Raw genomic sequence first — 72,089 nt, 5'->3', positions numbered from 1 at the left:
AATGATGTGTTGCGGAGAGAGCTCTACTTCCGAGGCATCCGAGGAACGAGAGAGAGCATCGGCCCTGATGTTCTTATCGGCAGGCCGAAAGTGAATTTCAAAATTAAATCGGGCAAAGAACAGAGACCACCTGGCCTGGCGAGGATTCAGCCGTTGGGCAGACTGGAGATAGGAGAGATTTTTGTGATCGGTGTAAATAATAACTGGAAATCTTGATCCCTCCAGCAGATGCCTCCATTCCTCAAGTGCTAATTTAATGGCTAGTATCTCTCGATCCCCGATGGAGTAGTTCCTCTCCGCCGGAGAGAAGGTCCTAGAAAAAAAACCACAAGTAACAGCATGCCCGGAAGAATTTTTTTGTAGAAGGACCGCTCCCGCTCCTACTGAGGAGGCATCTACCTCCAATAGGAAGGGTTTAGATGGGTCAGGTCTGGAGAGCACGGGAGCAGAAGAAAAGGCAGACTTGAGCTGTTTAAAGGCGTCTTCCGCTTGAGGAGGCCATGACTTAGGATTGGCATTCTTTTTGGTTAAAGCCACGATAGGAGCCACAATGGTGGAAAAATGTGGAATAAATTGTCTGTAATAATTGGCGAACCCCAAAAAACGTTGGATAGCACGGAGTCCGGAGGGGCGTGGCCAATCTAAGACGGCAGAGAGTTTGTCTGGATCCATTTGTAGTCCCTGGCCAGAGACCAAGTATCCTAGGAAAGGAAGAGATTGACATTCAAACAGACATTTCTCCATCTTGGCATAAAGTTGATTGTCACGAAGTCTCTGAAGAACCATGCGGACATGCTGGCGGTGTTCTTCTAGGTTGGCAGAAAAAATCAGGATATCGTCCAGATACACAACAACACAGGAATATAAGAGATCACGAAAAATGTCATTAACAAAGTCTTGGAAGACGGCAGGGGCGTTGCACAGGCCAAAGGGCATGACCAGATACTCAAAGTGTCCATCTCTAGTGTTAAATGCCGTTTTCCATTTATCCCCCTCTCTGATGCGGATGAGATTATAAGCACCTCTTAAGTCCAGTTTGGTAAAGATGTGGGCACCTTGGAGGCGATCAAAGAGTTCAGAGATAAGAGGTAGAGGGTAGCGGTTCTTTACCGTGATTTTGTTAAGACCGCGGTAGTCAATGCAAGGACGTAGGGAGCCATCTTTTTTGGACACAAAGAAAAATCCGGCTCCGGCAGGAGAGGAGGATTTGCGGATAAAGCCCTTTTTTAAATTTTCCTGGATGTACTCAGACATAGCAAGCGTCTCTGGGGCGGAGAGAGGATAAATTCTGCCCCGGGGTGGAGTAGTGCCCGGGAGGAGGTCAATAGGACAGTCATAAGGCCTGTGAGGAGGAAGAGTCTCAGCTTGTTGCAAAACACATCAGCAAAGTCCATATAGGCCTTAGGGAGACCGGTTACAGGGGGAACCACAGGGTCACGGCAGGGAGTACTGGTAACCGGTTTAAGGCAGTCCTTGAAACAAGAGGTACCCCAACTCTTGATCTCCCCTGTGGACCAATCCAGGGTTGGGGAATGGTGTTGAAGCCAGGGTAGTCCAAGGAGAATTTCGGAAGTGCAATTGGAGAGGACCAAAAACTCAATTTTTTCGTGATGAGGTCCGATGCACATTAGGAGGGGTTCCGTGCGGTAACGCACGGCACAGTCCAATCTTTCATTGTTAACGCAATTGATGTAGAGAGGTCTGGCGAGACTGGTCACTGGGATGTTGAACCTGTTGATGAGAGAGGCCAAAATAAAGTTTCCTGCAGATCCGAAATCCAAGAAGGCCTTAGTGGAGAAGGAGAAGGTAGAGGCAGATATCCGCACAGGCACAGTAAGACGTGGAGAAGCAGAGTTGACATCAAGGACTGTTTCACCTTTGTGCGGAGTCAGCGTACGTCTTTCCAGGCGGGGAGGACGGATAGGACAATCCTTCAGGAAGTGTTCGGTACCGGCACAGTACAGGCAGAGATTCTCCATGCGGCGTCGTGTCCTCTCTTGAGGTGTCAGGCGAGACCGGTCAACTTGCATAGCCTCCACGGCGGGAGGCACAGGAACGGATTGCAGAGGACCAGAGGAGAGAGGAGCCGAGGAGAAAAAACGCCTCGTGCGAACAAAGTCCATATCCTGGCGGAGCTCCTGACGCCTTTCGGAAAAACGCATGTCAATGCGAGTGGCTAGATGAATGAGTTCATGTAGGTTAGCAGGAATTTCTCGTGCGGCCAGAACATCTTTAATGTTGCTGGATAGGCCTTTTTTAAAGGTCGCGCAGAGGGCCTCATTATTCCAGGAAAGTTCTGAAGCAAGAGTACGGAATTGCACGGCGTACTCGCCAACGGAAGAATTGCCCTGGACCAGGTTCAGCAGGGCAGTCTCAGCAGAAGAGGCTCGGGCAGGTTCCTCAAAGACACTTCGAATTTCCGAGAAGAAGGAGTGTACAGAGGCAGTGACGGGGTCATTGCGGTCCCAGAGCGGTGTGGCCCATGACAGAGCTTTTCCAGACAGAAGGCTGACTACGAAAGCCACCTTAGACCTTTCAGTAGGAAACTGGTCCGACATCATCTCCAAGTGCAGGGAACATTGTGAAAGAAAGCCACGGCAAAACTTAGAGTCCCCATCAAATTTATCCGGCAAGGATAGTCGTAGGCCTGAGGCGGCCACTCGCTGCGGAGGAGGTGCAGGAGCTGGCGGAGGAGATGATTGCTGAAGCTGAGGTAGTAGCTGCTGTAGCATCACGGTCAGTTGAGACAGCTGGTGGCCTTGTTGCGCTATCTGTTGTGACTGCTGGGCGACCACCGTGGTGAGGTCGGCGACAACTGGCAGAGGAACTTCAGCGGGATCCATGGCCGGATCTACTGTCACGATGCCGGCTGGCAGGAGGTGGATCCTCTGTGCCAGAGAGGGATTGGCGTGGACCGTGCTAGTGGACCGGTTCTAAGTCACTACTGGTGTTCACCAGAGCCCGCCGCAAAGCGGGATGGACTTGCTGCGGCGGTAGTGACCAGGTCGTATCCACTAGCAACGGCTCAACCTCTCTGACTGCTGAAGATAGGCGCGGTACAAGGGAGTAGACAGAAGCAAGGTCGGACGTAGCAGAAGGTCGGGGCAGGCAGCAAGGATCGTAGTCAGGGGCAACGGCAGGAGGTCTGGAACACAGGCTAGGAACACACAAGGGAACGCTTTCACTGGCACAATGGCAACAAGATCCGGCGAGGGAGTGCAGGGGAAGTGAGGTATACATAGGGAGTGCACAGGTGAACACACTGATTAGAACCACTGCGCCAATCAGCGGCGCAGTGGCCCTTTAAATCGCAGAGACCCGGCGCGCGCGCGCCCTAGGGAGCGGGGCCGCGCGCGCCGGGACAGGACCGACGGAGAGCGAGTCAGGTACGGGAGCCGGGGTGCGCATCGCGAGCGGGCGCCACCCGCATCGCGAATCGCATCCCGGCTGGAGGCGGTATCGCAGCGCACCCGGTCAGAGGATCTGACCGGGGCGCTGCGGGAGCGAGAGTGTAGCGAGCGCTCCGGGGAGGAGCGGGGACCCGGAGCGCTCGGCGTAACAATGAAGAAGGGAACTAGTAAGATCCTCCAGAGACTCTTTATAACCACTTTGGTCAAGAGATCAGTTTCCTAAAGAGAGAACCCCCACTTTATTAACGTCATTAGACTGTCTAAAGCTGACAGTCATCTTTCTCATATTGAACCGACAGCGACAACAACATGGGAGTTTCAAGCAAGACAGATCCCTTTAAAATCATCCTTTATTAGAAATTAGAACAAATAAATAAAAATGCAGAGTACATACCGCATATACTCGAGTATAAGCCGATCCGAATATAAGCCGAGGCCCCTAATTTCACCCCAAAAACCCAGGAAAAGTTATTGAATCGACTATAAGCCTAGGGTGGGAAATACATCATCCCCTCATGTCATCATCCAGACCCCCATCATTAACACCCCCTTCATCATCACCCTGTCATCATCCCCCCCCCCCTTCATCATCACCGCCTGTCAATCCCCTCAGTGTTCTTCAACCTGCGGACCTCCGATGGCTGTCCGGGCATGCTGGGAGTTGTAGTTTTGAAACATCTGGAGGTCCGCAGGTTGAAGACCACTGCGCGGGCCTTCGCCATCATCCAGACCCCCCCCTTTAGTTTTCTACTCACCTCCCCTCGGTGGGAAGGAAGGGTGAGCTGGTCCGGGCCATCTATGCTGCAGGGACCGTCCGGTGGGGAGGGTTAGTAGTTCCAAGCTGTACATTTTCACCGGGAGGCCTTCTACTCCGCTCCGGGCCGGCCCCTGACTAGTGACATTGCCTTGATGACGCACAGGGACGTTCATGTGCATGTAAGTCCCTGTGCGTCGTCGTCAAGACGTCACTAGTCCAGGGCCGGCCCGGGGCGAGTGGAGTAGAGGGCCTCCCGGTGAAAATGTACAGCCCGGAATGACTAACCCTCCCCACCGGACGGTCCCTGCAGCATAGATGGCCCGGACCAGCTCACCCTTCCTTCTCACCGAGGGGAGTAGAGTAGAAAACTAAAGGGGGGAAGGGGGGTCTGGATGGTGACGAAGGCCACAGTGGTCTTCAATCTGCGGACCTCCAGATTTTTTAAAACTACAACACCCAGCATGCCGGACAGCCGATGGCTGTCCGGGCATGCTGGTAGTTGTAGTTTTGCAACATCTGGAGGTCAGCAGGTTGAAGACCACTGATGAAGGGATTGACAGGCGGAGAGTTTACTCGAGTATATGCCGATGGGTGGCGTTTTCAGCACGAAAAATCGTGCTGAAAAACTCGGCTTATACTCGAGTATTACCCAAGAGAATTGCACAGAGACACAAAGTAGTGAAAAAGTATATATAATCTTTATTAGTGATGACTGGTTTAAAAACAGAATTAAAAGGAACGACAATGGACAGACTACTGAGGCGTCTGGATAAGGGGAAGAGACAAAACTGGGCTATAACACATCAATAAAAAATGGGAGAGAATAAATGGACCCCCATCCGGGTGTATATACATGTAAAGGGTATAAGCTGTACAAAAATATACTAGCAATGACATACCAACATATTTAAACATATACACTCAGAATGGCTGTATAGATGTAAATCCAGTATTGCACAATGCCCAGAGAAAAAAAAGTTTTTATGACCGCACCATGGAGTAAGACAATGAGTAAAGTATACAATTATGAGAGTGATAAGCGGGTAAAAGGATAGAGAGTCCCAGGAACCGGGATAAGACATACACAAATGTTCAACAATCACCGGAATCCTGGAAAATCTGACTCAAGTATAAATCACCCATCTCACATCACAAGAGCATACAGCGGACATCTTACCCTAAGCCAGAACGCCACCCCTACAACGTTGTTTCGCAACAAGCTTCCTTCCACTCCCTGAGGAAGCTTGTTGCGAAACAACGTTGTAGGGGTGGCGTTCTGGCTTAGGGTAAGATGTCCGCTGTATGCTCTTGTGATGTGAGATGGGTGATTTATACTTGAGTCAGATTTTCCAGGATTCCGGTGATTGTTGAACATTTGTGTATGTCTTATCCCGGTTCCTGGGACTCTCTATCCTTTTACCCGCTTATCACTCTCATAATTGTATACTTTACTCATTGTCTTACTCCATGGTGCGGTCATAAAAACTTTTTTTTCTCTGGGCATTGTGCAATACTGGATTTACATCTATACAGCCATTCTGAGTGTATATGTTTAAATATGTTGGTATGTCATTGCTAGTATATTTTTGTACAGCTTATACCCTTTACATGTATATACACCCGGATGGGGGTCCATTTATTCTCTCCCATTTTTTATTGATGTGTTATAGCCCAGTTTTGTCTCTTCCCCTTATCCAGACGCCTCAGTAGTCTGTCCATTGTCGTTCCTTTTAATTCTGTTTTTAAACCAGTCATCACTAATAAAGATTATATATACTTTTTCACTACTTTGTGTCTCTGTGCAATTCTCTTGGGTATTATTTGTTTTTCTCTGTATGCCAGAGACAAGGTTGGACCATAGGTCAGTATTTTGCGCCCTTCTTTTTTGGTTATTATACTCGAGTATATACGGTATCTCCATAATATACAACATTGCACAAAGAAATATATTCATAGCTTTGCATTACAGTGTTCATTGTAGCCAATATTACATATACCCAGAAATACCTAAAATTACAAAATATGGTTTTCTCTACAAGTCAACAAATCATTATGCCAATAAATTTGTAATAAAGCAAGATTTTTAACGGGACTTGTCTTGCTGGAAACTTCATGTTTTTGTTGCTTCGAATTGTGGACCCCTCTGCGGTCCATCCATGCAGGACATATGTCCCAAGTGAGGGGAGAGCCGGGTTCCTGTTACCTGTGTGCACTTCGTTACTATTCTCTCATATTGATATTAAAGACAAACTGGATTTTTCTGAATTGTGTGAATTTGTACACTAAGGGCAGCAGTTTATTTTTCAAGCCTTTGTGAGAGATCTGTGCTCAGTGCTGTTCCATGCATGTCCTTTTAAGATAAAATATCTTGTTTTCTACATGAAAAGATCTCATGGGACAAAATCAGGAAATTCACAGCTGACTATGGATATATTAGAGAACAATGAACTCCAAATAATTCAGGATACATTTGTTCATTGTTTAGCTAATTATGTATGGAAACTAAATAGTGTGTAAATGTTTAAGTTTTAGACCCAATTTACATTTTTAAATGCAATATAAACCATAATAAGTCATTTTTTTTCCCATATAATGTTGTAGAGTATCGTGAAAAAATTGCATGGTGAAATGAAAACCCCTCCCCCCTGCAATTCTGCCAATACGTGTGTGTGTGTTGGGGGTACAGCATTTACTCTGTGGTAAGAATGACATGTTAAAGGGGTTATCCAAGTGGAATATATAAAATATATATACATAATATATATTTGAATATGTACCCACTGCCACTAGTATCATAGAACTTCAGTCCCTGCTGCACAGCACTTTCAGATCCGGGAATGTGATGTTAAAGGGGTACTCCAGTGAAAAACTTTTTTTTTTTCAACTGGTGCCAGAAAGTTAAACAGATTTGTAAATTACTTCTATTAAAAAATCTTAATCCTTCCTGTACTTATTAGCTGCTGAATACTACAGAGGAATTATTTTCCGTTTGAAACACAGAGCTGTCTGCTGACATCATGAGCACAGTGCTCTCTGCTGACATCTCTGTCCATTTTAGGAACTGTCCAGGGTAAAAGGAAATCCCCATAGCAAACATTTGCTGTTCTGGACAGTTCATAAAATGGACAGAGATGTCAGAAGAGAGCACTGTGCTCATGATGTCAGCAGAGAGCACTGTGCTCGTGATGTCAGCAGACAGTTCTGTGTTTCAAAAAGAAAAAAAATTCCGCTGTAGTATTCAGCAGCTAATAAGTACTGGAAGGATTAAGATTTTTTAATAGAAGTAATTTACAAATCTGTTTAACTTTCTGGCACCAGTTGGTTTAAAAAAAAAAAAAAAAAAAAAAGTTTTTCACCGGAGTACCCCTTTAACCCCTTAAGGACCAGGCCATTTTATACCTTAAGGACCGGAGCGTTTTTTGCAATTCTGACCACTGTCACTTTAAACATTAATAACTCTGGAATGCTTTTAGTTATCATTCTGATTCCGAGATTGTTTTTTCGTGACATATTCTACTTTAACTTAGTGGTAAAATTTTATGGTAACTTGCATCCTTTCTTGGTGAAAAATCCCAAAATTTGATGAAAAAAATGAAAATTTAGCATTTTTCTAACTTTGAAGCTCTCTGCTTGTAAGGAAAATGGATATTCAAAATATATTTTTTTGGGGTTCACATATACAATATGTCTACTTTATGTTTGCATCATAAAATTTATGAGTTTTTACTTTTGGAAGACACCATAGGGCTTCAAAGTTCAGTAGCAATTTTGAAATTTTTCACAACATTTTCAAACTCACTATTTTTCAGGGACCAGTTCAGTTTTGAAGTGGATTTGAAGGGTCTTCATATTAGAAATACCCCATAAAAGACCCCATTATAAAAACTACACCCCCTAAAGTATTCAAAAAAACATTCAGTAAGTGTATTAACCCTTTAGGTGTTTCACAGGAATAGCAGCAAAGTGAAGGAGAAAATTCAAAATCTTCATTTTTTACACTCGCATGTTCTTGTAGACCCAATTTTTGAATTTTTGCAAGGGATAAAAAGGAAAAAATTTTTACTTGTATTTGAAACCCAATTTCTCTCGAGTAAGCACATACCTCATATGTCTATGTTAATTGTTCGGCGGGCGCAGTAGAGGGCTCAGAAGGGAAGGAGCGACAAATGGTTTTTGGGGGGCATGCCGCATTTAGGAAGCCCCTTTGGTGCCAGGACAGCAAAAAAAAAAACACATGGCATACCATTTTGGAAACTAGACCCCTCAGGGAACGTAACAAGGGGTAAAGTGAACCTTAATACCCTACAGGTGATTCACGACTTTTGCATATGTAAAAAAATATATATATTTTTTTTACCTAAAATGCTTGGTTTCCCAAAAATTTTACATTTTTAAAAAGGGTAATAGCAGAAAATACCCCCCAAAATTTGAAGCCCAATTTCTTCCGATACAGAAAACACCTCGCATGGGGGTGAAAAGTGCTCTGCTGGTGCACTACAGGTCTCAGAAGAGAAGGAGTCACATTTGGCTTTTTGAAAGCAAATTTTGCTCTGGGGGCATGCCGCATTTAGGAAGCCCCTATGGTGCCAGAACAGCAAAAAAAAAACACATGGCATACCATTTTGGAAACTAGACCCCTCGGGGAACGTAAAAAGGGGTAATGTGAACCTTAATACCCTACAGGTGTTTCACGACTTTTGCATATGTAAAAAAAAATATTTTTTTTTTACCTAAAATGCTTGGTTTCCCAAAATTTTTACAATTTTAAAAAGGGTAATAGCAGAAAATACCCCCCAAAATTTGAAGCCCAATTTCTCCCGATTCAGAAAACACCCCATATGGGTGTGAAAAGTGCTCTGCTGGCGCACTACAGGTCTCAGAAGAGATGGAGTCACATTTGGCTTTTTGAAAGTGAATTTTGCTCTGGGGGCATGCCGCATTTAGGAAGCCCCTATGGTGCCAGGACAGCAAAAAAAAAAAAAAAGGCATACCATTTTGGAAACTAGACCCCTCGGGGAACGTAACAAGGGGTAATTTGAACCTTAATACCCTACAGGTGTTTCACGACTTTTGCATATGTAAAAAAATATATATATTTTTTACCTAAAATGCTTGTTTTCCCAAAAATTTTACATTTTTTAAAAGGGTAATAGCAGAAAATACCCCCCAAAATTTGAAGCCCAATTTCTCCCGAGTACGGCGATACCCCATATGTGACCCTAAACTGTTGCCTTGAAATACGACAGGGCTCCAAAGTGAGAGCGCCATGCGCATTTGAGGCCTGAATTAGGGACTTGCATAAGGGTGGAAATAGGGGTATTCTACGCCAGTGATTCCCAAACAGGGTGCCTCCAGCTGTTGTAAAACTCCCAGCATGCCTGGACAGTCAACGGCTATCTGGCAATACTGGGAGTAGTTGTTTTGCAACAGCTGGAGGCTCCATTTTGGAAACAGTGGCGTACCAGACGTTTTTCATTTTTATTGGGGAGGGGGGTTGTATAGGGGTATGTGTATATGTAGTGTTTTTTACTTTTTATTTTATTTTGTGTTAGTGTAGTGTAGTGTTTTTAGGGTACAGTCGCACGGGCGGGGGGTTCACAGTAGTTTCTCGCTGGCAGTTTGAGCTACGGCAGAAAATTTGACGCAGCTCAAACTTGCAGCCGGATACTTACTGTAATCCTCCGCCCATGTGAGTGTACCCTGTACATTCACATTGGGGGGGGGGGGGGGGGACATCCAGCTGTTGCAAAACTAAAACTCCCAGCATGTACGGTCTATCAGTGCATGCTGGGAGTTGTAGTTTTGCAACCGCTGGAGGCTCCGTTCTGGAAACAGTGGCGTACCAGACGTTTTTCATTTTTATTGGGGAGGGGAGGGGGGCTGTGTAGGGGTATGTGTATATGTAGTGTTTTTTACTTTTTATTTTATTGTGTGTTAGTGTAGTGTAGTGTTTTCAGGGTACAGTCGCACGGGCGGGGGGTTCACAGTAGTTTCTCGCTGGCAGTTTGAGCTGCGGCAGAAATTTTGCCGTACCTCAAACTTGCAGCCGGATACTAACTGTAATCCTCCGCCCGTGTGAGTGTACCCTGTACGTTCACATTGGGGGGGGGACATCCAGCTGTTGCAAAACTACAACTCCCAGCATGTACGGTCTATCAGTGCATGCTGGGAGTTGTAGTTTTGCAACAGCTGGAGGCACACTGGTTGTGAAACACCGAGTTTGGTAACAAACTCAGTGTTTTGCAACCAGTGTGCCTTCAGCTGTTGCAAAAGCTACAACCCCCAGCATGTACGGACAGCGGAAGGGCATGCTGGGTGTTGTAGTTATGCAACAGCTGGAGGCATACTACTTTGGCTGGGGATGCTGGGGATTGTAGTTATGCAACAGCTGGAGACACACTGGTTTACTACTTAACTCAGTGTGCCTTCAGCTGTTGCAAAACTACAACTCTCAGCAGTCACCGACAGCCAACGGGCATGCTGGGAGTTGTAGTTATGCAACCACCAGATGCACCACTACAACTCCCAGCATGCACTTTAGCTGATTGTGCAAGCTGGGAGTTGTAGTTACACAACAGCTGAAGGTACACTTTTCCATAGAAAGAATGTGCCTCCAGCTGTTGCAAAACTACAAGTCCCAGCATGCCCATAAGGGCATGCTGGGAGTTGTGGTGGTCTGCCTCCTGCTGTTGCATAACTACAGCTCCCAGCATGCCCTTTTTGCATGCTGGGAGCTGTTGCTAAGCAACAGCAGGAGGCTGTCACTCACCTCCAACGATCCTCGCCGCACAGGTCAGTCCCTCGTCGTCTCCGCCGCCGCCGCTGCTCCTGGGGCCCCGATCCCAATAGGGACGCCGGGGATCGGGGTCCCCAGCACCGGGGGTCGTCTTCCCGCACCCGCTCACGTCCTCCGGAAGAGGGGCGGAGCGGGTTGCGGGAGTGACACCCGCAGCAGGTGCCCTGATTGGTCGGCCGGTAATCCGGCCGACGAATCAGGGTGATCGTGAGGTGGCACCAGTGCCACCTCACCCCTGCTGGCTCTGGCTGATCGGGACCGTCTCTGACGGCCCCGATCAGCCAATAATTCCGGGTCACCGGGTCACTGGAGACCCGATTGACCCGGAATCCGCCGCAGATCGCTGGACTGAATTGTCCAGCGATCTGCGGCCATCGCCGACATGGGGGGTCATAATGACCCCCCTGGGCGATATGCCCCGATGCCTGCTGAACGATTTCAGCAGGCATCGGGGACCGGCTCCGCTCCAGATGGTTGCGGGGGGCCGGTAAAACACATGACGTTCTCATACGTCATGTGTCCTTAACCCCTTAAGGACCGGAGGTTTTTCCGTTTTTGCATTTTCGTTTTTTGCTCCTTGCCTTTAAAAAATCATAACTCTTTCAAATTTACACCTAAAAATCCATATGATGGCTTATTTTTTGCGCCACCAATTCTACTTTGTAATGACGTCAGTCATTTTGCCCAAAAATCTATGGTGAAGCGGGAAAAAAAATCATTGTGCGACAAAATTGAAAAAAAAAACGCTGTTTTGTAACTTTTGGGGGCTTCCGTTTCTACGTAGTACATTTTTCGGTAAAAATGACACCTGATATGTATTCTGTAGGTCCATACGATTAAAATGATCCCCTACTTATATAGGTTTGATTTTGTCGGACTTCTGGAAAAAATCATAACTACATGCAGGAAAATTAATACGTTTAAAATTGTCATCTTCTGACCCCTATAACTTTTTTATTTTTCCGTGTATGGGGCGGTATGAGGGCTCATTTTTTGCGCCGTGATCTGAAGTTTTTAACGGTACCATTTTTGCATTGATAGGACTTATTGATCACTTTTTATTCATTTTTAAATGATATAAAAAGTGACCAAAAATGCACTATTTTGGACTTTGGAATTTTTTTGCGCGCACGCCATTGACCGAGCGGTTTAATTAATGATATATTTTTATAATTCGGACATTTCCGCACGCGGTGATACCACATATGTTTATTTTTATTTTTATTTACACTGTGTTTTTTTTTTTATTGGAAAAGGGGGGTGATTCAAACTTTTAATAGGGGAGGAGTTAAATGATCTTTATTCACTTTTTTTTTTCACTTTTTTTTTGCAGTGTTATAGGTCCCATAGGGACCTATAACACTGCACACACTGATCTTCTATGTTGATCACTGGTTTCTCATAAGAAACCAGTGATCAACGATTCTGCCGGATGACTGCTCATGCCTGGATCTCAGGCACTGAGCAGTCATTCGGCGATCGGACAGCGAGGAGGCAGGAAGGGGCCCTCCCGCTGTCCTGTCAGCTGTTCGGGATGCCGCGATTTCACCGCGGCTATCCCGAACAGCCCACTGAGCTAGCCGGGATGCTTTCGGTTTCACTTTAGACGCGGCGTTCAACTTTGAACGCCGCGTCTAAAGGGTTAATAGCGCGCGGCACAGCGATCAATGCCGCGCGCTATTAGCCACGGGTCCCGGCCGTTGTTAGAGGCCGGGCCCGACCCGCTATGACGCGGGGCCACGCCGTGGCCCCGCGTTATAGATCGGGAGTGGACACATGACGTTCCAGTACGTCATGTGTCCTTAAGGGGTTAAGGACTCGGAAATGGAGACGTATGAGAACGTCATGTGTCCTTAAGGGGTTAAAGACCCTCAGCCAATCAGTTTTTTATTATGTCTTACTACTTTACTTTTCCATCTACAGACCTGTTTGAGGGCATGGTTTTTGTGGGGTGATCTGTAGTTTTTATTCCTACCATTTTGGAGTAATCACATCGTTGATCATATTTAAAAGTATGTTTTTAGTGATGAAGTGATTACAAACAGCAATGCTGGTCCTGTATTGGGTATTTTTTTCCTCAAACAGATTTTACCTTGTGGAATAAATGGGAAAAGGGAGGTGTACTAAGAGTTTATGTGTTTGTTTGTTTTTTACTTTTATTTATACACTGCTCAAAAAAAATGAAGGGAACACTTAACACAATATAACTCCAAGTCAATGACACTTCTGTGACATCACACTGTCCACTCAGGAAGCAACACTGACTGACAATCAATTTCACATGCTGTTGTGCAAATAGAACAGACAACAGGTGGAAATTATAGGCAATTAGCAAGACACCCAATAAAGGAGTGTTTCTGCAGGGGGTAACCACAGACCACTTCCCAGTTCCTATGTTTCCTGGCTGATATTTTGTTCACTTTTGAATGCTGGCGGTGCTTTCACTCTAGTGGTAGCATGAGACGGAGTCTACAACCCACACAAGTGGCTCAGGTAGTGCAGCTCATCCAGGATGGCACATCAATGCAAGAAGGTTTGCTGTGTCTGTCTGCGTAGTGTCCAGAGCATGGAGGTGCTACCAGGAGACATGCCAGTACATCAGGAGACGTGGAGGAGGCTGTAAGAGGGCAACAACGCAGCAGCAGGACCGCTACCTCAGCCTTTGTGCGAGGAGGAGCAGGAGGAGCACTGCCAGAGCCCTGCAAAATGACCTCCAGCAGGCCACAAATGGGAATGTGTCCACTCAAACTGTCAGAAACAGACTCCATGAGGGTGATATGAGGGCCCAACGTCCACAGGTGGATGTTGTGCTTACAGCCCAACACCGTGCAGGACGTTTGGCATTTGCCAGAGAACATCAAGATTGGCAAATTCACCACTGGTGCCCTGTGCTCTTCACAGATGAAAGCAGGTTCACACTGAGCACATGACAGACGCCATGGAGAACATTCTGCTACCTGCAACATCCTCCAGCATGACCGGTTTGGCGGTGGGTCAGTAATGGTGTGGTGTGGCATTTCTTTGGGGGACGCACAGCCCTCCATGTGCTTGCCAGAGGTAACCTGACTGCCATTAGGTACTGACATGAGATCCTCAGACTCCTTTTGAGACCATATGCTGGTGCAGTTGGCCCTGGGTTCCTCCTAATGCAAGACAATGCTAGACCTCATGTGGCTGGAGAGGAAAGCATTGATGCTATGGACTGGCCCGTCCGTTCTCCAGACCTGAATCCAATTGAGCACATCTGAGACATCATGTTTCGCTCCATTCTAACGCCACGTTGCACCACAGACTGTCCACCTCATCAGGAGCATGTCCAGGCATTGTAGGGAGGTCATACGGACACGTGGAGGCCACACACTACTGAGCCTCATTGTGACTTGTTTTAAGGACGTTACATAAAGTTGGATCAGCCTGTAGTGTGGTTTTCCACTTTGATTTTGAGTGTGACTCCATATCCAGACCTCCATGGGTTGATAAATTAGATTTCCATTGATAGTTTTTGTGTGATTTTGTTGTCAGCACATTCAACTATGTAAAGACGAAAGTATTTCATACGATTAGTTCATTCATTCAGATCTAGGATGTGTTATCTTAGTGTTCCCTTTATTTTTTTGAGCAGTGTACTTTGATGTCCATAGTACCACTGTATGAAGGGGGTTTAAATTCACAATGTCTTGCACTGTTGGCAAGTAGCCTCTGGGTGAACCCCATCCTATTAGATCTGGTCAGCTTTCCAGCATCTTTTAATTCCATCAAGGGGATGTATAGAAGGGGTTAACAGGCCCCTTCTATATATCTCTGTGGGAGAGCCAGAGATACACAAATACAGCTCCATGCATGAGGAGAGTTGGGGCTCCGGCAGGATATTGCAGGGGAGTCAGACCCCCGTGATTGGACACTTATCCCCTATCCTGCAGACAGGGATAAGAAGTAAAATATGGGGCTACCCCTTTATGGCCTTACATGGTCATCAGTCAGATCTAAATAATTAGTAGAAATGAGCACAACAATTGAGAAAAATGTGGTAGCAGATTTATGAAAACTGTGCAGAACAGGCCTGCACAACTTGACAGAATTTAAATAGGTTACACTTCTCGGGCCGCACATTGGTTTTAAATAGGGTTTTCAAATCTCAAATAGTTAAACTGTACAGAATGTTAAGTTAAATGTTTTTGCAAACACATTCATTTAGGAAACCTGCTTTCTTCTCCTGGCATTCCCTCCTGCTCCTTTATTCCCCTTGTTTATAGTTTATTGTAACTAACACAATGTGAAGTCAACAAGAGGAGGAAAGGAGCAGAAACATTTAACTTGCCCTACAGTTTAAAGGAGTAGTCCAGTCCTGAAAAACGTATCCCCTATCCCAAGGATAGGGGATACGTTTCAGATTGCGGGGGGTACGACCGCTGGGGCCCCCTGCGATCTCCTGTATGGGGCGCCGGCAGCCCGCGGGAAGGGGGCATGTTGACCGAAGGCAGTGCTTAGCATAGGGGATAAGCGCTTAGGATAGGGGATACGTTTTTCAGGACTGGACTACTCCTTTAACCCCTTAACGACGCAGGACGTATATTTACGTCCTGCGCCGGCTCCCACGATATGAAGCGGGATCGCGCCGCGATCCCGCATCATATCGCGTCGGTCCCGGCGCTCATCAACGGCCGGGACCTGCGGCTAATACCACACATCGCCGATCGCGGCGATGTGCGGTATTAACCCTTTAGAAGCGGCAGTCAAAGCTGACCGCCGCTTCTAAAGTGAAAGTGAAAGTGACCCGGCTGCTCAGTCGGGCTGTTCGGGACCGCCGCGGTGAAATCGCGGCGTCCCGAACAGCTTGCAGGACACCGGGAGGGCCCTTACCTGCCTCCTCGGTGTCCGATCGACGAGTGACTGCTCCGTGCCTGAGATCCAGGCAGGAGCAGTCAAGTGCCAATAACACTGATCACAGGCGTGTTAATACTCGCCTGTGATCTGTGTAGAAGATCAGTGTGTGCAGTGTTATAGGTCCCTATGGGACCTATAACACTGCAAAAAAATGTAAAAAAAAAGTGTTAATAAAGGTCATTTAACCCCTTCCCTAATAAAAGTTTGAATCACCCCCCTTTTCCCATAAAAAAAATAAAATAGTGTAAAAAAAAATAAAATAAACATATGTGGTATCACCGCGTGCGTAAATGTACGAACTATAAAAATATATCATTAATTAAACCGCACGGTCAATGGCGTACGCGCAAAAAAATTCCAAAGTCCAAAAAAGCGCATTTTTGGTCACTTTTTATACCATTAAAAAATGAATAAAAAGTGATCAAAAAGTGCGATCAAAACAAAAATCATACCGATAAAAGCTTCAGATCACGGCGCAAAAAATGAGTCCTCATACCGCCCTGTATGTGGAAAAATAAAAAAGTTATAGGGGTCAGAAGATGACATTTTTAAACTTATAAATTTTCCTGCATGTAGTTATGATTTTTTCCAGAAGTGCGACAAAATCAAACCTATATAAGTAGGGTATCATTTTAACCGTATGGACCTACAGAATAATGATAAGGTGTAATTTTACCGAAATATGCACTGCGTAGAAACGGAAGCCCCCAAAAGTTACAAAATGGCGTTTTTTTCTTCGATTTTGTCGCACAATGATTTTTTTTCCGTTTGGCCGTGCATTTTTGGGTAAAATGACTAATGTCACTGCAAAGTAGAATTGGCGATGCAAAAAATAAGCCATAATATGGATTTTAGGTGGAAAATTGAAAGGGTTATGATTTTTAAAAGGTAAGGAGGAAAAAACGAAAGTGCAAAAACGGAAAAACCCTGAGTCCTTAAGGGGTTAACTACATGAGTAGGTCCTTGACATCAAGGACGGAGATAACCAAAGTCAGCTGCATGTATGTCCACTATCCTTGCCCCTGCTGCACGAAGGGCCACAGCGATGTGATCCTATACACCTAAATGTCAAGAAAGGTCATAGTCTTATAGTCGCCAGACTAGGACCTCCCTTGACATCACAGCACTATGATAGTGGGCTACAAGGAATTCTTTGGTGGCCACATGGAACACTTGGACTGTATGTTGTGTAGGCCTGGTCTACAAGAAAAAAGGTTTTTGTTGCCCTAAACAATCAGAGCTCAGCTTTCATTTTACCAGAGCAATTAAGGAAATGATAGCTGAGCTCTGGTAAGGTACTATGGGCAACAAAGACAGATTTTAGTTTGGGTAAATAAGACCCTTTGTTTATTGTTAAAACTGATCATTTGGAATATGAATAGTTTTCCATGTATGAATGGAGGTTTATTCTTTTGCTTGTTAGGTGTAAACAATGCTCTTGACGAATGGACAATATTGCTACTGGGTGAAATTTACTTTGTGGCATTTTTATATGCAAATATACAGTGGTTAGAAATTCTGTTTCCCTTTTTATAGCCCCTTGACATTGCAGCCCTATATTCCTGGTTTCACCCTAGTATCTGTTTGCATCCGGTATTTGCAGCAGTTACCGTATATACTCGAGTATAAGCCGACCCGAATATAAGCCGAGGCCCCTAATTTTACCCCAAAAAAACAGGAAAAGTTATTGACTCGAATATAAGCCTAGGGTGGGAAATACATCATCCCCCCTGTCATCATCCAGACCCCCGTCATCATCCAGACCCCCGTCATCATCCAGACCCCCGTCATCATCCTCCCCCTTCATCATCACCACCTGTCAATCCCTTCATCAGTGCTCTTCAACCTGTGGACCTCTAGATGTTGCAAAACTACAACTCCCAGCATGCCCGGACAGCTAACGACTAACCCTCCCCACTGTATGGTCCCTGCAGCATAGATGGCCCGGACCAGCTCACCCTAACTTCCCGCCGAAGGGAGGCGAGTACAAAACAAAAGGGGGGGGGGCTGGATGATGACAAAGGCCGCAGTGGTCTTCAACCTGCGGACCTCCAGAGGTTTCAAAACTACAACACCCAGCATGCCCGGATAGCCGATGGCTGCCCGGGCATGCTGGGAGTTGTAGTTTTGCAACATCTGGAGGTCCGCAGGTTGAAGACCACTGATGAAGGGATTGACAGGCGGAGAGTTCACTCGAGTATGAGCCGAGGGGGGACGTTTTCAGCACGAAAAATCGTGCTGAAAAACTCGGCTTATACTCGAGTATATACTGTACATATCTGGAGATACTGGACCTGCACTGGAGTCCAAAGAGTCAAAACCTGTGAATCCATGCCTGTTCACAGTACCCAGCTTTTTTCATCTAGCTCAGTGGTACCTTAAAGGTTTTGGCTATTATGCCAATTACTGCCAGCCACCATACCTACGCAAAAGCCAGCAACGCTGCTTCCAAGTAAAAACTGATCCTGTCACTAACAAACAGCTAAAGTTGGAGAGAGAATGTCCTAATAAAACCTTAACATGACCTAAGGGAAGAAGAAAAGTCATGTGCATACATTTATGGTTAAACGTGATTTTTTATTAATAGAAATGCCTCCATTTCTTGTAAATTGTAATTTTTTTTATAGTAGTTTAGGCATTAGTGTTTAAGCAAATATTTTCATGTCTACACCTATTAGCACCTTTGCCAAGGTTTCCGGCCCTTATGCCTTACATGAGGCTAGCAGTGGAACCGAACATCAGCATGACAATAGCACAACCATCCACAGGTCTATACACACTTCCTGTTGTTGATGTGAAGTGAATGAAAAGCACCGCAGTCAAATCTGCTAAAAATAGTCCCCCCCACTCCAATTGTGTTGACTTGAATTAACTTCAGAAAGTTACAGTACGTAAAGTGCATTGACGTTAAAGGGGTTATCCAGGAATATATATATATCAACTGGCTCCAGAAAGTTAAACAGATTTGTAAATTACTTCTATTAAAAAATCTTCATCCTTTCAGTACTTATGAGCTTCTGAAGTTAAGGTTGTTCTTTTCTATCTAAGTGCTCTCTGATGACACGTGTCTCGGGAACCGCCAAGTTTAGAAGCAAATCCCCATAGCAAACCTTTTCTAAACTGGGCGGTTCCCGAGACATGTGTCATCAGAGAGCACTTAGACAAAAAAGAACAACCTTAACTTCAGAAGCTCATAAGTACTGAAAGGATTAAGATTTTTTAATAGAAGTAATTTACAAATCTGTTTAACTTTCTGGAGCAAGTTGATATATATATATATATATAAAAATATATTTTCCTGGATAACCCTTAAAGGGGTTGTGCGCTGCCCTGCCTTTCGGAGCTACGCTCGCAGCGTCCGGAAGTTCATTACTCCGAACAATGTGTGCGGGCTTCCGTGTTCGTGGCCGCCCCCTCGTGACATCACGCCCGGCCCCTCGTGACGTCACCCCCGGCCCTCAACAAAAGTCTATGGCAAGGGGGCGCGACCGCTGTCATGCCCCCTTCCCATAGACTTTGGTTGAGGGGGCGGGCATGACGTCACGAGGGGGCGGGCGTGACATCACGTTGGGGCGGCCACCAACACGGAAGCCCGCACAAATCGTTCGGAGTAATGAACTTCCGGACGCTGCGAGCGGAGCTCCAAAAGACAGGGCAGCGCACAACCCCTTTAATGAAGTAATTGTTTAACATTTCTTGGCTTACAGTTCAGTGGATAAGAAGGCCATTGGCATTATACACAGATTATATTATATGTACAGTGATCCCTCAACTTACAATGGCCTCAATATATACTATCGTTTCAACATACAATTTTTTTTTCTGGACCATTGTAACTTGAAACCAGACTCAACATACAATGCTATGGACAGTCCAGATCTGTGATACCTGTCACAACTGGAGAAACTGACCAATCAGAATGGGCATTTTACTGGTAAAACCACTGTATTACTGAAGTGTATGCACTGACTGGCTGTCTGGTAGCGCCCCCTACAGTACAGGGAGGAACTACAAGTTCTGTACTACTCCTTACCTGTGCCAGGTTTAGCTGCTCCTTTGGACACCAAGTAAGGGCGGCTCCATTTGGGACACTGTGTGTACTGTATAGGACCCTGAAGAAACTCCTGTCCTCTATATAAACCATTGTTTCCCAACCAGGGTGCCTCCAGCTGTTGCAAAACTACAACTCCCAGCATGCCCGGACAGCCGACGGCTGTCCGAGCATGCTGGGAGTTGTAGTTTTGCAACAGCTGGAGGCACCCTGGTTGGGAAACACTGACATAGACAGTGATTACAACTCCCAGCAGAGTTTTATATCTAAGGACTTGTTTTAGCTATATTAGTTATCTACTTATTTGTCTTTAATCTTCCTATTTTTGATAACATTTTGGTGGCTTCAGAACCAATTACCAGGTTTCCATAGAGATATGGTCTCAACTAGAGATGAGCGAACTTACAGTAAATTCGATTCGTCTTGAACTTCTTGGCTCGGCAGTTGATGACTTATCCTGCATAAATTAGTTCAGCTTTCCGGTGCTCCCGTGGGCTGGGAAAGGTGGATACAGTCCTAGGAGACTCTTTCCTGGGACTGTATCCACCTTTTCCAGCCCACCGGAGCACCGGAAAGCTGAACTAATTTACGCAGGATAAGTCATCAACTGCCGAGCCAAGAAGTTCGTGACAAATCGAATTTACTGTAAGTTCGCTCATCTCTAGTCTCAACATACAATGGTTTCAACATACAATGGTCATCCTGGAACCAATTAATATTGTAACTTGAGGGACCACTGTAGACAATTATGGTATGAATTATATGGACAGTGATATGGGGATATGGACAGTGATATACAGACAAGCCCAAGAGCCTATAGACAAGAGAATATTGGGGGGTTATAGGGATGCAATTATTTAAAAAAAAAGTATAAAATTGTATGTTTAGACATCTAGGAGAACTAATGCATAGGAAATAGATGTGAAGGAATCTTTAACAACCAATCAGGTTCTTTTATTTTATTTTACACTACAATGCAAAAAATAAAAGTATATCTAAAACGTTGACGTAATACAATACCACAGTCATTATAATAGGAGTCGTATAGTGAAAAGCGATGTCCCCATGCCAATGTTTCCCATTCAGAATCACATAGTAACAAGTATGGTAGGGCCCCTCCTTTATCCTATTTACAATTGTGTTTTTATCATTTCAAACTATGCACAAAATAAAGATACATAATGAGAAAAGAAAATTCATAAAATCACATTGTCTCATTTTTAAAGAATTTATTTGCAAATTATGGTGGAAAATAAGTATTTGGTCACCTACAAACAAGCAAGATTTCTGGCTCTCATAGACCTGTAACTTCTTTAATTGTCTCCTCTGTCCTCCACTCGTTACCTGTATTAATGGCACCTGTTTGAACTGGTTATCAGTATAAAAAATACCTTTCCATAACCTCAAACCGTTACACTCCAAACTCCACTATGGCCAAGACCAAAAAGGTGTCGAAGGACACCAGAAACAAAATTGTAGACCTGCACCAGGCTGGGAAGACTGAATCTGCAATAGGCAAGCAGCTTGGTGTGAAGAAATCAACTGTGGGAGCAATTATTAGAAAATGGAAGCCATACAAGACCACTGATAATCTCCCTCAATCTGGTGCTCCACGCAAGATCTCACCCCATGGTGTCATAATGATCACAATAACGGTAAGCAAAAATCCCAGAACCACATGGGGGGACCTAGTGAATGACCTGCAGAGAGCTGGGACCAAAGTAACAAAGGCTACCATCAGAAACACACTATTCCGCCAGGGACTCAGATCATGCAGTGCCTGACTTGTCCCCCTGATTAAGCCAGTACATGTCCAGGCCCATCTGAAGTTTGCTAGAGAGCATTTGGACAATCCAGAAGAGGATTGGGAGAGTGTCATATGTTCAGATGAAACGAAAGTAGAACTTTTTGGTAAAAACTCAACTCCTCGTGTTTTGAGGAGAAAGAATGCTGAGTTGCATCCAAAGAACACCATACCTACTGTGAAGCATGGGGGTGGAAACATCATGCTCTGGGGCTGTTTTTCAGCAAAGGGACCAGGACGACTGATCTGTGTAAAGGAAAGAATGAATGGGGCAATGTATCGTGAGATTTTGAGTGAAAACCTCCTTCCATTGGCAAGGGCATTGAAGATGAAACATGGCTGGGTCTTTTAGCATGACAATGATCCCAAACACTGCCCGGGCAACAAAGGAGTGGCTTCGTAAGAAGCATTTCAAGGTCCTGGAGTGGCCTAGCCAGTCTCCAGATCTCAACCCCATAGAAAAACTTTGGAGGGATTTAAAAGTCCAAGTTGCCCAGCAACAGCCCCAAAACATCACTGCTCTAGAGGAGATCTGCAGGGAGGAATGGGCCAAAATACCAGCAACAGTGTGCGAAAAACTTGTGTAGACTTACAGAAAACCTTTGACCTCTGTGATTGCCAACAAAGGGTATATAACAAAGTAATGAGATGAACTTTTGTTATTGACCAACTACTTATTTTTCACCATCATTTGCAAATAAATTCTTTAAACATGAGACAATGTGATTTTATGGATTATTTTTTTCTCATTATGACTCTCATTGTTGAGGTATACCTATGATGAAATTACAGGCCTCTCATCTTTTTAAGTGGGAGAACTTGCACAATTGGTGGCTAACTAAATACTTTTTTGCCTCACTGTAGCTTGTACATGGAGGCTTTATCTATCATTTTAGTGCTCCTAGAGCTGATGAGCTAGCGTGTCTATGGTATCTGAATAAACTGCACACACACACACACACACACACACACATAGGAGGAAATCCTGCAATTTTATGTATCTATATAATGCACACACAGAGGAGGAGATCCTGCACTTTTATGTATATACTGCACACACAGAGGAGGAGATCCTGCACTTTTATGTATATACTGCACACACAGAGGAGGAGATTCTGCACTTTTATTTCTCTATATACTGCACACACAAAGGAGGAGATCCTGCACTTTTATGTATCTATATACTGCACACACATAGGAGGAGATCCTGCACTTTTATGTATCTATATACTACACACACAGAGGAGAAGATTCTGCACTTTTATGTAACTATATACTACACACACAGAGGAGGAGATCCTGCACTTTTATGTATCTTTATGCTGCACACACCGAGGAGGAGATCCTGCACTTCTATGTCTCTACACACTGTACACAGAGAAGGAGATTCTGCACTTTTATGTCTCTATACACAGTACACAGAGAGGAGGAGATCCTGTACTTCTATATCTCTATACACTGTACACACAGAGGAGGAGATCCTGCACTTCTATGCCTCTATACACTGTACACACAGAGGAGGAGATCCTGCACTTCTATGTCTCTATACACTGTACACAGAGGAGGAGATCCTGCACTTCTATGTATCTATATCCTGCGCACACAGAGGAGGAGATCCTGCACTTCTATATCTCTATACACTGCACACAAAGAGGAGGAGATCCTGCACTTCTATTTCTCTATACACTGTACACAGAGGAGGAGATCCTGTACTTCTATGTCTCTATACACTGTACACACAGAGGAGGAGATTCTGCACTTGTATGTATCTATATACTGCACACACGGAGGAGGAGATCCTGTACTTTTATGTCTCTATACACTGTATACACAGAGGAGGAGATCCTGTACTTCTCTGTCTCTATACACTGTATACACAGAGGAGGAGATTCTGCACTTTTATGTATCTATATACTGCACATACAGAGGAGGAGATACTGCACTTCTATATCTGTATACACTGTATACACAGAGGAGGAGATCCTGCACTTCTATATCTCTATATCCTGTACACAGAGGAGGAGATTCTGCACTTCTATATCTCTATGCACTGTACACAGAGGAGGAGACCCTGCACTTCTATATCTCTATACACTGCACACACAGAGGAGGAGATCCTGCACTTCTATGTCTCTATACACTGTACACAGAGGAGGAGATCCTGTACTTCTATATCTCTATACACTGTACACACAGAGGAGGAGATCCTGCACTTCTATGTCTCTATACACTGTACACAGAGGAGGAGATCCTGCACTTCTATGTCTCTATGCACTGTACACAGAAAGGAGGAGATCCTGCACTTCTATGTCTCTATACAATGTCCCTATAAACTGTACACACAGAGGAGGAGATCCTGCACTTCTATGTCTCTATACACTGTATACACAGAGGAGGAGATCCTGTACTTCTATATCTCTATACACTGTACACACAGAGGAGGAGATCCTGCACTTCTATGTCTCTATAAACTGTACACACAGAGGAGGAGATCCTGCACTTCTATATTTCTATACACTGTACACATAGAGGAGGAGATCCTGCACTTCTATATGTCTATACAATACACAAAGAGGAGGAGCCCCTGCACTTCTATATCTCTATACACTGTACACATAGAAGGAGATCCTGCACTTATATGTCTCTATACACTGTACACACAGAGGAGGAGATCCTGTACTTCTATTTCTCTATACACTGTACATAGAGGAGGATATCCTGCACTTCTATGTCTCTATAAACTGTACACACAGAGAAGGAGATCCTGCACTTCTATGTCTCTATACACTGTACACAGAGGAGGAGATCCTGTACTTCTATATCTCTATAAACTGTACACAAAGAGGAGGAGATCCTGCACTTCTATGTCTATATACACTGTACACACAGAGGATGAGATCCTGTACTTCTCTGTCTCTATACACTGTATACACAGAGGAGGAGATTCTGCACTTTTATGTATCTATATACTGCACACATAGAGGAGGAGATCCTGCTCTTCTATATCTCTATACACTATATACAAAGAGGAGGAGATCCTGCACTTCTATGTCTCTATACACTGTATACACAGAGGAGGAGATCCTGTACTTCTCTGTCTCTATACACTGTATACACAGAGGAGGAGATTCTGCACTTTTATGTATCTATATACTGCACACACAGAGGAGGAGATCCTGCTCTTCTATATCTCTATACACTGTATACAAAGAGGAGGAGATCCTGCACTTCTATGTCTCTATACACTGTACACACACAGAGGAGGAGATCCTGAACTTCTATGTCTCTATACACTGTATACACATAGGAGGAGATCCTGTACTTCTATATCTCTATACACTGTACACACAGAGAAGGAGATCATGCACTTCTATGTCTCTATACACTGTATACACAGAGGAGGAGATCCTGTACTTCTATGTCTCTATACACTGTACACACAGAGGAGGAGATTCTGCACTTCTATATCTCTATACACTGTACACACAGAGGAGGAGATCCTGCACTACTATATCTCTATAAACTGTACACACAGAGGAGGCGATCCTGCACTTCTATACACTGTACACAGAGGAGGAGTCCCTGCACTTCTATATCTCTATACACTGTACACACAGAGGAGGAGATCCTGCACTTCTATGTCTCTATACACTGTACACAGAGGAGGAGATCCTGCACTTCTATGTCTCTATGCACTGTACACAGAAAGGAGGAGATCCTGCACTTCTATATCTCTATACACCGTACACACAGAGGAGGAGATCCTGCACTTCTATGTCCCTATAAACTGTACACACAGAGGAGGAGATCCTGCACTTCTATGTCTCTATACACTGTATACACAGAGGAGGAGATCCTGTACTTCTATATCTCTATACACTGTACACACAGAGGAGGAGATCCTGCACTTCTATGTCTCTATAAACTGTACACACAGAGGAGGAGATCCTGCACTTCTATATTTCTATACACTGTACACATAGAGGAGGAGATCCTGCACTTCTATATGTCTATACAATACACAAAGAGGAGGAGTCCCTGCACTTTTATATCTCTATACACTGTACACATAGAAGGAGATCCTGCACTTATATGTCTCTATACACTGTACACACAGAGGAGGAGATCCTGTACTTCTATTTCTCTATACACTGTACATAGAGGAGGATATCCTGCACTTCTATGTCTCTATAAACTGTACACACAGAGAAGGAGATCCTGCACTTCTATGTCTCTATACACTGTACACAGAGGAGGAGATCCTGTACTTCTATATCTCTATAAACTGTACACAAAGAGGAGGAGATCCTGCACTTCTATGTCTATATACACTGTACACACAGAGGAGGAGATCCTGTATTTCTCTGTCTCTATACACTGTATACACAGAGGAGGAGATTCTGCACTTTTATGTATCTATATACTGCACACATAGAGGAGGAGATCCTGCTCTTCTATATCTCTATACACTGTATACAAAGAGGAGGAGATCCTGCACTTTTATGTATCTATATACTGCACACACAGAGGAGGAGATCCTGCTCTTCTATATCTCTATACACTGTATACAAAGAGGAGGAGATCCTGCACTTCTATGTCTCTATACACTGTACACACACAGAGGAGGAGATCCTGAACTTCTATGTCTCTATACACTGTATACACAGAGGAGGAGATCCTGTACTTCTATATCTCTATACACTGTACACACAGAGAAGGAGATCATGCACTTCTATGTCTCTATACACTGTATACACAGAGGAGGAGATCCTGTACTTCTATGTCTCTATACACTGTACACACAGAGGAGGAGATTCTGCACTACTATATCTCTATAAACTGTACACACAGAGGAGGCGATCCTGCACTTCTATACACTGTACACACAGAGGAGGAGATCCTGCACTTCTATACACTGTACACAGAGGAGGAGTCCCTGCACTTCTATATCTCTATACACTGTACACACAGAGGAGGAGATCCTGCACTTCTATGTCTCTATACACTGTACACAGAGGAGGAGATCCTGCACTTCTATGTCTCTATGCACTGTACACAGAAAGGAGGAGATCCTGCACTTCTATATCTCTATACACCGTACACACAGAGGAGGAGATCCTGCACTTCTATGTCCCTATAAACTGTACACACAGAGGAGGAGATCCTGCACTTCTATGTCTCTATACACTGTATACACAGAGGAGGAGATCCTGTACTTCTATATCTCTATACACTGTACACACAGAGGAGGAGATCCTGCACTTCTATGTCTCTATAAACTGTACACACAGAGGAGGAGATCCTGCACTTCTATATTTCTATACACTGTACACATAGAGGAGGAGATCCTGCACTTCTATATGTCTATACAATACACAAAGAGGAGGAGTCCCTGCACTTCTATATCTCTATACACTGTACACATAGAAGGAGATCCTGCACTTATATGTCTCTATACACTGTACACACAGAGGAGGAGATCCTGTACTTCTATTTCTCTATACACTGTACATAGAGGAGGATATCCTGCACTTCTATGTCTCTATAAACTGTACACACAGAGAAGGAGATCCTGCACTTCTATGTCTCTATACACTGTACACAGAGGAGGAGATCCTGTACTTCTATATCTCTATAAACTGTACACAAAGAGGAGGAGATCCTGCACTTCTATGTCTATATACACTGTACACACAGAGGAGGAGATCCTGTATTTCTCTGTCTCTATACACTGTATACACAGAGGAGGAGATTCTGCACTTTTATGTATCTATATACTGCACACATAGAGGAGGAGATCCTGCTCTTCTATATCTCTATACACTGTATACAAAGAGGAGGAGATCCTGCACTTCTATGTCTCTATACACTGTATACACAGAGGAGGAGATCCTGTACTTCTCTGTCTCTATACACTGTATACACAGAGGAGGAGATTCTGCACTTTTATGTATCTATATACTGCACACACAGAGGAGGAGATCCTGCTCTTCTATATCTCTATACACTGTATACAAAGAGGAGGAGATCCTGCACTTCTATGTCTCTATACACTGTACACACACAGAGGAGGAGATCCTGAACTTCTATGTCTCTATACACTGTATACATAGAGGAGGAGATCCTGTACTTCTATATCTCTATACACTGTACACACAGAGAAGGAGATCATGCACTTCTATGTCTCTATACACTGTATACACAGAGGAGGAGATCCTGTACTTCTATGTCTCTATACACTGTACACACAGAGGAGGAGATTCTGCACTTCTATATCTCTATACACTGTACACACAGAGGAGGAGATCCTGCACTTCTATATCTCTATAAACTGTACACACAGAGGAGGAGATCCTGCACTTCTATACACTGTACACACAGAGGAGGAGATCCTGCACTTCTATACACTGTACACAGAGGAGGAGTCCCTGCACTTCTATATCTCTATACACTGTACACAGAGAAGGAGATCCTGCACTTATATGTCTCTATACACTGTACACAGAGGAGCATATCCTGCACTTCTATGTCTCTATACACTGTATACACAGAGGAGGAGATTCTGCACTTCTAGATCTCTATATCCTGTACACAGAGGAGGAGATTCTGCACTTCTATATCTCTATGCACTGTGCACAGAGGAGGAGACCCTGCACTTCTATGTCTCTATACACTGTACACACAGAGGAGGAGATGCTGCACTTCTATGTCTCTATACACTGTACACACAGAGGAGGAGATCCTACACTTCTATGTCTATATACACTGTACACAGAGAGGAGGAGATCCTGTACTTCTATGTCTCTATATACTGTACACACAGAGGAGGAGATCCTGTACTTCTATGTCTCTATACACTGTACACACAGAGGAGGAGATCCTGTACTTCTATGTCTCTATACACTGTACACAGAGGAGGAGATCCTGCACTTCTATGTCTCTATACACTGTATACACAGAGGAGGAGATCCTGTACTTCTATATCTCTATACACTGTACACACAGAGAAGGAGATCATGCACTTCTATGTCTCTATACACTGTATACACAGAGGAGGAGATCCTGTACTTCTATGTCTCTATACACACAGAGGAGGAGATCCGGCACTTCGATGTCTCTATACACTGTACACACAGATGAGGAAATCCTGCACTTCTATATCTCTATACACTGTACACACAGAGGAGGAGATCCTGCACTTCTATATCTCTATACACTGTACACACAGAGGAGATCCTGCACTTCTATATCTCTATACACTATACACACAGAGGAGGAGATCCTGTACTTCTATATCTCTATACACTGTACACACAGAGGAGGAGATCCTGCACTTCTATATCTCTATACACTGTACACACAGAGGAGGAGATCCTGCACTTCTATGTCTATATACACTGTACACACAGAGGAGGAGTCCCTGCACTTCTATATCTCTATACACTGTACACAGAGAAGGAGATCCTGCACTTATATGTCTCTATACACTGTACACACAGAGGAGGAGATCCTGTACTTCTATTTCTCTATACACTGTACACAGAGGAGGAGATCCTGCACTTCTATATCTCTATACACTGTACACACAGAGGAGATCCTGCACTTCTATATCTCTATACACTGTACACAGAAAAGGAGATCCTGCACTTATATGTCTCTATACACTGTACACACAGAGGAGGAGATCCTGCACTTCTATGTCTCTATACACTGTACACAGAGGAGGAGATCCTGCACTTATATGTCTCTATAAACTGTACACACAGAGGAGGAGATCCTGCACTTCTATATCTCTATACACTGTACACACAGAGGAGGAGATCCTGCACTTCTATGTCTCTATACACCGTACACACAGAGGAGGAGATCCTGCACTTCTATGACTCTATACACAGTACACAGAGGAGGAGATCCTGTACTTCTATGTCTCTATACACTGTACACACAGAGGAGAAGATCCTGCACTTCTATATCTCTATACACTGTACACACAGAGGAGGAGATCCTGCACTTCTATGACTCTATACACAGTACACAGAGGAGGAGATTCTGCACTTCTATGTCTCTATACACAGTACACAGAGGAGGAGATTCTGCACTTCTATGTCTCTATACACTGAGGAGATCCTGCACTTCTATGTCTCGACTGAACAGTAGCTGAAGCCTATAACGCCATTGCCTATTTAAGTATTAGTTATGTCTTCTACAGAAATGAATGGGATATAACTGCCACATCAACCTTTAACTTTTATGTGATTAGGGATTGTGTAATTCAATACTTTTTTATGGAAGCCAAATCACATGACCAAAGTAGCCATGAATCCTTAGCCCCATGACAGCTTCATCTTTCACCTTTTTGCTTTACATAGTTGCGGGTGATATATTAATGTATGATTACATGTATATTTCTGTGTTTTATAATTGTAGATAGAAAATAAAAAGGTTCCATGCATGGATTTTTCTCATGACACTGTTGTCCATAGACTTTAGCAGAGCTAGCATCAGTCAGCTTAACAATAAAGGCATTTACCAGAGAAACATTTCTAAGTCTGAAATAACTTTTTCTCTGATGTTAGATTTTTGTTGTTCTGGTTATCCAAAAACACATGCTTTTTTCCTGCAGGAAATCCTCACACTGAGTTTGATCTTTATGAGAGACAATATAAGCTGGTTAGTTCCATTGTGCAGTGTTGGGGATAATAAAAATGGCTATTCTGGGAGATGTGGCAGAGTTAAGAGGGCTCAGCAAGTCGTATCTGAAACTTTTTTTCTCGCCAAATTGATCATCTTGATTAGACACCATTTGGTTAGACACCAAAACTTCATTGATTGTACAATGGAAAGAATTAGTAGATAAGATGAAAAGAAGAAATGATTGCTAAAGATCAAAAAGAGCCTATAGAAGGTTTCAGATATCCTGGGGCCTCCAATCAATGGTAATTGGCCTGTCTCTTCAGGTATGAGTCCCACCTCTGCCTTTCCACCAAAGGGATGAAATGCTCTTCCAGAGAAGGCTACTGTTGGCAAGTAGAGGGTTGGCCTATAATGTAGTTCAGAAAGGGGGCGGGGAATAGTAAGAAATAGGGAAAAAGATGGAAGGGGGTATGATAACAGAATAAGACTACACAATTATTGTAGTCTGTTGCCATGAAAACATAAGTTTGCAAAGCAGCTGTGGACATAAAATGATTTATCTATATTTTTATTAAGGCTGTTGTGTCTAGAACCGCTATGCAGACCCATGGTAGCATATTAAAAATCCACTGTCCATATTAAAACCTGAAGCCTAATAGTGTAGATCTTCCTCATGCCAGCAAATTTGTTGATTAGTTCAGTAATAACTGAAGGTTTCTTGGTGTATCTGGGACTAACACGTTAGCAGCAGATTATTTTTGTCCTGTGAGTTGCAAGGTGGGGCCTCCCTGGATTGGACTGGAGGTCAACATTCACACCTTGAACCCTATCATGAGCCTCAAACCATTCCTGAACAATGTTTACAATGTGGGACATTATCCTGCAGACAGAGGCCACTGCCATTAGGGATGATCTTGGTCTTTTTAGGTATGGGGTAGATGTAAACATAGAATCCACATGAATTGGTGCATAACAGAATATTGCTTAGATAATCACACTGTCTATGTCGCTTGCCTTCTACCCATAGTGCATCCTGTCCACAGGGGTAAATATGGGCACTCTGATCAATTTGTAGCTATACAGCCCCATACACAGCAAGGTAAAATGCTGTGTGTGTTCTAACACCTTTCTATCATAGGCAACATTTTGGCTACAGTAGTGGACTCGGACACTTTGCCTTCCTTGCATAACAACTGGTAGGTACTAACTACTGCATACCAAGAATACCCCACCAGACCTGCCATGTTGCAGATGCTTTGACCCAGTCATCTAGTCATCTCAATTTCTTTCTTGTCAAAGTCATTTAGATTCTTACGATTTTCCCACTTCCAATACATCAACTTCAAGAAATTATCTTTCACTTGGTGCCAAATATAACCCCACCCCTCCCATTTAAGGCTTCATTCACATTACGTATAGTCACTATGGCTGCCGGGTCCGGCTGGGATACGGGAGCTCCCGGTTTTGAAACTTCCCAGCCGGACCTGGCAGCCGTAGTGACTAAACGTAATGTGAATGCAGACTTAAATGGGAGTGGTGGGGTTATATTTGGCACCAAGTGAAAGATAATTTATTGAAGTTGATGTATTGGAAGTGGGAAAATGGTAAGAATCTAAATGACTTTGACAAGAAAGAAATTGAGATGACTAGATGACTCACTTTAATGAGCCAACCGGAGTCAGGCAATGACTCTGGACGGCTCATTTTTGCCCCGTATCCGGTTTTGTGACTGGACCTAAAACCATAGTATACTGCCTGACTCCGGTAGGCTCATTAAATTGAATGGGTTTCGGCGCCACCGGTTCGGCTGGGATACGGGAGTCACAGTTTTGAAATTTTTCCAGCCAGACCCGGCAGCCCTAGTGACTAAACATAATATGATAATTTGCAAATGGGCAACTATGTAGGGCAGCACTGTCAAGATCCAAAATATAAGGGTGAAAGCTCCAAGGCTCAGACCCAACCCCAAATGATCAATGCACAATATGAGAAAGAAGCTGCACTCCCATTGTGTAAGTCCAAAACTATTGTGTAAATGGATTCATCCAATGTGCACCATTTTAACCAATCCATAGGGTCTTTTTCAGGAAAGAAAGCTTTGCTGGTGCACATGAATAAACAACACTATAGTTTTGGATTGTGTATTCCAAATCTGCTTCCTTTTTACTTTACATTCTTTGGAACAACAAGGCAAATTGGTTGTGTCAGGATCTGCACTGAAATTTAGAAAAAAAAATTGTCTTGTTCGAGTCTTGATATATGACTTTCATATTTAGACGGACACGCTTATTTTTGATATTTCTTTTTCTAGAATTCAGTCTCACGCTGTCACACCTACTGTAGATTAACAGAATTGGCAGTATTATGTTCCAACAGCTGTCTCACTGCATTTGGCACAATAAGGAAAGCATGTGAGAGCGTTAATAGACAGCAAACTCCATGTCAGAGGGGTGTCCCAGTTTTGTGGTTATGTTAAAAAAAAAAAAGTTCTGCTCTCATACAACTGTCTCTGTATAAACAGGAAAGAGCCATGAATATATATTATTTCACCAGTTCTGCCATGCTGGGCTTGGTTCCTGTATCTATACAGCTGTTCGTGCAGTTTTGCCGCTGAAGAACCACTTCCTGCCAACTCTTGCAAAAAAGGCCGAAATATATCCATGTATCTGCCTTCCACACAAATAGCCCTCGGTTACAAGCAAAAATAATTTATACTGACTGGATAATTTAGGAGGGCGCTCAGGGAGCATTTGCCAGATCTAAGCCTTAGAGCAGTGTTTCCCGACCAGGGCGCCTCCAGCTGTTGCAAAACTACAACTCCCAGCATTCTTTTGTTTTGTGGTGCCTCTATACACCCTCCCCCCACCTCTTTTTCTTTTATGGCAACTTAATGGCCCACATTTATGATTGTAGGTATAAGTGAAGCATTTTTCTACACCTTTTTGTGTGTGCTGGTAATGTGTAGGAGAACCACATTTATTAATGATCACAGAGCATTTGATACATTTTGTGCAGGTCACATTTTCTCAAAGTTCTCTCTTCACATGCACTAAAAAGCTACGCCAGGTCTGGGCTGGTGTAGTTTTAGAGACTTTTCAGTGGCTTTGCGCCTTTTTTGCACCTTTTTACAAAAAGCCGCAGTTCATAAATCCCTTCTATATCTTCTATATATTTTGATTTGGTGGTGGTTCACAGTGTGTTTTTTTGTGGTTTGGTACTTAGGGTCATTGTTTTACATTTCTGATGCACTTGGTATTTGTATGTGTCCTGATGTTCTATGTCTTATGTCCGTATTTGTATGTGTCCTGATGTTCTATGTCTTATGTTCGTATTTGTATGTGTCCTGATGTTCTATGTCTTATGTCCGTATTTGTATGTGTCCTGATGTTCTATGTCTTATGTCCGTATTTGTATGTGTCCTGATGTTCTATGTCTTATGTTCGTATTTGTATGTGTCCTGATGTTCTATGTCTTATGTCTGTATTTGTATGTGTCCTGATGTTCTATGTCTTATGTTCGTATTTGTATGTGTCCTGATGTTCTATGTCTTATGTTCGTATTTGTATGTGTCCTGATGTTCTATGTCTTATGTCTGTATTTGTATGTGTCCTGATGTTCTATGTCTTATGTCCGTATTTGTATGTGTCCTGATGTTCTATGTCTTATGTCCGTATTTGTATGTGTCCTGCGTGCTGATGTTCTTTGTCTTATGTCTGCCTTAGTGTCCTGGTATGTCCTATTGGCCCATGGTTGCTATTAGTTACTCCCTCTTAGTAGCCCCTCCCTCTTCTAGGCCTGGCCATTCATTCTCCCTCAGCAATCGGGATGGAGCAGAGTCTGCCCCGCCCCACTCTCTGACGGAGATGCCGGCACATCACGTGACCCCTCCCGGTCATGTGATACGTCCGGACCATTTCTGGAGTTGTCTTCCGCCCCCTTCGCAGCGTAGCATATGCTGTGCTAATGGCAGTAGTGATCTTGTCACTTCCGGAGTGACGGATGCAGTGGTGCGCATCACACGCCAACCCTGGCACATGCTTTGGTAGGAATCTAACCTGATTACCATTATATGTTTGTTTATTTATTTATTTATCTATCCTATGATTGGAGGTTTTGAGTGTTGTGACATGAAAGACATTCTGATTGGCTGACATTGGATATATATATATATACCCACCTATATGGGGGTTTAGACACGCCCCCTGACGAAGCACAACGCGAAACATACGTTGGGCTTGGACTTGGTAGGTGGTAACATGCATGGCGGACAGTCTTCTTTGGCTGTTGTTTCCCTTGTATTTTAGCTTGGTATAAGTCAGGATGTTCTGTCTGCCATGATTACTTCTCTCGGGTTTTCTTTTTGGTCCTATCCTTTTTTCATGTGTGAATTCCTTTATCTGAATTCTCAGTCCACCTAACCATACTTTTCTCCTGTTTCCGTATTCCATGCATTGCTGTACCTCCTGTACCATCTCCAGTCATCTGTTTTTGTCACCTACTGTGCCCATATTTTAATGTTCTTTCTATTTTTATATGTATGTCTTTTTTATATATGTTTAATAAAACTACAAGATTTTACATAATTGGTCCTTTATGTTTGTGAAACAAACTCCCCGCATGCCCAGACAGCCAAAGGGAGTTGTAGTTTTGCAACAGCTGGAGGCACCCTGGTTGAGAAACACTGCCCTAGAGATTGCATAGAGATTTAGTTGCTAGAAACAATTCCCTTGTGCAGCACCCACATAAAGCTCCCCGGAGGAAAGACATTGTAGCTGTCCTCAATATGAGATCTATAAATTGAAGTGGAATGCCGCTGTCTGTTACAATAAATATCTGCTGCGGCCGAGTTCATTGTTTAGTCAAGTCCTGAGTAATATCTCTCTGGCAGACATCCTACACAGCGTGGCTCCTATTTATGTGCCAAATGGAATGTTTGGCCAACTTTCCACAAGTGTTCATTTACAGCAGTGGACTTGGAATTTCATTTCAGAGTATTTCTTTGAATATGAGTGAATATTGCTGTTGGTTGGCCCTACACAGGGGTACTCCGGTGGAAAATAGTTAAACAGATTTGTAAATTACTTCTATTAAAAAAAAATCTTAATCCTTCCAGTACTTCTTAGCGGCTGTATACTGCAGAGGAAATTCTTTTCTTTTTTGTCACTACTCCAGTGCTCTCTGCTGACACCTCTAACTGTCCAGAACAGGAGGAAATCCCCATAGCGAACATATGCTGCTCTGGACAGTTCCTAAAGTGGACAGAGGTGTCAGCAGAGAGCAATGTGGTCGGGACAGAAAAGAAATCCAAAAACAAAAGAATTTCCTCGGTAGTATACAGCCGCTAATAAATACTGGAAGGATTAAGATTTTTTAATAGAAGTCATTTACAAATCTGTTGTAACTTTTTGGCACCAGTTGATTTAAAAAAAAATGTCTTCCACCGGAAGGTGCATTAGGATGTGCAGCTTCTTATCAGAGATGATATTTCATCTTTGGCATTACCCAAAATACACACTATAACTGAACAAATTACTTATAAAATGTAGTTGAGAGTATGTTGGGTGCGCTACACTTGGTGAACAATGTTGGGACTATTTCTGTGGGGAGTCAGGAGCTGCGTATTCTCTTCATGCGTTGTGGCATTACAGCGGCCACCATTACAGATTTTTTATGTGTACCCCCAGAAGAATTGCTGCGTACCCCTGTGGGTATGCATCCCCCCAGGTTAATAACCGCTGCCCTGGTGGAAAAGTGCCTACTTGAGGGGGTCCTAGAGGTCAGACCCCAGATCTAGACCCCGTCTCTTCCTGTGCTCCATGCACCGTCAATGGGAGCGCGGAGATATCCATGTGCAGCGCTGGTTTATCTCCATCCCTTTAATAGAGAATGCATGCCACTTCCTGCACAGGGCATGATGGGGCCTCCTTCCGGAGATCGCGGATAGGGCATACCTTTAAAAATAGTTAAGTACCCCTTTTAAGGGAAAACTATATTAATGTCAATAGTTTTTAAATAAAATGTTGAACAAGCCCATATGGAGGAGCAGGACATGGTCAGTGCAAGTTTTCTTTCTGAAATCAGATCTTGAAAAAAAAAAAGTGAAGACCTTAAAGGAAATTTGTCAGCTGTTTTAAGACCTGAGCACTCCTGACAGTTCTATGTAGAGGATGTGGAGAGAAATGAAAACATAAATTCTGGGAATGCAAGTTGCATGACCAAAATTAAAACTCTTGTGGCGTCCCAGGCACCACTGTTACATGTGTCCTGAAGCTGGACCCTTCAGCTAAGTACCAGGGCTCTATGCAATAAGTGCTTCCCTGGAGTGTCCTCACAGCTTAAAGGGGTACTCCACCCCTAGACATCTAATCCTCTATCCAAAGGATGGGGGATAAGATGTCTGATCGGGGGGGGGGGGGGGGTCCCGCCGCTGCGGACCCCCACAATATAGCATGAGGCACCCACCTGTTACTGCTCCGGAAGCGCTGGAGGGTCTTGCTCCCAACCGTGGGAATGGAAGATCGTGACATCACGTCCCACCCCCTCAATGCAAGTCTATGGGAGGGGGCGTGACAGCGGTCACGCCCCCTCCCATAGACTTGCATTGAGGGGACGGGCGTGACGTCACACGGGGACGGAGTCCTGACGTCACGGACTTCCATTCCCGTTGTCGCGACTCAGACCCTCCAGCGCTTCCGCACAAAAAAACAGGTGGGTGCCGCATGCAATACTGTGGGGGTCCCCAGCGATCAGACATCTTATCCCCTATCCTTTGGATAGGGGATAAGATGTCTAGGGGTGGAGTACCCCTTTAAGGGCTCGTTTACACAAGCGGATTTATTTGTGGATTTATCCCGCTGCATATTTGAAAGGTTGTGGGCTCTCCGCGACTATCCGTAGCAGATTTTCCGCTGCGGAAAATCAGCCGCAAGCCCCATTGAAGTCAATAGGGTCTGCAGTGGATTTTCTGCAGCGGAAATTCCGCTGCCGAAAATCTACTGTGGACAGCTGCAAAGAGCCCGCCCCCTTTCAAATACGAAGCGGGAAACCCGCAAATAAATCTGTTCATGTGAATGAGCCCTTAGCGATGTAATGAGACCGCTAGAGCTGTCTCTCAGAGCTCAAGGGTGGCCAACACTAGTAAAAGATATAAAAACTATACATGGTGTTGCCATGATCATAACCCATAAAATAACAGTAACATATAATTTATGCTGCATGGTTAGTTATGTACATTTTTTTAATTTTAAACACAAAAAATATTGTGATATTGTTGTTTTTCAATTCCCCCCCCCCTGTAAAGTATCAAATGAATTGTATGTAGCCCAAAATAGCAATACTGAAAAGTACAGCGCGTCCTGCAAAAATGAGCCCTCATACAGCTGTACTGACAAAACCCAAAACAAACAAATTTGGAAAGGGGATGAAAAGCGTAGCTTTGTCTGGAAGGGGTTAGAGCTAAATATTTATGTTTAAATTAATCGAGTGCTTGCTAAAACAATGCACTTTAACTTCTATAATGCCTTAATCCAATTTCTTCGTACTTTGTTTTTATTAGTAAACCCAGCGATCACATTGTTGCAAAAACCTTTAGCCAAAAGGGATAATGAAGTATGGCCGCACTTCTGAACTCTGACTAGCTCCACAATGACATCTGCAGGCAGATCGCATAATAAAAGCGCTTTCTTTCACTCCAAGTGTTACTATACACATGGACATAAGGGAAGGAACAGCAGGGGCTGCAGGTGCAGCCAGGCTCCAAGCACTCGGGGGCTGCGAGGGTCCCTGTAAAAAACATCTGAAACAAAGACATGAGTTCAAGAGGTCCCACTCTGGGGGCTACAAGGGGGATTAACAAAAGCAATTGTAATGCAATTAAGTTGAACTCACACATTATAGATTTACAGCATCTAAATATGTCTGATAATCTACCAGGACCAGAATCTACTAGTTCTATCTAGTTCTATCCGGGCAATACATTAGTACTTACCCTTCTGCTCACCAAGCATTGTCCGTTATTATGGTCGACTTTCTTTTGTTGCTTTACACGAATAAGATCTGCCCAGAACTGGATTGTAATAGATACGTCTCACCACAAACAAAAGCCTGTTAGGAAAGACAAGGTTGTGTACGTTATCTTATAAATTAACGCATATGCTACGTTAAAAAAAATTGTATAATTTGTCGCAACACACAGAAGCCAGTAATAAAATAGTCAGATAAAAGCTTTAAAAGGAGTAGTCCAGTGGTGAAAAATCTATCCCCTATGCTAAGGATAGGGGATAAGGTTCAGATCGCGGGGGGCCCTAGCGGTCGGACCCCCGCAATCTGAAACTAATCCACTATCCTACGCCACCTCAATACAACTCTATGGCAGAGCCGGAGATTGCCGAAGGCAGTGCTCCGGCTCTGCCATAAGAGTTGTATTGAGAGGGCGTGTCGGCCGCCGCTTCGTGAGGTGGTGAACACGCCCCCTTCCCGCGGGCTGTCGGGGCCCCGTACAGGAGATCGCGGGGGGCCCCAGCGGTTGGATCCCCCGCGATCTGAAACTTATCCCCTACCCTTAGGATAGGGGATAAGTTTTTCACCACTGGATATCTCCTTTAAAGGGGTACTCCACTCCTAGACATCTTACTCTCTATCCAAAGCATAGGGGGATAAGATGTCTTATCGCAGGGGTCCCGCTGTTGGGGGCCCCTGTGATCTCCCTGCTGAACCTGGCATTCGTTTAGAGCAACGGGTGCAGCACCAGAGGCTCGTGACGTCACGGCCACGCGCCCTCAATGCAAGTCTATGGGAGGGGTTGTGATGGCCGTCACACCTCCTCCCATAGACCTACATTAAGGGGGTGTGGCCATGATGTCACGAGCCTCTGCCCTGCATCTGCAGTCATCCGTCACAGAGTCACAGCTCGCTCCGTGCACCAGATGTCTGGGGTGCCCCAGCCGAGATCCTTTAGATAGGGGATAAGATGTCTAGGGGTGGAGTATCCCTTTAAGGATATGTCCACATCTCGGAATGTTTGCACGGAAAATCTTCATGCAGACATTCAACAGACTACAGGTGCCTGCACAATATGCCGGCACTATGACCGCACAGGATGCGCCGTCTCATAGACGGCAATGCATTTTGTGCAGAGTCCGCAGAAAGAATGGACGTTCATTATTTCTGCGGACACAGAATCAGAAATTTCCACCATGTGCACAGCACAGAAGAATTCTGTTGAATTCAACAGGACTCTGATGTTGTCTTGGCTGTGTGCTCAGGGTCAATGTTGGAAGGTGAACCTTTGGTCCAGAGAACTCTGGATCAAGTTATCATTAACAATATAACTGTATTATCAAAGCACCACCAAGCCTTAGTATAGGGATGATATTGGGCAAGTGATGAGCAGTGCATGGTTTGCTCCAGATAAGACTGTTTGAACTGAGGCCAGAAAGTTCAATCTTGTTTTTATCAGATCAGAGAATCTTCTCACAGTCTTAGGAAAGTCTTCTCTCTGCCCACTCTGCCATAATGCTTAGATTTGTGCAGTGATGTTGACCTTCTGGAAGGATCTTTGGTGCTCAGAGTGACTATTGGGTTCCTGGGCACATTCTCTTAGTTTGGTAGGGCGGTCGGCTCGAGGAAGAGTCCTGTTCATTCTACCCTGCTTCCATTGTTGATCAGATACTGGGTGATCCAAAAGTCAGGACGAAGTTTAAAAATGAATAATTCGATAACGAATCAAGAAACAAAAGATATGGTTTGCACCAAACGGATGGAAAAGAAACCGGGTTTTGTGTGGCAACAAAAAAAAAAATAGTTGTGTTGGCGACCAACGTTGGCGATGGGTTTCAAAACAGTTTCTGTCACTGGTCAGCGATATGTAGCACTGTTACAGAACAACATTATTCCTGAACTGCAAGCGCCACAGGCACTCCAAACAGTCACCTTTATGCAAGATAGAGCACCACCTCATATTGCTCTGCCTGTGCAACGCCGGCTACGCTCAACATTTGGGGAGGATCGCATTATCAGTCACTACTTTAATCACGCATGGCCTCCAAGATCTCCCGATCTGACACTCTGTGACTTTTGGATGTGGGGATTCTTGAAGTCCATCTGTTGGTCGCCAACAGAACTATTTTTTTTTTTCGTTGCCACACAAAACCCGGTTTCTTTTCCATCAGTTTGGTGCAAACCGTATCTTTGTTTCTTTATTAGTTTTCAAATAATTCATTTTTAAAGTTCGTCCTAACTTTTGGATCACCTGGTCTATCAAAAGTTGTTGATCGTACTGAGTCTCACTGCTGCAACCCACTAGGATCCTACGATTATTACCTGGGGAAGCGGACGGTATTAAAAGGGGTACTCCAGTGGAAAACATTTTTTTTTTTTTTTTAAATAAACTGATGCCAGAAAGTTAAACAGATTTGTAAATTACTTCTATTAAAAAATCCTGATCCTTCCAGTACCTATCAGCTGCTGTATAATACAGAGGAGGTTCATTTCTTGATTAATTTATTGTCTGCCTGTCCACAGTGCTCTCTGCTGACACCTCTGACCATGTCAGGAACTGTCTGGAGCAGGAGAGGTTTGCTATGGGGAATTGCTCCTGCTCTGGACAGTTCCTGACATGGACAGATATGTCAGCAGAGAGCACTGTGGTCAGACAGAAAATAAATTCATAAATAAATGAACTTCCTCTGTATTATACAGCAGCTGATAAGTACTGGAAGGATTGATTTTTTAATAGAAGTAATTTACAAATCTGTTTAACTTTCTGGCACCAGCTGATTTAAAAATGTTTTTTCCACTGGAGTAGCCCTTTAAGCTTAACTCCTCGGCCAGCCAAGAGATACATCAATTTCTCAGCATATAAACCTATAGAGAGAAATGTTCTGACCTCTCGGCTAGCAAAGGAGCAGAGCACAATGCACAATAAGTCTCAATCACAGCAAGTCTCAGGAGCGAGTAAGGTATGAAGTGCAGATTGATGGGGGAACAATATGTTTTGGGTTGCCCTTAACCCATTAAGGACACAGCTTATTTTGGCCTTAAAAGGGGTATGCAGGTGGGGAACATCTCCCATATCCACACACTGGGAGCTAATGTTCACTGTACGGTATCATTAACATTATATTTTATAGGGATATTCCATTTTTTATTTTACCGCTGCTACAGGGGCTGTAAAGTTAGTGTTGTTCATAATAAAGTGTCTGTACCTGTGTGTGATTGGCGATTTTCGCCCCAATATTTATTTTTAAACAGCATACAAAATTTACTTAGGTCTCAGGTTTTCCCAGATTGCAGTGCGGCTGAGACATGACATCACCAGTCAGGTGTGCAAAGGGAGCCTGACCTGTTTTCAATGGGTGGAGCGACCAGACAGTGGGAGAGAGATGCAGCTCATTTGTGTTTCAGTGGGTGGTGTGGCTGATGTATGGGTGGGAGGAAAGTGTCCTCACACTTATAAAAACACAGAACTATGGGATTTTGTAGTTTGAAAGAACAAACTCCAATAGGAAATACCAGTTCATAAAAAGCTAGCCACAGTATTATGGTAATCTCACAACATATCCATTTAGCACTAAGACAAGCGCAGACCCTCCCTAAGCATGTCCATTACTGCCTGCCAGGTACGTACTAAAATCACCCTATGGTGGAGAACCCCTTTAAATAGTTCAGACACACAATAATAAATGTTGATTACATTTTTTTTATAATTGAAATCTTATTTTTATTGTACTTATTCACTTTTATTTAAAAAAATAAAATGTTATATCTACACTTTAGTCTCCAAAAGGTGACTATTTCAAATCTTTTGATTGCTTTTACTGATCAGTGTTATTGGTGATCTACTTCTCCTGTGGTCTGCTAGTAGGCAGACCAGAGGAGAAGATCGCAGCAGACTGCTGGTAAGTGAAGCTTCAGTGGCCATCTTGATTCATCAGACCTCTGTTATTGCAATGCAGGTACAAAACAACCTCTGCCCTGCAGATACAGTGATTGGCATTGATGACGGCATCTGAATGGTTAATGGTGGGAATCAATGTATTTGCTGATGATATCCGCCATTATCGGCGAGTCCCTGGCTGCTGAGAGCAGCCAGAGCTCACCTGGCATGTAATGAGCACTGCTCCTGCGCTCACATCATTGCCAATTCGCAAGTGTACAGCGCTGTGCAAAAGTTACTTGGTGTGAGGAGTATTAACCTAAAAAATGCGTTTTCCCTACATCCACATCTGTTTATGATCAGATAAAGAAAAAAATATATATGTATAGTTGCCTTGTGACTGGTTCTAAAATACTGGAGTTAGATCTGAATGTTAGATTGTCATTTCCATGTTACTGAACTCTGAACTCTTGATCACTGAACACTGTCAGCATAGAACATATTCTAGAGTGGTTATAGAAAGTACCGTATTTTCCGGCGTATAAGACGACTGGGCGTATAACACAAGCCCCAACTTTTACAGTTAAAATAGCGTTTGGTATAAACTCGCCGTATAAAACTACCCCTCTACCGCGATACTGTACATTATCATTGTTCCCCCACACTAAGTTGTCAGTATAGTTTCCCATACATTAGGTTGTCGTTCCCCCACATTAGGTAGGCAGTGGCCCCCACAGACATACAGCCTTCAGCCATATACAGTGTATTGCTGGAGGCTGTATGTCTGTGTACTGCCCCACTTCAGTTCTCCGACCACCGCTCCTCCGGTCCGGGGGGGGTCACGATCTACTGCTATGGCCTATAGGCCATAGCAGTAGGTCCCAGGATTGGAGTCTTATATGCCGGAAAATACGGTAGTAAAAAGGAGATTTTTTTTTAACACTTACCGTAAAATCTCTCTCTCTCTTTCTCGAAGTATCCATTGGGAGACAAAGACCGTGGGTGTATGCTGCTGTCTCTAGGAGGTATGACACTATGGCAACAAAGAAGTCGGCTTCTCCCAGCAGGATATACCCGCCTCCAGGCCCTGAGGTAATCAGTTTTAGTACCAGAGCAATAAGAGAGGACCGACAGGTCAAGGAAAAAAAAACACAAACTGTCCGAGAACCAGAAGAAAATATATAACTGAACACACAAGCTTCGGCGGCCCTGAGTGGGCGGAGCTAAAGCGCACCGGGCCGTTGAAGTATTAACAAGAAGTCCCGTAATGGCGCCCGCTCCTTGCCCCGAGTGCACATGTGAATGCATGTGCGCTTACGGGGAATTGAGCGGACTAGACGCCGCCGGCAGCAGCCGCTGCTGAAAGTGAAAGTAAGCCAGCGCTCGTTTTCACACATACACATAAGAATAAAGTGTAGAAAGTTGTCCCAGGCGCTGACCGTTGGCGAGAGGGGGTGAACAGCGCATATACGCAATGTCTGTGCCCCCTTACTCGCAATGGGGAAACAGTGAGCCGCAGTTCCCGAGTCCCTACCTGAAAACAGGAAAGAAAATGGAATAAAAAAATCTAACACATCCCTAAATTTAGGAAAATAATAAAACATAAGACCTGGTCTGGAGAGAACTGGACCTGGTCTGGAGCAGACTTCTTTGTTGCCATAGTGTCATACCTCCTAGAGACAGCAGCATACACCCCCACGGTCTGTGTCCACCAATGGAGCCGATCGAGAAATATTTGCTGTGGTTTTACCACTTTAATAATTACTAAAAACTTCCAGATTAAAATGCTGAGCAGTTTTATGCAAAAACGTATTGTTCCAATGAATCCAAAAACAAATTGAGCAGCTCTGAAAATATTCTACCATTTAAATTTGCACTGTCAAAAACTCTATTTGTTGTACATCTTGACAAAACATTAAACCTTTCTAATATACTTCATAAGAAAAGTGTATCTCTTGTTTATAGAAATCATGGCTCATAAAAAAAAAATTAAAAAAAAGACCAAAAATAGGGGTCCCCATACCATTCCAAACACAATCCTGTCCAGTAAGTGTGAGACTAGAACTCGTGTGCTCATTTCTGTCCTATCAGATTGTAGCATGAAAATATAGAGGAGGAGGAGGTTACACAGCAGCCTGCTGTGATTAGATGAAGAGACACAGCACAGCAGACTCATGGAGAAAGAATACATGCAGTGTGAGGACACTCCCCCTTCCAGAGCACAGGATGACAAACCAGGTAAACAGATAGAAGGTATTTGCGAGAGAAATATAGGTGGTAGACAAAAAAATGATATATACACATGATCGGAATGAGTTAAATCATAAATAAAAAAATCTTATTTTATTTTTTGAAATTATGTAAAATTAGCTTTCCTTCCATTTTTGTATTTACCTACATTATTTAAGAGGAATTTTACGATAAAAAGGGATCATAAAGTTTCACCTTTGGTGCCTGAAATAGATTCACACTAACCAGTTCTCTCTTTTTGGTGGAAGTCTAGATTAAAGAAAAGTATAGGCGACAGGTAAAATTTTGTTCACAGAGTTTTAATTTACACATATACATATTGTAGCATTGCTATTGCATTATGAAAATATTGTAGAAGACTTAAATACGCAATATTGTACTAAACAAAGCAGTATCATTGTTTCAACAGATCTGTACATTGACACTGTACACGCCAATACCGATCATGCACAGTACTTTACAATGCAGAATTTTTACCAAACTAAGGGGTAATTAAGATTCTGAATGGAGTATGTTGAGATCCTGGACAATTACCACACTAGCTCAGCAAACAAACATTCCGGACAAGCTTCACAGAAAATAACATATTTATATACAAATACATTTGCACAAATGTTACAGCCACCAACATGAGTACACGTTACTCGGCTTATATAAAAAAAACACAGATTTTGGCACCACTAGCGGAAAGCTAATGTGATTAAGTGTTAATTGCATTCATAAAGCAGCACATTGACGCAACCATGGCATGGTATGGTTTGTGTACCTGGCAAGGATCTCGCTCACCAGATAAAACGCACATTTAAAGGGGTACTCCGCTGCTCAGCGTTTGGAACGCTGGAGCCGGCAGCTCGTGACATCATAGACCGGCCCCTCATGACATCACGCCCTGCCCCCTCAATGCAAGTCTATGGGAGGGGGCGTGACAGCCGTCACGCCCCCTCCCATAGACTTGCATTGAGGGGGCGGAGCGTGACATCATCAGGGGGCGTGGCTATGACGTCACACACTACCGGCGCCGGCTCCAGCGTTCGGAACAGTTTGTTCCAAACGCTGAGCAGCGGAGTACCCCTTTAATGCAATAAGGCACTGAAGAAGTTAACATTGGAGACATGTTATTCAAAGGTTGGTCACAGTTAAAGGCAAAAATGTAAATGAAATAAAAAATCCACCAAAGGGAAAAAACTGATTATTGGAGAAATACATCGTATGGAGGTGAGTGGGGAAACGGGGACTACAAATACAGCAGGGTAGACAATCCCTAAAAAGGGGATGTTCCTTTGACTGCTTTTAATAAAGTTTGTTGAAACACGTGTGCACCCATTATATAACATAGTTGGCTGTACCCTTTATATGACCAGTGGGTTGAACCCATGCCATACTTTGTAACCTCAGAAGGCATCATATGTGCATGTCCAGCTGTCATTTGGTCCCGGAGAGATTTCAAGGGCCATAATGTGGACTGTGCTGCTTGTCTACATTCAGTGTCTCAATGGTCACCATAGGGTGCCTCCATAAAGGCAATGCATTCTCCCCTAAAAGCAAGGCCTTCATTCCGGGGACAAAGAAACAATTTATTTATTTATTATTTATCGGACCTCTAATTAACAAGGTACTATTCTGCATCAGTATTTTTAGACTGTATTACGGATCTTTACAATAGTCCATAATTCATGAGCCCAAAGAGCACTTCCTGTATTTGTTTCAACCAACTTTATTGACAATGTCTCAATACAATGGAATTGTTTAAAGGGGTTGTGCGCTGCCCTGGCTTTCGGAGCTACGCACGCAGCGTCCGGAAGTTCATTACTCCGAATGCTGTGTGCGGGCTTCCGTGTTCGCGGCCGCCTGGCGTGGCGTCACAACTGGCCCCCCTCTACCAAAGTCTATGGGAAGGGGGCGTGACAGCGGTCGCGCCCCCTTCCCATATGCTTTCGTTGAGGGGGTGGGCGTGACGTCAAGCCGGCCAGCCGCGAACACGGAAGCCCGCACACAGCATTCGGAGTAATGAACTTCCGGACGCTGCGTGTGGAGCTCCGAAAGCCAGGGCAGCGCACAACACCTTTAAGAGACAGAACAATTGTAGAATTCTTACACAGAACTATATGTACCTTCTTTTTGTTAAACAAAAACAAAACAAAAAATATTCCACTTGGCTTCATAGAAAAAAAATTAAAAAAAATTGTATTTTTGCATTACATGGCACTACCACTATTACAAATGGAAGATGACATTTTACTTTGCAAAATGCCAAGATAAAGAGCAAGGCCATCAATGTGGCGAGAAAATTAACAGAAATATACAACAGGCTATTTCTTTTTTAATAGTGCAGTTCCTACGTACTAAGCAGCTTTAATAAAAATAAACCTCTTAAAAAGAGACACACATAAAATGGTAGCACTTACTTCCATATGGCATGTACATTTACTGTAAGGAAAAGTGCACAAAATATAAATATTACAGCAATAAAAGTAAAAATCTTACTTTGTGGCAAACTCTTTGTAAATATGACAACAACAAAAAAAATTGCATATATATGCGCAATCATATATACAACATTTCATTGTACAGATTTTTTTTTTTACCCCAATCCAACTCGCACTATAGAAAGATACCTAACAAAGAACACAACCAATGTAGTAGTGGCCGTCAAATCCATGACCAAATCCATTGTTGGCACATAGACAGCATTACATAAAGACTATTTAGGTAATCGAGGGGAGACAAATCAGTGGCGTTTATGAAATGAATAATGTGCAGATTTATACAATGGCTTTGGCCAATGTTATGTCTGTCTTTATCATGTATAACCGGCATATTCTATTACAAGCCATTAGCTTTACATTCTAATATTTGGCACATTTTATTCAATGTAAAAAAACAAACAAAAATAATAATAAATAATATAAAACACAACTTAAAGGGGTACTCCGATGGAAAAAAAAAAATTATGAACAGATTTGTAAATGACTTCTATTTAAAAATCTCAATCCTTTCAGTACTTCTTAGCAGCAGAGGAAATACTCTCTGCTGACACCTCTGTCCATGTCAGGAACTGTTCAGAGCAGCATAGGTTTGCTATGGGGATTTTCTCCTGCTCTGGACAGTTCCTGATACGGGCATCAGGTATCAGCAGAGAGCACAAGGCAAAAAAGAAATTCAAAAAAAAGAAAAGAAGAAGAATTTACTCTGTAGCACACAGCTGCTAATAAGTATTGGAAGGATAAAGATTTTTTTTAATACAAGTAATTTACAAAATCTGTTAAACTTTCTGTCACCAGTTGATTTAAAAAAATAAAAAATAAATGTTTTCCACCAAAGTACCGCTTTAAAGTAAAAAAAAAATAATAATAATAATAATAATGATATAGTGTCCATCGGCAGTGGTCTTCAACTTGCGGACCTCCCGATGTTGCAAAACTACAACTCCCAGCATGCCCGGACAGCCGTTGGCTGTCCGGGCATGCTGGGAATTGTAGTTTTGCAACATCAGGAGGTCCGCAGGTTGAAGACCACTGATATAGAGGATGTCCTTTTATTAAAATTCTATTGGAAAATAATTTGATCCATAGGTATAACTACCTAATAAAACAGTAGGCCACTTGAGATGCTGCAAGATATAAATATATAGACTGACAGTAGAATGTTGAATACTACAACTGGTTGCTATGGGAAATTTACAAGTAGTGGTCAGTTTATGAATTGCACAAGCCCTGCATGTTCATTTTGTTATGCAGACAGATTAGTTGCAAATCCTGTGATTTGAAGTCATGCGATTTCACACAGAACTGCAGGTGACCCTACTACGAATTGTTGCTGAGCACTAACAATGTCATACCATAGGGTTAAAGGAGTATTCCAAAACTTTTCAACTGGCTCCGGAAAGTTAAACAGATTTGTAAATTACTTCTATTAAAAAATCTTAATCCTTCCAATAGTTATTAGCTTCTGAAGTTGAGTTGTTTTTTTCTATCTAACTGCTTTCTGATGACTCACGTCCCGGGAGCTGTGCAGCTCCTATGGGGATATTCTCCCATCATGCACAGCTCCTGGGACGTGACATCATCATTGAGCAGTTAGACAGAAAACATCAGAAGCTAATAACTATTGGAAGGATTAAGATTTTTTAATAGAAGTAATTTACAAATCTGTTTAACTTTCCGGAGCCAGTTGATATATAAAAGTTTTTGCCTGGAATACCCCTTTAAGAGCCTTTTGATATATTAGGAATTATCAAAGTAGTGGTGCAGCCGTCCAGGTATTTCGAGTGGATCCTCTTCACACTCATGTAAATTCAATAAATAGTAGAAACATTTTTTCCGGGTGATCGGCGCAATATGTATGACGTACATAAATGCAAAAACAAGAAAGAAGAAAAACCGCCACTCCAGGGTCCAATTTAAAGTGGTAAAAAAAACCTTACCGAAGGCGGTTGTGTGAACTCACACACAACAATGGTCTGCGTGGATGAGAGTATACCTGGTCTGCAGCCTCCCCAACCCGGGCAATATTCAACAGGTGAGGACTTCCAAGGGGCAAGCGGGTGGGGGGGGGATGGGGGGGTATCGGAGGTGGCCAAGATCGGACACGCCCGGTGAGTAAAAGATTTTTTATTTCAAATGCAACGCGTTTCACCGCACTTAGGCGGCTTCATCAGGCTGATGAAGCCGCCTAAGTGTGGTGAAACGCGTTGCATTTGAAATAAAAAATCTTTTACTCACCGGGCGTGTCCGATCTTGGCCAGCGCCGATACCCCCACCGCCCCTTGGAAGTCCTCACCTGTTGTACATAAATGCAAGGTATACTGGTAAAAGTCCAAAAGGTTCTTTTATTTGCTTGTGTCAGATGCATTTCGAGGTTTCATACCTCTTTTTCAATGACTACAGCAGTGTAGTCATTGAAAGAGAGGTATGAAACCTTGAAACGCATCCGACACAAGCAAATAAAAGAACCAGTATACCTTGAATTTATGTACGTCATACATATTGCGAAGATCACCCGGAAAATTTTTCTCTACTATTTATTGAAGAATCTGCAGCGAAATTCACCCCTGCTACATTGAAAGTGGTAATGTGCAGTTAAGATACATCGGGAAGATTTTCATAGCATGTACATGAAATTTACAAAATGTTGTTCATTCCCTTGTTAGACTTCATTCACACTACAGAATCTCCACCAGGAGATATTCTAGGGCACCAGCAAAATTAATCGGCACTACAATTGCGTGATTATGCCAGGTCACCATTGACAGCAATGTAGTCCACACATTTCTGCAAACAGAATGAAATGTGTTAATTCTTTCAGCGGAGAGACTGAATGTAACCCCACTGTAATATGGCGAGGATTTTACCTGCACAGATCTGCAAGTTAAATCTGCCATGTGTGTATTCACCCTAAGGCCAGTGAAAATCCACAACAGAAATTACATGCTGTGGATTTGGAAATCTGTGCAGAAAAAGTGTGTAAGATGTGGATGAAGTTTTGAAAATCCACAGAAGATCCTTATGCGCCGACGCCCCCCCCCCCTTCACCGAAAGCTATTGCCATGGGGTGGAACCCCATCTACCTACTGTTTGCTCCCTAAAAAGTGGCCACTTTTAATGGCAAAATCTAAATTAAATAACATTCTTAGTCTGCTTATATTACTTCATAAACAATAAATAAAACAAAAATTATACCGGTACTTCAAAATTCATGTTCTGGATAAATACCTGGAACAAGCAGGTGCATGGCATTGTACTGTACATAGCATTCTGTACACAAATCACCACCCCTCACGCCACTGTTCAAGAGTCCTGTAACAGTCCTTCAGGCTGGAGGGAGGATTAGAAAAATATATATATATATGTACACAAAACAAAGATTTGGGGGGAGAGAAAAAATAAAAACAAAACAAAAATGATACAGGGTTTAAGGAGAGGAGATGACCGGCTTTCCTGACTTTCCACCACAGTCTTTAAATATTAGGGTTGGAGAGATCATGGTCTGGGGTCTTGTGCCATTTCATTTGGGTGACAGATCATCCAGTGATATGAATGAAGAGCAGGAGTTGGAACAGGCTGCAGGGGAGTCAGTCACACAGCTTTCCTTGGCTGTAGAGTCAGATGAGGAACCGATACTACTGCTGCTGTCAAGGTCTGATGAAAGGCTGTAAGATCAAATAGAACATTGGTAAGACTAATGCCGTTGCATTTTGGTTAATGTTGGACAAAGTGCAGGCAGTAAAAGGGAAGAAGTAGAACTATTTTAATAGTCCGGTGAGATGAAGTCAGTGCAGGACCGTGCACTATAATCATTTTTCAAAATTAATCTCCCTTCCACTTCTAAATAGGTGCACAGAATAGCTGGGGTCTGTGCTCCTGGCTGGCAGATTGCTGTCTCCCAGGCACCCTTGGCCAACATTGCTGTAGAATGCAACATGATTTTCCAACATTGGGTTTCATGATGGCTATAGGTGCCTGGGAGACATGCAGGATACTGTCTCCTAATGCATAGTTACAAACAGCCAGGAGCACAGACAATTGCTGCTCCATGCATGAATTTAGTGGCCGAATTGAAAGTGAAAGTAATTTACCACACACAGTCATGGCCGTAATTGGCACCCCTGAAATTTTTCTAGAAAATGAAGTATTTCTCACAGAAAAGGATTGCAGTAACACATGTTTTGCTATACACATGTTTATTCCCTTTGTGTGTATTGGAAATAAACCAAAAAAAAAAAAAAGGAGGAAAAAAGCAAATTGGACATAATGTCACCAAACTCCAAAAATGGTCTGGACAAAATTATTGGCACCCTTTCAGAATAGTGGAAAAATAAGATTGTTTCAAGCATGTGACGCTCCTTTAAACTCACCTGGGGCAAGTAACAGGTGTGGGCAATATAAAAAAATTACACCTGAAAGCAGATAAAAAGGAGAGAAGTTCACTTGGTCTTTGCATTGTGTGTCTGTGTGTGCCACACTAAGCATGGGCAACAGAAAGAGGAAAAAACTGTCTGAGGACTTGAGAACCAAAATTGTGGAAAAATATCAACAATCTCAAGGTTACAAGTCCGTCTCCAGAGATCTAGATTGGCCTTTGTCCACAGTGCGCAACATTATCAAGAAGTTTGCAACCCATGGCACTGTAGCTAATCTCCCTGGGTGTGGACAGAAGAGAAAAATTGATTTAGGGTGTCAACGCAGGATAGTCCGGATGGTGGATAAGCAGCCCCAAAAGATATTCAAGCCGTCCTGCAGGCTCAGGGAGCATCAGTGTCAGCGCAAACTATCCGTCAACATTCAAATAAAATTAAACGTTATGGCAGGAGACCCAGGAGGACCCCACTGCTGACACAGAGACATAAAAAAGCCAGACTACATTTTGCCAAAATGAAAAGTAAGCCAAAATCCTTCTGGGAAAACGTCTTGTGGACAGATGAGACCAAGATAAAGCTTTTTGGTAAAGCACATCATTCTACTGTTTACTTAAAAATGAATGAGGCCTACAAGGAAAAGAACACAGTACCTACAGTGAAATATGGTGGAGGTTCAGTGATGTTTTGGGGTTGTTTTGCTGCCTCTGGCACTGGGTGCCTTGAATGTGTGCGAGGAATCATGAAATCTGAGGATTGCCAATGGATTTTGGGTCTCACTGTTAGGAAGAGGCACCCTTCCAATAAGAGAGACCTGGAGAAGTTTGCAAAGGTAGAGTGGTCCAACATTCCGGCTGAGAGGTGTAAGAAGCTTATTGATGGTTATAGGAAGTGACTGATTTCAGTTATTTTTTCCAAAGCATGTGCAACCAAATATTAAGTTAAGGGTGCCAATAATTTTGTCCAGACCATTTTTGGAGTTTGATGTGACATTATGTCCAATTTGCTAAATTTTCCTCCCTTTTTTGGTTTAGTTCCAATACACACAAAGTGAATAAACATGTGTATAGCAAAACATGTGTTACTGCAATCCTTTTCTGTGAGAAATACTTCACAGGAGTCAGAGGTGCCAAAATTTACGGCCATGACTGTATATATTTAGTGGCAAATATCTGTATTACAGTAGTCTGCCTAAAGGGGTTATCCAGGAAAAAAAATGTTTTAATATCAACTGGCTCCAGAAAGCTAAACAGATTTATAAATTACTTCTATAAAAAAAAATAAAAAATCTTAATCCATCCAATAATTATCAGCTGCTGAAGTTGAGTTCTTTTCTTTCTGGCAACAGTGCTCTCTGCTGACACCTCTGTCTGTCTTGGGAACTGCACAGAGTAGAAGAGGTTTGCTATGGGGATTTTCTTCTACTCTGGATAGTTCCCAAGACAGGTATCATCAGAGAGAATTTAGAAAAGAACGACTCTACTTCAGCAGCTCATAAGTACTGAAAGGATTAAGATTTTTTAATAGAAGTAATTTACAAATATGTTTAACTTTCTGGAGCCAGTTGATTATCTATCTATCTATCTAGATAGACTGGCTCCAGAAAGTTAAACATATTTGTAAATTACTTCTATTAAAAAAATCTTAATCTATCTATCTCTCTTAGTTAGTTCGTGGATAACCCCTTTAATATGAATGAAATAAAATGGTAAGAATGGTTATCCAAATGTCCAGCGCTGGGAATGCACTTAAAACTTGCTTTATTTGCTTGACAGGAGTTACAGGTAAGGAACGTCTGACGCGTTTCACACTCACAGGTGCTTTCAAGCACCTGTGAGTGCGAAACGTGTCAGACGTTCCTTACCTGTACCGTAACTCCTGTCAAGCAAATAAAGCACGTTTTAAGTGCATTCCCAGCGCTGGACGTCTTATCTTCTTTGGATTACTTCTGTGAAGCCTGGGTGGGACCGGCGGGTCCGAGCGCACGTGTGCATTGCAGGTCATTGGTGTAGAGCAGAATGGTTATGTGTTCTTGTTGTGGACATTTAACTTTAATGTTATAATGTCTTGTAGCACTGCGGTCCTGTAATTTACTAGGGCAACATTTGCATAGAGTATGTGCATTCTTTTTAGGTATTATATATGCAAGATAAGTAAGAACAAGTAAGAATGCAAGCTACACTACAAAAAATGCTTTGGTTAAAAAAAATAATAATAATAATAAACAGATGCGCGTGTAGCTACCATAATGCAAGCTCAGGCTGCACAAATGAATGGTTACAGTTATATAGTGTTGTAAGTCATGACAAACACACTTACCAACTGAAATCGGAGAGATGAGTGACATCAGGAGAAAGCATGTTGGTTGTACCTTGAAACAGTCTCTTTGGTTGACTCTCTATTTCCATTTCAACTGGAAGAAAAACAAATAACAGTAAGAAAAAGAAAAGCCCATTGAGAATGGAGAATAACTAACAACCCTGACCTACTTGATGGAGGAAAGGCGCTTTCAGTTTCATCCGACTGCACTTTATTTCCCAATGCGGAAGACTGTCAGGCAGCCCCCCCCCCCCATACACAATAAAAAAATAAGTAAAATAAGAGACTGTAGGAGAAGTGATTTTTGTGAATTTTCTTTCACACATTCAAAAACAGTACAGCGTCCCAGCAGTACCGTTGGGTATATTCACATGCTGCATACATTTCCAAAATGGTCTCATCTGAATGGGGCTTGCAGAAATTCATAGATCCATCAGATGTATGGAATGGATTTTCAGTCACAAAAATGTATGTAACAAATCTGCCACATGTGAATTGATGTAGGAATTTATACATTAAAGGGGTATTCCGCCCCTAGACATCTTATCCCCTATCCAAAAGGATAGGGGATAAGATGTCAGATCGCCGGGGTCCTGCTGCTGGGGAGCCCTGGGATCCCCGCTGCGGCACCGCGCTATCATTACAGCACAGAGCGAGTTTGCTCTGTGCGTAATGATGGGCAATACTGGGGCCGGAGCATCGTTACGTCACGGCTCCGCCCCTCGTGATGTCACGGCCCGCCCCTTTCAATACAAGTCTATGGGAGGGGGCGTGACGGTCGTCACGCCCCCTCCCATAGACTTGCATTAAGGGGACCGGCCGTGATGTCACGAAGGGCCGCGCCGTGACGTCACGCTGCTCCGTCCCCTGTATCGCCCGTCATTACGCACAGAGCAAACTCGCTCTGTGCTGTAATGATAGCGCGGTGCCGCAGCGGGAATCCCAGGGCTCCCCAGCAGCGGGACCGCTGCGATCTGACATTTTATCCCCTATCCTTTGGATAGGGGATAAGATGTCTAGGGGCGGAATACCCCTTTAAATTCAGGTGCATAGTAAAAATAGAAACTCTAGAATATAGGTTTAGTGCAACATGGCAAGTCTCCCCGTTATTCTATACAGCGACCCAGAATAAACCATAGAAGAGAAGGTTCCAGCTCTGCCGGCAGATGCCAGATCCCAGGAGTGAACCAGGTGGTTACTGAATGTATCAGTTATTCACAAAGGATACCTAAGGTCAGTTATTATTCCTTATCTGTGCCATGACTAAGGACTAGACAGTCCGAAACGCGTCGGCATGGGGTTTTTTAACCACACAGGGTGTTTTTGCTTTTTGATTTTAATATGGACTGAATAAATTTTGGACTTTTAGAATTTATTATCTATTTTTTTCGGGAGCTGGAACCTTCTCTTCTATGGTTTATCTATATACCAGGACAACGGCTTGGCTTCTTCTCCGGGCTTCCGAACCAATTCCTACGAGTGTCAGGACCAAATCATTACAAACTGTGAGCTGGCTACATACTTTTCTTTGCTTGAAGCGACCCAGAATGACAGTGGTGTAGGAGTATTATACTACCACTCAGTCTGTACTGAACAACTGGCAGCCCTGATAACTCCACGTATACTTTCTCTAGCATGACCTGGATACACTGATGTGCCATGGAATGGACAACAAAAGTAACATCTGTCATGCATCAAAATAGTCTATTAAAAGACAAGGTCTCCAATGAAATGAGGGACAATATATAGAACACAATACCTTTCCTCTTTATAGGGCCGAGGGCACTTGGACGTATGCAGTTAGGACTCTGACTCCTTCTGCTAGAGAGAAGAACAAACTAACTTTAATGTTATTGAAAATAAATAAAAGAAAAATATTGTTATATAAAACAAGCTAGAACACACAAAATACCACAGCGTTGCTATGAGCTCAGCCTCAAACATATCTATCAGGCAAGAGATAATGGTTTCCCAACCAGGGTGCCTCCAGCTGTTGCAAAACTACAACTCCCAGCATGCCCGGACAGCCGTTGGCTGTCCGGGCATGCTGGGAGTTGTAGTTTTGCAACAGCTGGAGGCACCCTGGTTGGGAAACAATGGATTAGAGCAAGTTTGAGGATTCCAATAAGGACTGATTGATTGGTTACAAGATTTCGGTAAGAAACAGAATGAGAAAATGACTCGCTTTGGCAGGGAAACTAACAAGTGGTAACGCATCTCTTCCACCCATATGCCTGTGCCTTACATTAGGTATTAGCCTTGGGTTATTGTTTTTTTAAAAGGACTACTGGATCAGTGAGCGAAAGGAGAACTGCGGGTGGAGATAAAGAGATCATCATGGAAGACATAGTATTGGAATAAAGGAGTTTTTTTTTTTTTTTTAAACCTTGCACAAAAAGGTAAAAATAAAATAACTGTCCTTTAACACGTAAAGTAAGACAATCGTGTAGGTTTAGAATTCCAAACAGGTTTCTGATAGAATTTCCATGAGAAAGCCTAAGTAAATGGAGCAGGGCTAGACATCTTAACACACAGACCATCAATGGCCAACTCCAGCAACAAGACTGGACAGCCAAACAATCAGGGAAATAAAAGAATGATGTTGGGGGGGGGGGAATCCCCAGAGGTAACACTTTGTTTAGGAAACCCCCTCATGGGCAAAGTGACAATTTTGATACTTGCAATGGAGACGAGAAAACACGGCACTCGGATTGCTGGAACACTTGTACATTCCCATGTAGCAATAAAGAAACCCAAGTGTTCCAGCAGTCCGAGTGCCGCGTTTTCTCATCTGCATTGCAAGTATACAAGAATCTTCAATGTGAATTCAAATAGAGAAAACATACATGGTCGCACATCCACAACATGCACAATGATCTAATGCTTCTCAGCAACATTAATAAAACTAACAGGTTGTTATTGTACTTTATGACCATGAAGTGCAGCCCACTAGCCACATAATGGCCACCTGTAAGTAGTGGGTCCCTAGCATAAAATGTCGCAGCACTGAGCGGCCACCACCCCCGCGGCAACACCAGTGCCCAGAAAGGGGGGGGGGGGGGCGGAAACGACCCACCTGCAGAGCAGCCCCCATGCCACTCAAACCAGTCCCAGGGACGTGCCTCCCTACAGACATGGCGCCGTGTGAGCAATGGACGCCGCACAGCACCACACCAGTGTGAACAAGGAGTAAAAGCTCATTCACCTTGTGCTCCCAGTCTGTTTTCTCTATTTGATTCCACATTGTGTTTTCTATTCCCACCCCCCTCAGAACTCTTCCCCTCCCCTCAGCCCTATATAAATTAGCAGGAAGCTGCATAGGGCCCTTTCTTTCCAGCAGCCTCCCAGTCTCTGACTGGGAGCACATGGTGAGTGTACTTTTACACCTTGTTCACACTGATGTGGTGCGGCGTCCATTGCTGCCCCGGCGCTGTGTCTGTGGGGACTGGTTTGAGTGGCATAGGGGCTGCTCTGCCAGTGGGTCGTTCCCCCCTGTGGGCACTGGTGTTGCAGTGGTGGTTGCCAATCAGTTCAGCGCCATTTTATGCAAGGGAACCGCTACTTACAGGCCGCCGTGATGTGGCTAGGGGGCTTGCACGACATGATCAAAAAGTACTCTAACGACTTGTTAGTTTAATAAATGTTGCTGAGAAGCATTAGATCATTGTGCATGTTGTGGATGTGCCACCATGTCTGTTTTCTCTATTTGAATATACAAGAATCTTCACCAGTTTGTTCTCCACTGAGCACCGCATTGCTGGAGAAAGATTAGCTGAAGCCGATTCATTGACATCTCCAAATGCACAGGTGTGTGTTCCTTTGTTGAAGCAGTGCCGATCGCGTTCTCTATAAGACTGTACAATTTTGATATTCATGTTCATAAATTGAAAACCAAGGCCGACACAGGGGAACAAAATGGGAATTTTTCAGAGAAATTGAAACTCATCTGTGTATCGGAACAGAAACCGAAAGATCTATACAAATTTGGCCAAAATCATATTACTACTACAGTACTACCACCACTGTGTACTGGATTTTAAAGATTTGACGTAAAGTAAAGCTCGAGGGGGGTGTCCCTACTCTCTATGAACTGCAGATTTTGGGGGAAAGAAGAATTGGGCATGAAGGTACACTTTTGAGTCCGTAATGTGGCTGTTTGTAATCTCCAATCAATCACCACTGGCACCTCAGATTTATAGAGTATGCTTTTTATAAGTTTCATTGCACCTTACATCCACCTTGTACATATGCACTTAGATTAAAATCTACGATGATTTACAAGTGGTGCAAGAGAAGATATGATTTCTCTTGGAGCTCTCCGATAGCATTAATTCATTCCAGAAGGTTTCACTCAGAATGAAATAAAAACAAACAATCATATAATGCAGTTTTCATGTCGATATGATATTGCAGATATTCACTAACCCAGAATTGCTTAAGAATTCTCTACCCTACTTACGTGGAGAAGCGTCTTGTAGGACTGGGGATCGGGCTCGGAGGCAGGCCATTACTGCTCACAAACATTTGAAGAGATGGAGAAAAACATTGCTGTGGGAGAATAGAATTTTTTTTTTTTTTAACTTTTCAGGACTATATTTTGCATAATATCACATTTGCAAGTTTGGTAGTTTAACACAAAAGTAGCATTTTGCAGAAATGATCAGGAAACATAACTTTATTTATAGGGGTACTCCACTGCCCCAGCCCCTTGTGACGCCATGCCATGCCCCCTCAATACAAGTCTATGGGAGGGGGCATAATGGCTGCCACGCCCCCTAACAGATTTGCATTGAGGGGGTGTGGCAAGACGTCATAACCCCGCAGCCCGCACCCAGCGTTTGGAACAAAATGTTCCGAACGCTGGGGCAGTGGAGTACCCCTTTAAAGGGGTTGTCCCATTAAGAAAAATAGGTGTAATATGATGCATTTCTTAAAATGTCCTGTCTGAGAGATATAGGGTTACTAATCCTCCATGACCTGCGTTGTTTGGATAACTGTTGCCCTTGGTTACGACCCACGTGCTCAGTTGAACTACATTATTCTGGATATGGTACACATCTAATTTTACCAACTTTGCTTTGTGTGACAACCCTTGTAATGTAGGAGTAATATACTACCGCTCAGCCTGTACTGAAAAGCTGGCAGCCCTGATAACTCCTTATGATTATATGGCATGGATAGAGGAGATGTGATCTACAATAAAAAGAACACATCAACTGATTCTAAACATGCACAAAGCCAAGTCACATGGCACCAGAACAGGGCATCATAAATACAGTGGTCCCTCAACATACGATGGTAATCCGTTCCAAATGGACCATCGTTTGTTGAAATCATCGTATGTTGAGGGATCCGTGCAATGTAAAGTATAGGACAGTGGTCTACAACCTGCGGACCTCCAGATGTTGCAAAACTACAACACCCAGCATGCCCGGACAGCCGTTGGCTGTCCGGGCATGCTGGGTGTTGTAGTTTTGCAACATCTGGAGGTCCGCAGGTTGTAGACCACTGTTAGACGAAGTTGTACTCACCTGTCCCCGCCGCTCCGGACCGTCACCGCTGCCCTGGATGTGGCCATCCATCGCTGTCGCCGCGTCCCTGAGGTGTCCCCGACCTTCCGGCAAGGCCTCTGCTTCCCCGGCATCCGCGCTCTCCGATGCCGCCATCACGTCGCTACGCACGCCGCTCCTATTGGATGACGGAACGGCGTACACAGCGATGTGATGACGACGATGGAGAGCGCCGCCGATGCAGGGGATCCCCAAGAGGACGCGCCGGAGCCCCGAGGACAGGTAAGTGATCATCACCGGAGCTCACGGGGCACCGTAAACGGCTATCCAGTGGCAGCTGAAGCAGTCTGCGCTGCCGGATAGCAGTTTATGCGATGGCCCCGACATACAAAAGCATCGTATGTTGTGAAATGATCGTATGTCGGGGCCATCGTAGGTCGGGGGGGTCACTGTAGTTGCTCAACATAAAAAAGGTGCTGGCATACATTCAACCATGTCAGATTAGAATACTAGGCAAACAAAATATCTACAATACCTTCCCAATTCCTCTGGTGGGTGAGGGAGCAGGCGACACTGGTGCAAAGTCAATACGCTTTGGAGAAGAAGATTTATCCAGTTTATCAAGATCATTGTCACTCTGGAAGGAAAAAATAAATAAAAATACCTCAATAAATTTAGACAAAGAAAAAAGGCAAGAAAGATATTGATCTAAAGAAATTCAGAATTCTGCTTGTTTCCTGTTAAGGCAGAGCATTGTGGGAGCTCGGGAAATACAGATCATATACAGAATAGACAAAAACCACAGTCTGTTACCAAAGGCAACATGCCAGATTTTAACGACGTAAAAAAGCTCAAAACAAACTGTCAGGGAAAATATTTACAATGTTGCTTAACACATCAATGTGGAATGCTGAAGGAGAAGGTACCCTTAAGCCCCTTGAGGACGCAACAATTTGGGGTCTGGAGGACATGGTTTCACTGTGCATTGACAGCCATAACTTTTTACATCTTGTGTAAGGCCATATGATAGTTTGTTTAGTGACTTAATGGGACACGCCGACATCTCTGTCCATGTCTGGAACTGTCCAGAGCAGGAGAAAACCCCTATAGTAAACCTATGCTGCTCTAGACAGTTCCTGATACGGGCATCAGGTGTCAGCAGAGAGCACTGTGGACAAGATAAAAAAAATATATATATAAAAAAGGGGGTAATCCAGCGGAAATGTATTTCTTTTTTTTAAATCAACTGGTGCCAGAAAGTTAAACAGATTTGTAAATTACTTCTATTAAAAAAAAATCTTAATCCTTCCAGTACGTATTAGCTGCTGAATTCTTCAGCTCTCTGCTGACATCTCTGTCCATTTTAGGAACTGTCCAGAGCAGCATATGTTTGCTATGGGGATTTTCTCCTACTCTGGACAGTTCTTAAAATGGACAGAGATTTCAGCAGAGAGCTCCGTGTTCCAAAAAGTAAATAATTTTCCCTGTAGTATTCAGCAGCTAATAAGTACTTTTAACTTTCTGGCACCAGTTGATTTAAAAGATGTTTTCCACCGGAGTACCCGCATATATACACATTACTGCCATACAGTAGTAAAATTGTTCATCTACACCACCCTTGATAAAGTCCCCCCATAGTGATAAGAAACCTACCAGACTGAAGCTTTCCTCCCAGGACAGGCTCATCTGCATTGCAGTCTGGATCTCCCTAATTAAAAACAAACATATATATGTAAAATCTGCAAAAGTAAATATTTTGTGAACAATGCTAAACTGTGACGTGCAATTTCCTCCCTGATCACATCTTGGTCATGTAGAAGGGAATGCAACCGGACAGAAGGAAATCACATGTAAACTATTTGCCACCTGCATGTAAGAGGATACACTGACAGCTTTGGCAGGTTCCATTAGTTATTTAGCAGCTTTACTGGACCTAGTGCACATGTGGTTTAGACATACAACAGCCCATGTCCTGTCTATCCTTCAGCTGTCTGGACATGCTGGGAGTTGTAGTTTTGAAACAGCTGGAGGCACACCAGCTGGAGGGGTGGTCTACAGAAACAACCATTAAAAGGTAAGTCAAGAGTACAAAAGGTACATTGAGCATACTCACCTCTCACGTGCTGTTTCACGATTCATCAAGTCCACACCTTCCTCCTATTGAAAAATAAAAAACTTCTATTTATATTATTGCTTTTATGACCAAAAATAAGTATATTTAACCCCTTAAGGACTCAGACAAATATATTTTTACGTTTTCGTTTTTTTCCTCAAATCATAACTAGTTAATTAGTACGTTTAAAATCCCACAATTTTGAAGGCCTATAACTTTTTCATTTTTCCGTATAAGCAGCGATATGAGGGCTCATTTTTTGCACTGTGATTTGTCCTTTATATTGATACCATATTTGCTTATATAAAAAAACAAATTTATAAATTTTTGTTTTGGAATAAAAGGTTATAAAAAAGCTGCAATTTTGGACTAATACTGTTCAGTGCTATGCATAGGGCATAGCATTGATCAGTGTTATCGCGATCTCCTGCTCCGGTCTGCTCGTTCGCAGACCAGAGCAGAAGACTCGTGGAAGGCAGCGGAGGCAGGTGAGGTAGGTAGGTACACGCACTAGAGAGTTTCCTTTCTGCAGGAAGACTGAGTCTGCCTGCTGGACACTTTCATGTAAAATATGACATAAAATAAAAACAAAACAAAAAATACAACTTCAGAAGAAACTTAAATGTTTTTCAGGAGCCGCGTCATTCTTTAAATAGAATTAGGAACCTTCAAGCATAAAGTAATAGTTTCTGTTTATGCGGCATGCAAATAAATACAACACCAACGTCTTGTTCTCACAAAACAGAATAGACAGTATGTAGGATGTTCAGTCTTGGTGCACCAATACATAAATGCCTACACCTCCTCCCTCCAATCAGTATACAAATGCTATCCAAGAGAAAGATGGCAAGTGTACACAGAGCAGTGTTTCCCAACCAGGGTGCCTCCAGTTGTTGCAAAACTACAACTCCCAGCATGCCCGGACAGCCGTTGGCTGTCCGGGCATGCTGGGAGTTGTAGTTTTGCAACAGCTGGAGGCACCCTGGTTGGGAACCACTGACATAGTTGGCAAAGCTTGCTGTTCCAGTCAGCGTTCCTCTATGTCACACGTATAAGGGTCCCCCCCCCCACATTTTCAAGGGTACATGTCGGGGAAAAAGACATTGGGCAGATTGATTTCAACATGTCCAATGCTTCTTTCTTAGGAGGGATAAGGTGTTGGCAGAGAAATCTTGCAGTAGCTTGTTTACCTCTCCCTGCTGAAAAGATATGCACACTCGACCAGGCCAAGCATGCACATGTATGGGATGCAGAAAATAAATGTTGGCCAGGCACTAGTGGAAGCACCCTGATCTAAAAGGTCCTATTATAATAAATATTTAAAGCATAGACCATCACATTCTAATGGACACATATGAAAACCTTCATGCCTGTTTACTTCCTGTAATAATAGGTGACTTCTAAAAACCTAAGCTTCAATAGAGTATTGTATTCATATTTATATTGTCCCCGGGAGTCTGTTTTTTTTTTTTCTTCCCCATCACCGTTTCGGTTCCGTTCTCGCAGGCTGTAAACGGATTAAATAAAAAAATACCATTCATGTCAATGGGATTTTTAATTTTTTATTTTAAACAATCCGCTTACCGTATATACTTGAGTATAAGCCGAGCCGAATTTTACCCCAAAAACCCAGGAAAAAAATAAATAAAATAAGTTATTGACTCGACTATAAGCCTAGGGTGGGAAATACATCATCCCTTCATGTAATCATCCAAACCCCCGTCATCATCATCACCGCCTGTCAATCCCTTCATCAGTGGTCTTCAACCTGCGGACCTCCAGATGTTGCAAAACTACAACTCCCAGCATGCCATCGGATGTCCAGGCATGCTGGGAGTTGTAGTTTTGAAACCTCTGGAGGTCCGCAGGTTGAAGACCACTGCGGCCTTCGTCATCACCCAGCCCCCCCCCCCCCCCCTTTTGTTTTGTACTCTCCTCCCCTCGGCAGGAAGTTAGGGTGAGCTGGTCCGGGCCATCTATGCTACAGGGACCGTCAGGTGGGGAGGATTAGTCACTGCGGGTTGTCCATTTTAACCGGGGGGGGGGGGGGGGGGGGGGGGGCCTCTTCTCCGTGCTTCGGGCCCGGACTATTGACGTTGCCTTGACGACGAGGCACAGGGACGTTGCGCATGAATGTCCCTGTGCGTCGTCGTCAAGGCAACGTCACTACTCCGGGGCCGGGCCCAAAGCGCGGAGAAGAGGCCCCCCCAGTGAAAATGGACAGCCCGCAGCGACTAATCCTCCCCACCGGACGGTCCCTGCAGCATAGATGGCCCGGACCAGCTCACCCTTCCTTCCCACCGAGGGGAGGAGAGTACAAAACAAAAGGGGGGGGGGCTGGATGATGACGAAGGCCGCAGTAGTCTTCAACCTGCGGACCTCCAGAGGTTTCAAAACTACAGCCGATGGCTTTCCGGGCATGCAGGGAGTTGTAGTTTTGCAACATCTGGAGGTCCGCAGGTTGAAGACCACTGATGAAGGGATTGACAGGCGGAGAGTTCACTCGAGTATAAGCTGAGGGGGGCGTTTTCAGCACGAAAAATCGTGCTAAAAAACTCTGCTTATACGGTACATGTTTGTACCCGTCTGCACTCATTTCCATTTTTTTGATGGCATAAAAAAAACGGAAGAAAAACTGGATACAGCAAATTTAACCATTGAAGTCTATGGAAAACGGATGGGCCTTTAATGTCATCTATTTGCATCCGTTTTTACTTCTGAGCATGCTTAGAACAAAAAAAATTTTTTTTTTTTTTTTTTTTTTGCTTTATTAACTGAACAATAACGGATCCAAACGGACAACATCCGTTATTGTCCTTTTTTTATTTTTTTTTTTTTTTTTAAGTCAGTTTTTGACAGAAGAACAGGACGGGTCTAGACGGCTGTGTGAACGCAAATGAACAGAAAGGCAAAGTGAAGTCCCAGTGGTTGGACACCCACTAATCAGATACATATACCTATTCTGTGCATAGGTGATAAGTATTCATCTTTGGAGAAAGTTAAGACGACTGAAACATATTTGGATTCTCAGTCAAATAATGTAAACACTTTTCTAATTTATATTATTTCTTACCCTTTTAAGCTGATATAATCTGCTGCTCGGAATACGGATGGGAGAAGATGTTGGGATCTGCAAAACAGGAGACATAAAATGATTAGACACACACATATATATATTATATATATTCCCAAACTTTAGAGCAATAAAAATATATATATAAAATGATACCACTCATGTTTACAGAGTAAAAACAAACCATGTATTTTGAGCTGCTGTTCTAGTTCATTAACACTAAACTGTGGTACAGAAAGATTGGGCCGAAATAAAAGTGAGGATGGAGGGAATTCTGCTACGGCCACATGATCTCAGTTCTGCATGGTCGCATGTTTGGTAACTGTCGGGTTGTGGTGACATGAAGAATGCAATGCAACTTTTATTAGCACTACTGCAGAGGCATGACCCTATACCCTGTATTTACCATACGGCACACGTGGGCCTGTGCCCAGGGCAGCAGGTAAGTTCAGGTAATGTTAGGCCTAGTTGACAAGGCAGAAAAATTTGCCTGAAAAACACGGGTGGACATTCCACAAATATAATCCATATAGACAGCAATGCATTTCCAAGTGAATTCCGCCAAAAGAATTTTCGCCACAGAAACATCATGGAAAATAATGGGGCTCTGCTGCAATGGAATTTCCAAGCTGAATTCCCCCCCCCCGGAAATTCTGGCGTGTGAATAGGCCCTTACTGTCATTTATATCAACTTTGGACAGGTTATCCATACATGTCAAAAGTTTAGATGGCACCAGGTCTCACCCCTGATCAGGATCCAGGACATCATGTCAAAAGTTCAAAACATGTAAACGCAATGTCAGAATTCTGGTGCGTATGAATACTGTATAGTGCTGTGTACATTAATAAAATATAACAACGCTTCACACAGTACAAGTGAACAGTCATTACTGCTAGTTTTCAGCACTATAATTCTTGATTTGTTTTCAATGTGGCCGGCCTTGTCCTTATGCTCTTACTTCCATACATAAGAATGTTACATTGTTGTTGGTTTGCATAAAAATCTAACATAAATAATTATATTAATAATTAAAAAAAAAAAATAGAAAAATAATATATACAATATATACAGTGACCCCCCCCCCCCCCCCAACCTACGATGGCCCTGACATATGATAATTTCAACATGCGATGGCCTCTCAGAGGCCATTGCATGTTGAAGGCAGCATCAACATACGATGCTTTTGTATGTCGGGGCCATCGCATAAACGGCTATCCTGCAGCGCAGACTGCTTCAGCTGCCACCGGATAGCCGTTTACGGTGCCCTGTGAGCTCCGGTGATGTCTCTTACCTGTCCTCGGGGCTCCGGCGCGTCCTCTTTGGGATCCTCTGCATCGTCGGCGCTCTCCATGGTCGCCATCATGTCGCTGCGCACGCCGTCCTGTCATCCAATAGGAGCAGCGTGCGTAGCGACGTGATGGAGGCAACGGAGAGCGAGGATGCCGGGGAAGCAGAGGCCTTGCCGGAGCGTCGGGGACACCTTGGGGATGTGGCGATAGCGATGGACGGCGACATCCAGGGCAGCGGTGACGGTCCGGAGCGGTGGGGACAGGCGAGTACAACTTCCTATACCAGTGGTCTACAACCTGCGGACCTCCAGATGTTGCAAAACTACAACTCCCAGCAGTTTTGCAACATCTGGAGGTCCGCAGGTTGTAGACCACTGCCCTATACTTTACATTGCACGGATCCCTCAACATACGATGGTTTCAACAAACGATGGTCCATTTGGAACAAATTACCATCGTATGTTGAGGGATTACTATATACACACACATATATATAATGTAATAAAAAATAAAGGCTTTTCTGCTGCAAAAGTGGCCCGATATTGTACACTGTTTCCTAACAAGGATGCCTCCAGCTGTTGCAAAACTACAAATCCCAGCATATAGTTGTAGTTTCGCAACAGCTGGAGGCATCCAGATTGGGAAACACTGGTCTGTGTGACTATCCTGACGCAGTGTTATCTTACCACACTCTGGCGATTCACTACAGTCGTGCTGTTCCTGCGCGCTCTGGATGCGTATGGCTGAAATACCAAAGAGTGATCACTGAGGGGAAAAAAAGAAAGAAAAGAGACAAAGATTATACACGAACCGTATGTGTACATTGTATCCAGCTGCCGGTAGCCGATCTATTGTTCCCTGTTATCAGCTGGAACCAGATTGACCCCAATGCCAGGAACATTCACACACACAGGTCCATGATATCTACAGCTTCCATACACAGAACCTTTCGAAGATACCGGCTTTAGCTGACAGCTCCCAAGACAAGTGTTTCCCAACCAGTGTGCCTCCAGCTGTTGCAAAACTACAACTCCCAGCATGCAGATTTGTAAATTACTTCTATAAAAAAAAAAAAAAAATCATCCTTCCAGTACTTATCAGGTGCTGTATAATATAGAGGAAGTTCTTTTCTTTTTGAATTTCCTTTCTGTCTGACCACAGTGCTCTCTGCTGACACCTCTGTCCATTTTAGGAGAAAATCCCCATAGCAAACCTCTCCTACTCTGAACAGTTCCTGACATGGACAGAGGTGTCAGCAGAGAGCACTGTGGTCAGGCAGAAAGGAAATTCAAAACGAAAAGAACTAACTCTGTATTATACAGCAGCTGAAAAGTACTGGAAGGATTGAGTTTTTTTTTTTTTTAATAGAAGTAATTTAGAAATCTGTATAACATTCTGGCACCAGTTGATTTAAACGAAAAGGTAAGTTAAAGGGGTACTACCATGGGATTTTTTTTTTTTTTTAAATCAACTGGTGCCAGACAGTTAAACAGATTTGTAAATCACTTCTATAAAAAAAATCTTAATCCTTCCAGTACTTTTTAGGGGCTGTATACTAAAGAGAAATCCAAAAAAAAGAAATGCATTTCCTGTGATGTCCCGACCACAGTGCTCTCTGCTGACCTCTGCTGTCCATTTTAGGAACTGTCCAGAGAAGCATATGTTTGCTATGGGGATTTTCTCCAGTTCCTAAAATGGACAGCAGAGGTCAACAGAGAGCACTGTGGTCAGGACATCAGAGGAAATGCAGTTCTTTTTTGGATTTCTCTTTAGTATACAGCCCCTAAAAAGTACTGGAAGGATTAAGATTTTTTAATAGAAGTGATTTACAAACCTGTTTATATTTTCTGGCACCAGTTGATTAAAAAATAAAAATAAAAAAATAAATAAAGTTTTCCACGGTAGTACCCCTTTAAGTTTTACTTCACCCAAATCCAGCCTCTAGGGCAGTGGTCTCCAACCTGCGGATCTCCAGATTTTGCAAAACTACAACTCCCAGCATGCCCGGACAGCCGTTGGCTGTCCGGGCATGCTGGGAGTTGTAGTTTTGCAACATCTGGAGGTCCGCAGGTTGGAGACCACTGCTCTAGGGGGCAGCAGCAGATGATTGTCATTTTTTCTATAACAAATTTTGGTCAAAAAGTTAAGATCGAGGCTCCTGAACTGTTGCAAAATTATAACCCCCCCACCATGCACTGACAATCTGGGGAGTTGTAGTTTGGAAACAGCTGCAGAGCCACAGGTTGGGGACCACTGATTCAGTGATGACAATAGACACAATGGTTACAGGTGCCCAGTCTGCGCCCCCTGCTGTCCTCACCTGAGCCCGTTGATATGGGGGGCGCTATTGGACCTCCTGAGGCTGCCATCCCCCGGGATCTCCACCACGTCCAGCTCCATCTTCTCCTGAGCCATGATGTCAGCGCTGCTCCCCAGATCTCCCGGACTCCCCCCTCAATGGCTCATTCCAGCTTTAGGCCTCAGTGTGACCGGGGAGCCCCGTGAGGGGAGATCAGGGCTCCATGCTAGCAGTGAAGGAGACAAGTTGTCGGCCCGTTCCCCGCTCCCCCCGCCCCCAGCTGCCGCCTTGTGTGAGGCCGAGGCCCCGGGACACCTCCGGCCCAGTACAATCAGCAGAGCCCCAGCGAGAAGCAGTAGCCGACCGCGCATGCGCACTCCTGCCCGCCGCCACCGGCCTGGCCGAGACTATGAGGCAGTGGTGGAGAGCGCCTGCACCTCCCATCTCATCTGTATCCATAGAAATGCTAATATTACTCGCCATTCATTCTAATAGGCCAGGTTACTGTGCAAATGTGGTTAGGTAGAGAGAGATAGGAGAGAACAGGAGGTGGTGCTACATATATATTACTGACTTATTATTATTATTATAAGTCAGTGTATCCCAAAGTTTCCCAACCAGGGTGCCTCCAGCTGTTGCAAAACTACAACTCCCAGCACGCCCTGACACCCAAAGGCTGTCCGGGCATGCTGGGTTTTGTAGTTTAGCAACAGCTGGAGGCACCCTGGTTGGGAAACTCCGCCTCTAGCTATTGCAAAACTATAAGCCGCAAAACTATATAGTTTTACAACAGCTGGAGGCACACTGGTTTCGCAAACACTGGGCTAAGTGATCCCCAACCTGTGGCCCTCCAGCTGTTGCAAAACTATATGGATAGGCTCACACTGAGTAATTCACAAGGAATAATTTCGGTCAGGAAATTGTTGCCTTCTCCATCAAGCGGAATTCAAGTGGAATTTCCATGCGGAAATGAAGAGGAATGAAGGAGGAGGCTATTTAATCTACTTTTCTGAATTCCACTTGAAAACGATGTCGGGCAGAATTTTTTTTTTATCATTGACTTCTATTGGATTCTGCTCGCGGATTCCGCTTGAAGAATGAACATGTTCTTTCTTCAAGCGGAAAGGAATTCAGCGCCGGGATTCCGCTAGCAGAATTTCCGCAGTGTGAACAGGACAGCAGAAATAACATTAAAGTCAATGGGCAGAGGAGATGTGCATTAGTTTGGAGAGGAGGAATTACTCGGGTAAATTCCTCTTGAATTACTCCGTGTGAACGCGCCCTTACAAAGCCGTCCGGAGCTTCTTATTGTTGGGACCACGAGGACATAGATGTCCCCATAGACAGCAATGTCTGCGGAGCAGTTTCCGCCTGAAGTATTAACAAATTCTTTCTTTTGGGGAAGGAATTTCAGATGCTGAAAATCCGTAGTATGTACCGTGCAGCGAAATCCCATTACTGACTAAAATTCCTAAGCAGAATAGTGTGAACCTAGTCTAAGGCTGCGTTCACATCATGTCTTGTCTCTACGGTTGCTGTGTACGGTTTCATTTGTTAAACATTATGGAAATCATATCCATAGACAAGTCATTGAAAACTGTTTGCACATGATGCATCCGGTTGAGTCCGTTTTGCTTCCAATACGTTTTTTTTTTTACTTCCTGTACTCAAAACCGTGGGTTGGCCACGGTTTTGTGTCCGGGTGAAAAACCGTATTGAAGTTGTATACAGTTGTTTTAATATCAAAGTCAATGAGAACCGTAGGTGACTATAGTTCAATCCAGATTTCACTATACAGTTTTTTACTTTGCACATGCACATCGATCCTAAACTAACATTTAATTAGATCAATTGGAACAAATGTTAAAACTGGACTGGATTTTATGTTTAAAAACCCCTTGCAATCAGACACACGCTTTCTAACCGTATACGGTTTCTTTTTTTAAGCACACAGTTGCATACAGTTTGGTCCGGTTTTGAGGAATACGGTTTGGCTTAAACCTGATAGAAAACTGAATGGGCAAAACGTGATGTGAACCCAGAAGTTTTAGTCAACATTTTTTCAGAAACTGAAAAGGAAAACCAAGTTATGATGGCTAAAACTATAACTAAAATATATTAACTAAACTAGATTAAAATGCAGAGATGTAGAATGTAAAATGCAGAAAATGAAGAGATGATTTGGGAAGAAATCCCATCAAAACTATATATATTTATATTTTGTCTTTTTCCAATGTTCAAACCTAAAAGCGTACCGGTCATATCACAGAAAACAAAATAATGCTTCTATTACTGACTAGGTCATGCAGATTCTATACATGTCTTTTTTAAGTTATCTAGCTTCTGTATTTGGCTCACAAATCCCTCTGTTCTTCTGTTTGCTCAATCTGACATCCTATGCTCAGGAAGGGGCATGTCCTAGACAAGTACTGTGCCCCTCCTCACTCATCATGCATTCACTTCCTCACTGAGTACTTTGCTGGTTCTTTTCATGTAATCACTGTGAGCTGCTCTTTAACCACCTACTCTCTGTTTTCAGACAGGAGTCTGATAGGACAGAAGTGAGCACAAAGTAGTGCTTGTCTCTCCCTCACTTCCTGGACTTTGTTCCAGCCTGTGCTTTAGCCGGACAGGATTATGTTCTGGATGGTATGGGGACCCCTAGTAATCTTTTTAGTGCCATGATTTCTATAAAAAAAAAAAAAACATTTTTTTTTCCCCGATGAAGTATATTAGAAAATGTTATGTTTTTCCAAGCTGTACATCAGAGTCGGAATGCCAGAAGCCCCATACAAGTCTATGGAACTTCTGGCATTCCGACTCTTGACCGTATCAGTCTTTGGGAAGTCCAGACAGTTCCCCTTTAACACCATAAGTAATATCTATTTACTTCAGGAGTACATCATCAGTTTGCTGTGTTTAAAGTGTACCTGTCGTCAACAAAAATGTTTTTATATAATGTAGATAATATCATTATATGTATATTTGTAATATACATTGGTTAAAAATTGTGTATATTTTTGGGTGACAAAAATGCTGTCCCTGCAGCTATTGCCTGTGTGTCTCTATAATGAGTCCAAAAACAGGAAGTGAGGGCGGGACAAGCAGGGCTCTGTGCAGACTCCTGACTTGTCAATCATCCTGATGTATGAGCCAGGAGCATGTTATAGAGCATCAGTGCACACTGTCCTGCTTTTTCTTACTGCACAGATTCCTGCTTGTCCTTCCCGCACTTCCTGTGTTTGGACTCCTCATAGAGACACACATGCAATAGCTGCAGGGACAAAAATATACATATTTTTTAATCAATGTATATTACAAATATACATATAATGGTATTATCTACATTATATAAAAAGTTTTTGTTGACGACACGTACACTTTAAGCATTTATCTACATTTTACCTAAACACATTAGATTTTATTTGAAGTCTACAGTAGATTTATTTGGCTAAAATTACATGACAGTTAGTTGACTACAACTAAAATAATTCAGACAACTAAAATATGACCAAAACAAAATGAACACTGATATGTAGTGTCAGTGTTCAGCCCCCAAAAAATTATATATATATATATATATATATATATATATATATATATATAAACACATATGTACAGGTGAAACTCGAAAAATTTGAATACCGTGCAAAATTAATTTATTTCAGTAATGCAACTTAAGGGTACATTCCAACCTGGCGTATTTTGCTGTGTATTTGCTGCTGCGTATTTTATTTTCCATTGATTTTAATGGGTAAGAAAATACGCAGTAGCACATGCAGGTAGGATCGTACCCTAAAAGGTGAAACTAATATATGAGTGAGACTGATTACATGCACAGCAAGATAGTTCAAGCCGTGATTTGTCATAATTTTGACGATTATGGCTTACAGCTCATGAAAACCCCAAATTTCAAATATATTATATGATTTGGGGAACCATGTTATCTGCTGGTGTTGGCCCATTGTGCTTCATTAACGGGATATTCCAGGATTTTTTTTTTATGTGACTATGCTACAGGGGCTGTAAAGTTAGTGTAGTTCATAATATAGTGTCTGTACCTGTTTGTGACGGTTTTCTCACAATTCTTCTGTGATTTTCACCCCAATATTTATTTTTACCAGCATACAAAATGACTGTTGTCTCAGATTTTTCCCAGGTTGCAATGCAG

At 43.3% G+C, this 72,089-nt stretch overlaps 1 protein-coding gene and 2 non-coding genes across 5 annotated transcripts; all 3 read right to left on the bottom strand.

Annotated features, from left to right (window-relative positions):
* Positions 1–49,905: 49,905 nt before the first annotated feature.
* LOC130290509 (PPP2R1A-PPP2R2A-interacting phosphatase regulator 1-like) lies at positions 49,906–68,288 on the bottom strand. 3 transcript variants are annotated; one of them, XR_008847617.1, is made up of 11 exons: positions 67,940–68,288; positions 66,306–66,384; positions 64,330–64,386; positions 61,257–61,300; positions 60,797–60,851; positions 59,679–59,780; positions 58,093–58,181; positions 55,393–55,454; positions 53,634–53,727; positions 50,359–50,609; positions 49,906–50,322 (listed from the first exon to the last, which is right to left on the bottom strand). XR_008847617.1 is itself a non-coding variant. In XM_056538240.1 (10 exons), exons 1-10 carry the CDS (start codon positions 68,032–68,034, stop codon positions 50,465–50,467), a joined length of 822 nt encoding a protein of 273 aa, XP_056394215.1. In that variant the 5' UTR covers positions 68,035–68,288; the 3' UTR covers positions 49,906–50,464. The 3 variants fall into 3 exon arrangements, 2 of the variants coding, with proteins under 2 accessions (XP_056394215.1, XP_056394216.1); XM_056538240.1 differs by having other exon boundaries at positions 49,906–50,609; XM_056538241.1 differs by having other exon boundaries at positions 49,906–50,609; positions 55,393–55,451.
* On the bottom strand, positions 55,188–55,328 carry LOC130292218 (small nucleolar RNA U109). The gene has a single exon (XR_008848126.1). It is a non-coding gene; the product is annotated as a small nucleolar RNA U109 (small nucleolar RNA).
* On the bottom strand, positions 58,729–58,867 carry LOC130292216 (small nucleolar RNA U109). The gene has a single exon (XR_008848124.1). It is a non-coding gene; the product is annotated as a small nucleolar RNA U109 (small nucleolar RNA).
* Positions 68,289–72,089: the final 3,801 nt, after the last annotated feature.

The sequence above is a fragment of the Hyla sarda genome, chromosome 9 (assembly GCF_029499605.1).
Source record: "Hyla sarda isolate aHylSar1 chromosome 9, aHylSar1.hap1, whole genome shotgun sequence".
In the NCBI taxonomy this organism is placed as follows: Eukaryota; Metazoa; Chordata; class Amphibia; order Anura; family Hylidae; genus Hyla; species Hyla sarda.
This window is presented reverse-complemented; position numbering and strand designations above follow the sequence as displayed.

What these genes read in the sequence shown, in the direction of transcription:
- LOC130290509 (XM_056538240.1), bottom strand. Translation starts at nt 68,034, where the DNA reads ATGGCTCAGGAGAAGATGGAGCTGGACGTGGTGGAGATCCCGGGGGAT. An exon ending in CGTGAAACAGCACGTGAGAG is followed by an intron (nt 60,852 to 61,256) that starts GTGAGTATGCTC and finishes GTTTTTAATTAG; the next exon opens with GGAGATCCAGACTGCAATGC. An exon ending in CCACCAGAGGAATTGGGAAG is followed by an intron (nt 58,182 to 59,678) that starts GTATTGTAGATA and finishes ATTCTCCCACAG; the next exon opens with CAATGTTTTTCTCCATCTCT.